The sequence below is a fragment of the Urocitellus parryii genome, chromosome 3 (genome assembly GCF_045843805.1).
Source record: "Urocitellus parryii isolate mUroPar1 chromosome 3, mUroPar1.hap1, whole genome shotgun sequence".
NCBI classification, from domain to species: Eukaryota; Metazoa; Chordata; class Mammalia; order Rodentia; family Sciuridae; genus Urocitellus; species Urocitellus parryii.
In genome coordinates this window covers 177,416,889-177,488,977 of record NC_135533.1, presented here as the reverse complement: position 1 = coordinate 177,488,977, position 72,089 = coordinate 177,416,889, and the positions used below count along the sequence as shown (strand labels likewise).

The 72,089-nt window shown below is 37.8% G+C and overlaps 1 pseudogene; it reads right to left on the bottom strand.

Moving 5' to 3' along the window:
• Nucleotides 1-45,949: 45,949 nt before the first annotated feature.
• On the bottom strand, nt 45,950-46,064 carry LOC113187875 (small nucleolar RNA U13; annotated as a pseudogene).
• Nucleotides 46,065-72,089: the final 26,025 nt, after the last annotated feature.

Here is a 72,089-nt window from a genome sequence, read left to right as displayed (position 1 = left end):
TTTTAGTTTGAAGGAAATAGAACTGGGCTATAGGCAGATGGGAAGTAGTTAAGCCAAGAGAGAGAAGATGCAGGAGAAAGTACCCAGGTTAACAAAGAGCAAAGGAATCAGAACTTTGGAAAAGCAGATAAACATGTCATCTTACAGACAGAAGGGAAGGAAAGGATGAGATTGAAGGAAATAGGTGTCAGCTACTATGAACTATAAGTAGAGAAGCAGCAGAGGAATATATGATCCGTGCAAATCAGAATTGCTAGAAAATTGGAGAAATTGAGAAATGGAAAGAACTTAAGAAATGGAATGGCTTGGGTAGACCGAGAGGTCCTCAACATTAGGAATTATCTATGTACAAGATGCCTAATGGGGTCTACCCCTCTTGGCTTCCAAGACAAGGAAATGCCAGTTTCTTGTTCTTTGTTTATTCTTTCTCCATGATCTGTTTGGCACAGGATCCACCACAGCAGATTGGGTTGCTCCTCGTACGTGAGTTTCTAGGAAGCCACCATTTTGAGATGTCTCCCCCACCTGCTTTCCCTCTGAAATTTGTTTAGGCATGCTAAACTCTTGAGTCACAAACTGTAGATACTCCTACCGTTGGATAATAGCAAGTACTGTGAGTGGAATTTATGCCCTGAATTCTTAATAGAACACCTTAATCTATTGCCTCTAGGAAGATCAGTAACAGGATATAGCTAAAAATCAACCAATTCACAGATTGATGTAACAGGTGCTCATGTTGGAATGACTGCCCATCCAAGTCCTCTTATCAGTCTCTCTCTCGCTCACTTTCTCCCCTGCACCTTGTCTGCACCCACCCCGCAGAAGCCCTGAGCTGTACACTGGAAATGATCATAAGACAAGCTCTCTCCATCATGGCCTCCAAGCCCATAAGCCATTTCATTAATCAGCTGGCATTCCCCAAACCTCCAGGTTGTAAAAGGAGTCTATTTGTGAAATATCTGGCTATAGCGTATAATAAACAATGCCAGAATGAACAAAAAAACAGACTAATTTAATAAGCAATTCCTTTACCCTACACTGTTTAAATTTACATAATCAACTAGCTATAATATTTAACATACTTTTAATGTTTCACATTTGTTTACACTACAGTTCTGTGCTTTAGACTTCTCCATTCACCAAAATATTGATTGGCCTACAAAGGGTACAAAATAGCAAATATTCCACTGGCAATCATTACAGGAAGGCGAAGGCAGTGAGAGGTGGAGCTACTTTATTTTTCCTGTTAATTACAAACCTCATATTCTATTAAAATGTATGAGATGACAAAATCTCAACCAACTCTTTAAAGCTATTCCTAGCAGATAAAGTATTCTACCAAAGTATTAATATTAGCATCATTAAAATAGTTTTATCAAGTGTGCGTTTATCTCCAGATTTAAAACAATAGCAGCCTGAAGAAGAGAAATGCCCCTGAGTATTGTGGTATGAAAGCCAACAGCAGTTTTAGAGCCACATAGAGTCTTCTTGTGGCTTCACAGCTAAAGGAAAAAAAAATCATTGAAGCCACAGTTATAAGATGTAATAGAGTAAATGAGTCTATTTTTCATCACCTTGGGCTCTGAGAAGAAAACATTGCAGAGTTATCTCGATAAGGAAAGAGCTCAGATATCAAAATACATTAACTTTGCTTAATTGATTTAAACAGATCCAGAGCTTTCTAAATGCACATGATGTTATTTCTGCATTAGTGGACGAAATAGATCTGTGTTAGATTGCAAAGCTCCATCTCATATCTCTGTCTGGCATGGAGAGAAAAAACTCTCCATCTCTGTCTCTCTTAAGACACACACATACACACACACACACACACACACAAACACGAACACATACACATTTATTACCTCTACTGAAATATTTTTTTTCTTTATTCTTTCCACAAAATGTCTTTTGGTTACATTAATACATTGTTTTCCTGCTGCTCAGGATGCTATAATCAGGTAAAAATAACAATAGATAGTCACAGTGCAAGTTTCTTCTACACTGTAAAAATGATTTATTTACTCCAACCCCTTCAAATTTCCAACTGAAATGATTCTTTCACCAGTTCTTCCTCTCTGTTATTCTGTTTCTGCAGCATGGTTTTATTTAAAAGTGAGAAAAGAATCACTACTGGGTAGAACTAACCAGAAATGCTCACCAATATCACATCCAATGTACTCACAGATGAGGAAACTTGTAGCTCAAAGAAGGAGAAGTGATTTATAATAGAACTTGTTTATGGCGGAGTCCCCTCAAGACTCTAAATATCCTTTATGATATTTGAAACATTTTTATGGGTCCAAGAGAAAAACAATGAGAAGTGTTAAGTAGTACAGACTTCCATTTCAATCAACTGCTTTTGAATTTAGAGTCTTTCAGTGTGGGGTCAAAAACCCGCAACGATCCTCTGTTCTGATAGGAAAAGAACATGAGAATTTTATAGTTGTTTCTCTGGTAGTTGAATTCAATGACAATGCTTGCTCCATATCTCTTAGTTTGTTCAAAATATTGTTTCTCCTAGAGTCTCTACAGATTAGAGTCCTGCTTCTAATTTTGGGTTCACTAAGCACTAGTCAGAGCCATAAAAATAATGTTAGAAACATACTATGAGTCTCAGGAAGGTAATGTCCAAGGTGATGAAGAATTGTACCACTGCCACCCCTTCTTGGCAATATTCCACTCCACATGCAAGGATCAGCAAGTGAAAGGATTCATGTTAACATGCGGTATGAAGGCCAAAACTGTATTTCTTTAATAATCCTGAAACAAATGCTGTCAAATGAACTGCCTTAAGTGCTTTGTTTATTTTAGGGGAATATTTCCAAAAGAAGCCTTCCTATGTGGGGTATGAAAAGGCTTTTATAAAAGGATATTAATTATATACTGAAAGTTGGAGTACTGCTGAATAAAATACCAATATACTATCTCAGAAATCTACTAATTTAGGCTAGTCCTGATCCTATATTTCCAGCTGAGTACTGGAATTATTTAGCAATTATTTAGCTGAGCATAAATATTTAGAGACAGTTTCTGCTAACAAATCTTGCCTCTAGGAGCCAGGCCCATAACAATATTCTTGGCGCTGGTTTTCCACACATAAATCAAACATCTAACTTCACACCTTCTCTATTTAATTTTTACTGTTTTGTATGGTACCTTTGCTCCTTTTTCCTCCTCGATTCCTTTTGCACTACCCTGTACAACAGGAACCTGGCTGTCCTCCTGGGGCCTGTACTGAGAGGCTGAAAAGATGACCCAGGAGGAACAGTTTCGGGTTCTTTTTGAGTTCCATTTTGCATTTGTAAAATTTATGAGTTTAGGATTTTCCAGGTCTGGGATCTGACTTTTATAAAATGTGCTACCCATTCAAGCATTCTCTCTCTTTTTTTTTTTTCTTGCTTTGTGTGTACACGTGCACAAATACGTGGCCCCCATCTATCATGTGGAAGGCTAGGAAAAGCACCAAGCTGTTTCTCAATTTACAAGAAGATTTCCCTGCTTTGCATAACACCAACCAATTGTGAATATGAAACCAAGTGTTCAAAGCAAGATGTGCCCTTTGGTGGCATTGGGTAGATTTTCCTATATCTTGGGATTTATTTATTTATTTTGAAGAACCATGACTCCTGCGAACTTTTACCCTTTGGCAATGTACTGCTTCTTAGGAAAGGGTTTCCCAGTTTTCCAACTCTCTACTAAAATTTCATTGGGAGCATCATAGAGGCAGCACTCCAGCTGAGTTCTCTATATATGGTAAATAAATCATGTGAACAACAGTCCCCAATTTCACATTAATTGTTTGGAAATCTCCACAACATCAAACATTCTGTTAAAAGTCTAGAAAGAAATAAGTGTAGCTCTTTTGTTGTTGTCGCCGTTGTTTTGCTTCCGAGTGATTTGTTCTAAATACAGCTTAACAGGCAGATGACTGGTTTGTGACTAGAGTATCTTTTCTGAGATGAAAAAGCAATACAAATGCTTTCCCAAAGGATGCCAACCAGGCACAAAGCAACACGGGGACCATGGAATGGGTGCACCTGGGGAAATCCTTATCGCAAATTGGATTGACAGGGAGGACTCGGTGCCTTCCCCAGCACACGTGCCTCTGAAAAGCTGAAAGGGAATCACAATGCTTTAGGAATGAGATCTGGGAATTGCCTAAATATGAGAGTTTCAAATTGCTCAGGCATTAAGAGAATAAGAACATGAAATGCAAATATTGCAGGAATAAAGGGGGAGAAGATATGGCGCAGAACACATATCATTAAGAAATGGAAGCAGAGTCTGGAGCCATACTCGGGGGCTGGATTTAGAGAGATCTTATGCCTCATGGAGGGCAACCCACTTTCGCTCCTTCTTTTCACAGTTGACTCCTGAACAGCACACCTGAACAGAAAGGAAAGACAGGGATTTCTTTCCAATGCAGCGGAGCATGGAAGGTCAACATCTGCTCCCAACATCTTTTTTACTGGTCAAAAAAATGACCAGAGTCACAAGCTACCTATATCTATAAGAGTTCTTGTAAGGGTTAGAAATTAAGATCTTTGATTTGTTTTATGCAATGTCCTCTTGGCTCTCCTAGAAAGTTAAGATGTCAATGCCTCTGCTATCATGAGGGATTAAACAGCATTAAGATTCAGCAATGAACTTCACTCCCCAAAACTCACCCAGAAATGCTTCTCTCCTCTTATCTTTCCACTTCATCTGCCTTATAAGATCATGGCAAGTTATACCCTTGTTTTTATCTTTGTAAGACAGATCCCCAAATTCTTTTTTTTTTTTAAAGAGTTTCCATTCCATCAAAACAACAAAACAATCATTTTACTAGTACTCTGCTGAGCCTATTCATTCAAGCTATGGCTGTGGGCATAAGCATAGGCATTAGGCATTGATTTGTCAAGAAATATGACCTTTAGACATTATCTTACACCATGATTCCTGGAGATAAGAGCACCAAGCCCCACTGAGGTGACAGCACTGACTAAAAAAATCACAAAGACAATTTTATAGCCACAAAGGGTAGAAACAGCAGCTTGGCTTTTTTGGGGGGTGGGTGGGGGGCAACCAGGAATTGAACTCAGGGGCACTCAGCGACTGAACCACATCCCCAGCCTTACTTTGTGTTTTATTTAGAGACAGAGTCTCACCGAGTTGCTTAGCACCTCAGCAAAGTTTTGAACTCGTGATCCTCCTACCTCAGCCCCTCCAGTCACTGGGATTACAGCCATGCGCCATCACGCCCACCTGGCTAGCTTGATTTCATTCAAGGTGACTTTCTTTCCTCTTGAGGACAGAATAGAATGAAATCTGGGAATTGCATAGACAGTGTCAATGCAGGCTTAACCCTTGGGGAATCAGGATCAAATAAATCGATACTATTGATTTTTCTCAACAGAAAACCTGAGGAAGTTGTTGATAACATGGCCAATGGGCGATCACTGGAGTTTCCCTCTGAAGTACTAGCTCCTATTTTTTTTCTCCCTCACTGCTTGATATAGCATAGTAAGTGTTTGTAAGAAGCAGCCAGGGGTTTCTTTCGCAGGCTGCTTAGCACCCAAGAATAGGAGGCAGGAGAACCGAATCAGGAGGCTGAAGCCTGGAACTTTTAGGAAGCATGGGATGCCCCTTTATCAGGACATGGATTGTTGCTTTCTTCAAATGGGAACGACCCTACCTCACTGTCTTGCTGACCTGACTTGCCTTCTTTATATCCCACAGAGCTCTTACCAACGGGCTCCTTCTGCATCATAGTGCACCCAGGACCTCCAGGACTCTGCCACTAGTTTGACCTGAGTGGGTTCAGGAGCAGGTTTCTGAAGCTCGGTAACCATCCGCTGCCTTATCCATAACACAGAGCTGGCACTGTGATCTCCAGGAGTGGTCAGGAATACTGAATGACAAGGATTAATGTAGCATCATCAGAAAAATGCCAGGTTCATCGTAAACCTGCGATAATGCTTGCCATCAGTATCATTGTTCTTCAAAGATGGTCAATAACATTTCACAAATAGTGACATAACCAAATAGGGGATGACTAGGCACAGGCATCTGCCCCGAAGGATAGAGGTGCTTTTTCTTAAAAGGTTAACCTGTGTTTCTGCTGGTGGCTCCATAAACATTTGTATATCTCCTAAAGTTCTAATGTTCTACATGCAGCTGGCCCTTAAGTGAGATGGGCTCCTACCCTGGAATTTTTGTCTTTTTACCGGAAGCTAAAAATGAAAAGGCTCAGATATTCTAGTGATCCTTGGAAGAGCAAAGCAAAAACAGTAATACTAATTAGTAGCTACCAGAGCTGTTCAGCATGGCAATAAGCTGTGAATTTATGGTTTTGTTAAGAGTCAGGATACATTTGAAATCTTTTATATAATATTAGATATGAAAATACACACCATCTGGACCTCTTGCTGGTAGCCTTGAAATGTCTACATCTCACAGGAATCAAACCCATTTTACCTGCTAGGGAATAAAACACCTGTTTCACATATTACTTCACACTGGGTGATGAACATTTCCACCATCTTCAGCCAGAAAGAAAAAAAACAAAAACAAAATTGTGCCTTCATATTGTTAGTAGATTTTAAAAAGCTAGCAGGATCAGGGCTGTTTTACTATCTGGTTGGAAAGAAGGCTCTGCACATTGCCCCTGTAACAACCCTTAATAATTTGGGGGAGTTCTCTGCAGCCCTGCTTAGTATTGATAAAAATGCATCTTCCTCTCATTATAAATCTGCTTATGAAAACACTTAGTGAGAGGAGCTAACTGCATCTTGCCTGGTGGTTGCATCTTGTAATGGATGGTCCCAAAGTGGATGGAAAGCTGTAATTCACCAGACGAACTCACTTGATGACATACCATAGTTGAACAGTTTATGAATAGCCCTAGAATCTTGAGAGAGAATGAGGCTTTGCATTTTTTTCCTAGGACATCTGTTGTTATTCTATAGATATCCTCATGCATTCTTGGGCAGGGGCTAGGGGAGCCTCCTTTTTTTAACTTCCACAAATCCTTTTGTTCTTCAGCTGAAACCAAACTGCCCTGATAGGGAATCATTGTTGCTTTTTCTTTTTTCTTTTTTAAACACAATCACAATGCCATTATCTTCCTTAAAAATATCTTGAAATAGCCAACCAGTTCAAGTTTCCATTGCCCCATGATTTTTTGAAGTTTATTTGTTTGAATCAGGATCCAAGTGAGATCCACACATTTCCTATTTCCTCGCAATACATTCCCTCGCCATTCACTCCTTGTGCCATTATTTTGTTGTAGAGATTGCCACAGTCTGTACTCTGCTGATGGCATTTCTGTGGTGTCATTTAATACGTTCCTACATTCTCTGTAATTTTTTTAATAGTAGAATATGCCATGTACAGTAATACTAAATTGTATATCTGGACATCAAATGCTTGATTGACAGATATCTATGGGAGATCAAAGGCCTGATCTGATTCGGGTTTGATTTCTTGGGCAAGCTCGTCTGGTTGATAATATTTCTTTTTCTACCAGGAGTCATGTTATTATCTGATGGCTTCTGTTTCTGACATGCCATTAACAATTAATATTGAGATTCACAACTTTGTTCCTTGAAAAATATTGCTATTCTGATCCTATCTCCCCTTGTGTATTTGATGTAATTCTATAAAGAGAAAATTTTCCCTGATCAACTTTTGGTTAGTCAACGGAACAATTTATATAGCAAAGGCAGCCTAAATATTTCTTTTTTTTTCCCTTTATATATCAGTTTTCAAAATAATGAGTTGATTTCCTAGCCTTTCTAATAGTTACCTGTTTTTTAAGAATTGTTATGAACTCATGAATTGAAACATACTTGAGTGTTTTAATTAATTAAAATTTTATGCATTTTTAGTGGCTTCTTCTTTCCTAGAGAAGATATTTTGGATATAAGTCTGGTAAACTTTAGTAGCTTTCTTACTATCTGCTGAAAAATGTTTCAGGCTTATTTTATACATATTCTGCCTCGGACCTGGATTTGGCCTTTTCTTGAAGTTGCCCAGGTTTTTCTTAATGAGAAATAGTATTGGGATCCTAAAACCTGGGCACTCATCATTGTTGCTGGGGGTAGTAAATGTTTCTAGACAATTCTTCTCAGTGGACAGACCCAATGCTGTCTATTCCATTAGTTCCTAGTAAGGCTTCCAACTCAAACTCAGAACCATAAAATTTTTACATAAACTGTCATTTTACATAAAATATCTTAAATCTGTATCTCTCCTCTCTCTTGCCAGCAATTCAGTCCTCAACGTTTACAGTTTGCTCATCCCACAGTGTATTCACAACAGGGTCAGAATAGCAACACCTGCTCTACCAATGACACTATGATCACTGAAAATAATTTATGATTTTTACTTCTGTGTTTAATGTAAGGTACATCCCCTTGGAGATGTCAAATTACACTATTTTAGTATCACATGAAATTGTTTCTCTCTTTGTGGTTTTGCCACCAACTCTGTATGTGTTGGCTCTGTTTTCATTTTGCTTCTAAAACTTACTTTTTAAATTTTATTTTTATTTTTAAAGTGTGTAAAACACTTACATGGCACGAAAGTCAAATCAACAAGTAAGACACATTCAAAAAATTCCAGCATCTTTGCCTGTCCTTTCTTGCATCTCTCTTCCCATAAGCCACAGGCATTTTTTTTAAAAAAAAATTTAAAAAATCAAATAAGAGTTTAACTTTTCAGTTGCTTATTTGGTAAATATAAGTTGATATCTATCTATCCATCACTTTAGATAAACAGTAGCTTACTATACATACTTTTATTCACTTTGCTTTTTTGGGGGGCCGGGAGGATACTGGGGAGGATACCAGGGATTGAACTCTGTGGCACTCAACCACTGAGTCACATCCTCAGCCCTATTTTTGGTATTTTATTTAGAGACCGGGTCTCACTGAGTTGCTTAGCACCTCACCATTGCTGAGGCTGGCTTTGATCCTCCTGCCTCAGCCTCACAAGCCACTGGGATTGCAGGCATGTTCCACCACACCCGGCTCCACTTTGCTTTTTTAACTGCAAGTACACCTTGAGTATCTCCTCATAGTAGCATGTGATGATATTTCTCAACCCCTTTAGATGCACGGTACCCATTCCTTTGAATAACCATGGTTTATTCAACAATCTACTTATAGCCATTTGGATGGGTTTTGGACCTTTGTTATTAAAAATAATCCTGGAATGAGTATCCTAGTGCATATACTTTTTCATATTCTTACCACACTAGCTTTGGAATACAGACCTAGAAATGGAATTACTTAGTAAAAAGTAAATGTCTATAGGATTTCATGGAGATGGAAAGAATCACAGGGTAAGAACCTGAGAGTGGCTTCTACAAGCTGAAAACTTTTCCTATTTAACAGTTAGCAAGAACAATGAGGTCTCAGTTTTACAGAAACAAGGACATAAATTCTGCCAACAATCAGAAGATACTTAAAGTAAATTGTTGCTCCATGTGCGGATGCAGCCCACCCTTACCTTGAGATCAGCTTTGTGAGACTCTGAGCACAGAACCCAGGTACACTGTGCCAGGATCCTTTGTGAGCTAATAAATTGCTGTTTCATAGCTTAAGTTTGTGATAGAGTGTTATGCAGAAATAGCCAACTAATAAACCCTTTTTTCCCTTAAGAATGCTTTTTGTCTTGACATTTCATTTGTTATGATTATAGTTACAGAAATTTCTTTTTGTTAGTATTTTGGATGTATGTCTTTTATCCCTTTATTCTCATGATTTCGATGCTACTATAGAACTACTTTGGGTAGTTTAATAAGTAGCATATGCTGAATTTTTAAAATCCAAACTGAAAATCTCTGTGTTTTAAAAATTTTGTCCAAAGCATTTATTGTAATTATTCATGTGCTTAAACTTGGGTCTAATGTGTTTTTTCTGTGCTTTTTTTCTCCTTTCTTGCCTTAAAACATGTTTTTTTAAAACTGAATATTTCCCCTTTTATTGATTTGCAAATTATAAATTGCAATTCCATTCTTTTAGTGGTTACCTTTGATAGTTTACTGGGCATATTTAATAAAAATACGGGACTTTTCATGAATTTGCATACTATTTTTTTACATGGAACTGTGGCAGTTTTCCTATATGGTCTAAATTTATTAAATGTGTGGCCAAAGTGAGAAGTTTCCCAGTTTTATTTATTTATTTGCCTTCTCACTTTACCTTCTCTGAAAAGAGAGAGGAAGGCTGTCTTCTTATTCTCTCCACCTTTGCTCTGTCCATCCACCCTGATGCCGTCAAATGCAATAGTTTTCTGATTCCAGAATTATTGCTTCTTATGAGTCCTAGGGAAAATCCCTACTGTCTTTGAGCTTTACTTAAAGCTTTATCTAACAGCAAAACCTATCTTATTATGATATTTGTGAGAAATAAATAAAATAATATAGATATAGTATTTAGGTAAACACCTAGTACTCAATAAAACTATCATCTTTCATCATTGAGCATTGATTTCATTTTTTGTTTCATGACTTCCTTTGCTTAAATAATTCTCTATTCACCAGGATTTGTCTATCTTTTTAAAATTTTTTTTAAAAATATTTTTTAGGTGGCCACAATATCTTTATTTTTATTTTTTTTATGTGGTGTCGAGAATTGAACCCAGTGCCTCACTCATGCTAGGCGAGCGTGCTACCACTTGAGCCACATCCCCAGCCCAGATTTGTCTCTTTATGCATGTCTGTGTTCACACTGAATCCCACTTTGTGTTGCTGAATTATATTCTTGAATTAGACAAGGAGTATTAACGGTCTTTCTATATAGGGTTTAGAGGTGAAGGTTATCAGGGTCAAGTGAAAGGTGGTCCCTTTCACTATTGAATATAACGTGGCACACAACGAGTGAGTGGCAATAAATGACAACCCTGAGGAAAATATGATTACCGTTAACAGCTGAGAACAGTGCAACTTTAGCAAGCTTATGTAAATTAAATACCATACAATTTTTAACCTATGTATTTGGACTTAAGTAAAAGGCAAATGGAGAGCATTGCTCCAAATAGACTTTCAAAAAGGGTTTATGAGATTTTAGTAGCTTTCTAAATTTGACCATGGATGCTTATACCTTTTAATTTAGTGGATTTGAAATGCTTGGCTTCAAGTAGCATGTTGTAAGAAGGTTATTTCTGGACCTTCTCTGTGTGTAAAGTGTAAAATTAGCATCCTTCTTTGGCAATTGAACTTCTTTATTTCAAAGCTAACCCAACTCATCAGATTGTTATAGATGAAGACTAATTAAATGTTCTTCTGCTTTACTTTTTAAACGCTTTATTGGCACAGATACCTAAAGGTCAAATTGGAGTGGCCTGAGTCAACTAAATGATCTGCAGTATTACAATTATATCAGAGCACATAAAGTTGAAAAAATAGAATTACTGCTTTATGATCACATTAAAGCCACGATGTAATTATAATTGTTGATCCTCAAAGATTCAACCCAAGTGTGAAAATAAAGAAGTCTGCTTAAAGGATGTCTTAGACCTTCACATTTCTTTATTTTCTGAAGTTGAGCAGCTGCAATGGAAGCTGCCAGAAGTCAGCCTTCCACCTGAATCACAAGAAATATCCCTAGCTTTGCCAAGGTAGCTAGAACCCAGACATGGGTGAGGGGCAAAGCTGCTGAAAAGCATGCAAATCACCACCCAACAAAGGCAAAAGAGACAGGTCCAAGGTCACCACTGCCAGGGGCAGGCAGGAGAGTCCTTTGAAGACTGAAAAGCACACAGAACACCATGTTGTTTTCATTTTTCAAGGAACTAGGAATGTTACACGCAGGAAAATGTTCAATGTGGGAACAGACAAGCAATATAACAGGTTTCATTGTATTTCTCGTTTCAAAAAGTTCCACCAAAATGAGAAAATTGAATCATTCTGCAGGAAGGTTTCATGAAAAAGAATCCATGTGGCGCTTGAGGAGCAGAGATAGATGTAGAGGAGGGTGTGTTTGGTTTGTTTGCAGGAATCCAGATAGGGTGGGAGCCTTCTCTTTGAGGCACTCTGCCTTCTAAGTTTTATTTAATTATTCTTCCCAACAGCCATGTGAGGCAAAACCATTTTACAGATAAGGAAATGAAGGTAAAGGAGAGTTAAGAAATAATAGTCGTAATACTTCTATCATTTGTCAGATAACAAAAATCTACGAGACATTGAATTAGTAAACTATAAAATAATATCTCACTAAATGCAAAGAACAATCACAGAGATAGGTCACAGGATCCTAATGTTAGAAGTTTAGGAAACTTAGATATACTTTCTTCCTGTAGGCAAGTTGTAAGGGAATAATAGGAGTTAGAATTTGAGCCCACACTTTTGAATTCCAAAGCCTTATCCTCTTTGTAAAAGTTTTCTAATGAAATGTCCCTCCCCACACACTGTATTCTGAGTCCGGGAAACTCCAAGGCTGACAACATGTGCATGATAATCAACAGCCCTGTTTGCTCCATGTTTCTATTGTAGCTGTCACTCAGATGCACCACTGAGCAAAGAGGGCCACACGGCTACTGGAATCTGGTACCTGTCATGGATTACTATCACTGCTGGTAGTCTGGTGTCAAAACAGACTGGGACAACCCAGTGGCTGCTACAACAGGTGTTAGAGCCCATGGGGTGGCCCATCATGGAGAGCTTTAGCCTCCAGCTTGTTGTTGTCATTGTCAATGGTATAAATTGGTGCCCAGGTCTCTGGATCTCTTTCAAGACTGGAGGGAGGGTAATATCCAGCTTAAAACATTTGCTGGAGACTCTGGTGTTCTTTATATCCCTCATGTTGCTCTTGCCCCAAGGCAAAGCCAATCCTCCAAATGGCTGGCTAAAGAGGACCACTGGCCTTGAATCACTCCACTCAGCCTGGCTCTTCCCCATCCACATGGTGATTTATCTCAAGATCCTCTTGCCTGAGTCTAGGCCTTAGAGACATTTGTTTCTCTAACACAATAATTTTCTGAGAAATGCACCCGAAGTCTGCAGTAGTGGCAAATTTTTCTTCTATAGACTAATCAGAGAATTAACATCTTCCTGCTTTCTCTTGGTTGAAAGACACCAGGACTGTGTTCCTAAAAGATTGACTTCTCCTGGCTGAGATGGACTTAGTGATGGGTAAGTGGATAACAGTGTCAAATATTTCACAGCAAGTAGAGTATTTGAATCCGGGTTCCACTGCTCTTTGATCCTGTGTGAGTTATTGGACCTCTACATGCCTCCATTTTTCCCCTGTCAAATGGAGATAGTAATGGTACTTACATCACAGGAGTATTGGGAGGGTAGAGTTAAAATAAGTAAAGTGCTTACAACTATATAACAAGTGCTATATAGTGCTATTCTGTAGTGTTTGTTCAATGAAATGGAGAGATACTTTCAGCAGGGAGTTTCCACTGTATTGTCATAAATAGAGATGGGAAGTGGCTTTTTGCTCTTCAAGAAATAAGAATATTAGCTAACTTCTGGATGATTCTGGAGGCTAGGAAGAGAAGACAGAAAATCTTGAGCACCAAAGGGAAGAGAAACCAGATAACTGAGTGAATTTCCCCATGAAGATAGTTGCATGGTGACCACGTAGTCTGGGCCTTCAGGCCACTGGCTTAAAGTGCCAGAGACTGAGCTTAATATTGAGGGAGCTGGGATGACAGCAGAGCTGGAATCTTACAAAATCCAGGCAGGCCTGACAGAAAACTGCAAAATAGCCTGAGATCCTAGGTCTTCATTTATTGCTCAGGATGTTCACACCCCTAAGATCTTGTATAAGTGAAGGTAGGAGAAGAAGAACCTTGAAATTGAAAATAGACCAAAGTTAGACTTATCATCAATTTTGTCAAGTGGCTAGATCAAGAATTAATTTGGTGTATTTAAAACAAAGAAGAATAGCAACAAAAGAAATAGATTTCTTTCAAATCTATTAGTCATAATGGTCTTTTCTACTTCTAATCTGGTTGCTTTGTAAATTGTAGAGATAATGCATGTTTGGATGATTTGTCCAATAACCATGGAATTTAATCATGAATTGGGGGAAGCATGAAGCATCTGAGCAGTATAGGAGCATGCCACTGAAAAGAGAGCTGTGATTTCACACCAATGTTTGACTTTCTAGTGACATTAAAAACTAGAGGGATGTCTACTGCCTTGCTAGTCTCATTTTGATAACAGAAGAAAAAAGTCCTCATGAAGACCAAGGACTCTTAGGGAAGGATGTATGCTCCTCGGAGAGGGTGTTTCTGTCCCTTGGAAGCATTGACTTTGGCTTCTGCCACATGGCAGGTGCTAGGTGGCAAGTGCTAGGTGGTCAAGATCAGCACCCTTCCCATATTGTGAGACCCTCATAGACATGCTTAGTTCGGAATGTCCCTGCCATTAGGAGAGTTGGGTAATTTCCAGTTTTAGATTTGTTGGGTTTAACTGCTTCAGTTACCTAAAAATGAAGCTTGATTCTCAGAATAAGATAGTGCTCAGAATATGACAGGCTCTGGTACCGAAGCAACGGGTTCAAATTCTGACTGTGTCACTTATGCCCTTGGGAATTTGAGCAAGTTGTTAAATTTCTCGGTAGCTCAATTTATCATCTCATTAGAATGGGAATGATAATAGCCATTTAATTTCTGTAAGGATTAAATGTATCTCATACATTTGTAATTAATACATACAATGCACTCGTAATCATCCTGGCATGTGATGAGGACTCGAGACAAGTTGGCTGTCATTCTCTTAGTAACACTATCACCTCGCTGTCATGGACAATAATACCTGATGTAGTCATCTGTGGCCATGCAGATGAGCATGCTTGTGGCCAGGCCACTGAATTCTGTAGTCTCTACATGGGATATGCACTAAGGAGCCTCACCTGGAGTACTGCCAGAGATTAAAGGCTAGACATTCTGAGGGGCCTGGAGTGTGGACTTCCAGAAGACAGCAGAGATTCCTGTAGGAGCTGTGAGGAATCACTGGAGACACAAGCTTACTGGGGAAAAGTGACTTCAGATACGAAGTGTGATTGACTAACAGTGGCTAAGCCACTGAAGAGAAGAAGACGACTCCAAATACATTGGGGGCCTAATCTGCCCTCCTCAAATTCCCTTGATAGTGAATGCCTCAGAAATTGGGGACTGTGAGGAAGGCCAGAAGCACTATTTTCGTGGAAACCTTTGCTAGATTATTACAAGGGATCCTCAAGAAAAACCTTCAAGTAATGTTGTCTCTTCCCTCAGGAATGCAGAAAACTAATGGATTTTGACCAAATTTGCTAAGCAAAGGAGGCCTGGGAAATACCAGCAAAATTTCTAACAGAATTCCAGAGGGAATCTGAATGTTTCTACTGTGGCCAGAAAACTTTGATTCCACTCTTTTGGTAAGGAAGAGAGCCTGGGAGCTTGTTGAAAACTGAAGGAAGGGACAGGTGACGATGCTCATCCTGGGTGCTCATAATAAATTGGACAAGTTCTGTCTGCAAAGCTTGCGAGCCTAATGATTTCCCAGAAGGAACAGCCTGGTTGACCTTCATTCATTTTCCAAAATTCTGATCTTTGGTAGAATTTTTTTCCCCATCTTTCCCTTTCCATTTGCTCTTCCTTGCCTGAGTAAAGTGTAAGTCAAGCGTCCTCTGAAGATAACTGTTCATGCTGTTGGCTTTGACCTTATTTCCAAGAGATTTTTTTTTTTTTTTTTTTTTTTTTTTTTTTTACCACCAAGGGTAATAATTTCCTCTCCCTCCTATGGAACATCTACTGTGGTCCACCTCCCCTCTTTGCTTTCCCTTCAAAAGAGGCGAGGTTTTGTTCACAAAGCCTTGTTTTAGGAGAGAGACATTCATCGTAAGGATAATTTACTTCACCCCTCCAGAAAGAAGGAGGCACTGGAACAGTTACCATGAGAAGAAGCATCGGAAGCTGATGGCACTCACCATAACTGCTCCAAGCGTGGAACTTGGCTTCCATCGAACCCTGGCCTACTTCTGCCTTGTGACTGGCCACCAGAACCAGAAACAAAAGGCTGTGGCCTGGTCAGGATGTAGCCATGAATAGAGGGCTGCATGTATCACTTACAGAAGATTAGCTCACAATATCCCTTGAAAAAGGTGACTAATAGGATTGGGGTCAGAAAGCCTTCACCTTGGTCACCCTTTAGGGCTTCAGATTTCATCCCAGGCATTTTCCTTTATTGTTAATTTTCTAAAATCCAGGTGTTTTTTGTTGTTGTTGTTGTTTGTTTGTTTTTTAAAAAAACCTCTTGTTTTAATGACTTACTGGTAATTTCTCTATGGGCCACCTCCCTGGAAGCTACTGAGAACTTCAACCTATCGAAGAGGTTGAATTATACATCCCGTAAATAGAATGCCTCAATACATTGCCGAGTGCCTTCACAGTTGCCCTGTTTTTTAGATCTTGCTAATCTGACTTATTTTAACAACCAAGAAAAATTCATAAAAATCTGCTTGGCGCCACAAGATGTGAAGGAACCCTCTTCCCTTTCGAACTACAAAGCTTGCTGCCTGATTGTACAAACATTTATGGGTTTGGCAAAGGTGAATGGCAATTTGTTATTTTAATAGGAAGCTAGAAAGGTTAGAAGAGCTGCTAGGAAAATAGGACCCGAGTGCACGTGATGTGCTGAATTCTTGGGAGAAGCCAAAGCTCAGCAGAGGACTCTACAGGTAGAAGCTTGCGGAAAATCTGAAAGGAAATATTTTTGGTGATTATCAGGTATGTAGAACAGGCAAGAAGAAAAACATGCAAGAACCTGCCCTGGAGTAAAAAGGAATTTTTTTTTCCCTCTATCTAGATAGGTCTTCATTGAATTGCCTTCTGCATTTGATTTTTACTTTAGAAATTGGTTTAAGGATTATAAGGAAGAGGGATGATTTAAGGAGTCATAATGCTTCAGCCTGGAAATTAGAATACTCGACAATAAGAAGCAATCAAATAATTAAAAATTGCAAATATGCCTTTCCTTCTGTATCTCTAAAATAGGTGTGGTGTCCCGTTAGGAAGATGAATTAGTTAATGACTAGGATTAGCTTAGAGACCCCTCAGGTGAGAGTTTTATTGCTCTACTGGATTTATTTGTCTCAGTTAAATGTTCTGTGCTCTAAGGCAGCGCTTCTCAAACCTTAATGGGCATTTGAATTCCCAGAGGGTTCTTATGAAAATGAGGATTCTGATTCAGCAATTTTGGGGTGTGGCTAAAGAGCAGGCATATGGGAGGAGCTGGCAGTGAGTTCAGTGCTCCTAGAACAACTGAGAACAAGGGCCTGAATACTCCGTTTCTCAAATTTGACTGTACATTGAAATCAAATGGCAAGCTTTTTAAAAACTTCTCAAAGATTTCTGTTTAATTAACCTGTCCTAAGAATTGGGACCTGTCCTGTGAATTGGGACTTGTCCTGAGAACTGGAATTTTGAAGTTCCCTCCCCCGACCTTGGGTCTAATGTGCAGGCAAGTGAGCAAATCACACTGGGCTAAAGGACCAGTATTCAGGCCAATTTCAAAAGTGGTGAGTTGGGGATTAAATGAAGTCATGCTTCAAAGTACACAGCCCAGCCCCTGTCACATAGTTATCCTTCAACACACTCAATTGTTACAGACAAGCTTTGGCTGTGGCAAGAGATGTTACCCAAGTCACAGACAATGCCAACCCACACAATAGTCATCTGTGGCAGATGTCAACTTCAGTGGCAAGGTGGGGGAAACTTTGGCCCTCATTAGCTGCAGAGCAGGCAGTTCCATGTGAGTAGGACCAAGAGAGGAGGAGATGGGACAGCTGTGAAGCCATGTGCCACAGCCTCTGAAGATGGTTGGAACTTGGGAAGGGAATCTTAAAGGGCTGGTTCACACTAAGGGAAATGGTATGGCAGTTCCTTACAAAATTAACAATAGAATGACCATATGATGCAGCAATTTCACTTCTGGTGATATGGTGATATGTTTACTAACCCTATAGTGTTATGCATAGGCTGATGTAGTAGTGAAGAGGATAGTTTTCGTGTTGGTTTGAATCCCAGTTTTTATTCTCTCAGAAAGCGGGGTCTTGAAGAGATAGTTGTACATCCGTGTTCATAGGAACATCATTCATAATAGACCAGAAGAGGAAGCAATGAATGGATGAGCAAAATGTGCTTCTTCATACAATGAATATTATCATAGTTAAAAAGAAGGAAATTCAAACAACATGCATGAGCCTTAAGGACATTATGCTAAGTGAAACAAACCAGCCACAAAAGGAGAAATCTGTATGATATAACTATTTTGGGGTACCCAAATTCATAGAGAAGGTAGAACGTGCTTGCTAGGACCCTTTACGGGTTTCAGTTTTACAAGATTCAGAGAGTTCTGGAGAAGAGTCCAGGTACAACAATGTGACTGTACTTAATAATACCAGACTGTTCGTTCAGAACAACTTAGAGAGTAATTTTTATGCTCTATGTATTTTACAACAATTTGAAAAGAAGTAAGAAAAAAGCAGTAATAAAAAAAAGTCCTATTTGTTCTCAGGACACTTGAGGGGACAAGGAATCAGAGAAATGCTTGCTGTTCTGTTTCCTGCCTGTTCTTTTAGACTTCTGGAATCTGTGAAGTCCCAGGTCCATGAGGGAGATGTATTAGTTTCTAGTAGGATATTTGACTATTGAAATGATCACTTTATCAACAGAATGACAACCTGGTACATACTATGTGCCAAACACCATGCTAATCACTTTAAAACTAATTATTCACTTTTATCCTTATTTAAATCAAATACCATTTCCTTTCCCGATGAGGAAATTGAAGCTGAGAGAGGTGAAAGAATTATGAGAGAATAAAAATTGGTATTCAAACCATGGCTAAAACTATCCTCTTAACTACTACATCAGCCTATGCACAACACTATATAGTTAGTAAACACTTTTAATTTTTCAGGTCAAAAGAGACCTCCTTCAAAAAAGTGTCCTCGAAAAAGACTGGTATCTAAACTAGTCAGGAGTTTGTAAAGATTAAATACTTTGTCACAAAAGAAAGAACAGTTTGGATTACAACAATAATGCATTTAGAAGCACGTCATAAAAGTCTCTATCTTTAAGGATTATATTACTAGAGATCTGTTGGATTAAAAATAAAGAAAGAAAAAGCCAATGGCTTCTTTTGGGTAGACTAAATGACCTCTTGAGCTTTGAATTTGTATATAGATTTATACTACTTAAGGACTAAAGGCAAATTTGAGGTTTATTATTTTTTTAGAATGCTTCATTTAAAGATAAAGGTCATATCAAAAACCTTATGGAATGATGTGAACATAAAAAAACTCACACAAATACATACACAAATAAGGGGATCACACAAATGCACACACAAATAAGGAAATCACTATTATTGGGAAAAATAAGGAAAGATAAGACAAAGTTTGAATCTTTGAAAACTGGTCAAGGAGATGTAGCATACACTAATGGAATTACTCAATAGCGAGAACTCAAAAGGTAATAAGCTATCTCTGAATTCACCTCTTACTATGTAATAGATACTGTTGCAAGGTATTTTGCATGTTTGTTTTTGTTTTTTCTTAGAGTTTATCGATTTTTTATTTTATTATTTTTTTTTCACATCTCTCTTACATGACAACCAGTCTGCAGAATAAGCATCATGCTTCCCAATGTACACACAAGAAAATGGAGACCCAGAGAGTTTGAGTGGCATGCCCAAAGTCATGTAGTTAGTCATCAGCCAAGCCAGAATTTGGATTCAGGTCTTTCTTATTCCTAAACCTTAGTGCCTCCAGGAGTATTGCTCTAGGGAAGAATTGGGACTCCAATTGCAGAGTTCCCAGATGACATTTTAACAGGTATAGCAAGTGGGAACTCATAAAGGGTGAGGTCAAGTGCTTTGGGATGATGTTCTTGTATACCCTTCCTCTACCACATACCCCTTCCTACTTGTGTGACATTATATATTATTAGTCATTGCTGGGCCAAAGCTTTGTTTCACAAGTGATCATTTTTTTTTTTTTTTTAATGAGATGTCTAGTCAAAAGAGGGCTCCAATGTGTGAAGGTGTTTCTTTCATAATGTGAATGACTGTATCAGCTCCTAAAAGCATCTGAGGTCTGAACATCATAGGAAATGGTAGTGTGGATGGGCTGGTAAAAAGAGGGATGAATTTAAGACCTGCTTGGGGGGAGCCCAAGATTGGGTGTTCAGGAAAATGGACAGTCTGAGGAGCACAGGGAATACCAAGGACAACCTTTCTCCTACTTTGCCATTTACAGAGTGAGCCATGAGATGACCATTGAAGGAAGTATTTAGAAGTAAAATAAGGACCTGATGTAAGGCAAGAGGGAGGCAAGGCTGAGTGGACAGTGAAGGGGATGGTCTGACTGGAGATCAGGATCCTCGCTGGGGAACCAGAGATTGGAAACCTGTTGGATAAGACAAGATTTGAGAAAATTTGGGAAAGCAGATAATGAGTTCAATTGGAAATTGGGTACATGTGGATTCCTATTGATAAAAATCTGTGCATACTGATTTTAAAGTAAACCACCTAAAATTGGAAACAAGAGTTATTGAATGACAATAATATCAGCTGCTATGTTTTGAATCTTAAGTGACACCCAAAAGTCCATGTGGTAAAAACTTGGTCTCTAGAATCATACCGTTGGGGGGTGGTAGAGCCTTTAGCAAGTAAGGTAAGGTCTAGAAGGAGGTCTTTAGGTCACTGGGAGCATCCCTGGAAAGGGGAAGTTGGACCCAGTCCCTTTCTCTTTCTCTTTTGCATCATGATCATGAGGTTAGCAGTTTTGATCTGCAGGCACTTCTGCCATGGTGTGCTACCTTGCCACAGATCCAAAGCAATAGGGCCAATGGATTATGAACTGGAACTCCTGAAATGATGAACCAAAATAAACCTTTTTCTCTTTATGAGTTGATTATCTCAGGCATTTATTACAGTAATGAAAAGCTGACTAATACGCCAACCAATGCACCCAGAGTACTTTATAATTTCCCAAGCACCAACATGTATTCATTAAGTGATAGGAGTTGGAATTTGAATCTATGATTTCTGGCTCCATCTAGAGTCCATGTTGACTTCTCCAGTCCGCTTGCTGGGCCACTCTTCTCAATAATGGGAAGCTATAAAATGGTCAAATTAATCTGAAAGAACAGTTTTAGCCATGGATGAAGAAAAGGGAATATTTGTCTACAAAAATGTCAGCAGCACTTATCAGGACCTCCTTAAGTAGCTAATAGGTTTGTAACTACTTTTCCTGCAAGCTAAATTTTCTCGGAATTGTGGCCACTATATGATTGAGTAGCATCTTTGTTATCTATTCTGCCCTTTAGTAGTTTGCTACTCTGTCTTTAAAATGATACAGAACACTGGTCAATCCCTGGAGTGAATAATGAACTTCCCTGAAGACAAAAGGTCTTGGTTAATGTGGTTAGCAAATAACTTAGCTAGTATTGGAGTGATAGATCAAATGACCCCCATGGGTCAAGACACAGGGAAATACTACTAATTTTCTTTTTTTTAAAAAAAAAACCAATTTTATTGAAATATAATTTGCGTACCATAAAATTCACCAGTACACTGGTGAATGCCAGTAAATTTTTAGTAAATATAGTATTGCAACCAATCTCATTTTAGAACATTTCCATGAACCCCCAAATTTCCTCATACCTGTTTCTAATTAATCTTGGCCCCCAGTCCTAGACAATCAGTGATCCGCCTTCTATTGTTATAACTTTGCCTCTCCTACACATCCCAAAGAAATGGAATTATACAATATGTAGTCTTTCACGTGCGAATTTTTAAATTGAGTATATTTCTGAAGCTCATTTATATCATAGGAAGAATTTCCTTTCTTCATTTCCTTTTATTGCTTAATAATACCCTTCTGCACAGGTACACCATATTTTGTTATCCATTGGCCATCTGATAGACTGTTTGGTCTATTTTGGGGTTATGAATAATGTTCTAGGAACATTTGGGTACATGGCTTTATGTGGACATACAGTTTTCTCTTGTCTAGATTTCTAGATGGAAAGTTGCTGGGTAGTATAGAAAGCTTAATTTTTTAGAATTCTACCAAACTGTTTCCAAAATAGCTGTATGATTTTATATTTTCACCAGCAATACAGTTTCTCCACACACATTCTTCCTCTGGAAGATTCCAGTGTCTCCACACACATCCTTCCCTATATTTGCCTCTCTTTTTAAGAAGGGCCATTCTTCTGGGTGTAATGGTATCTCATTGTGATTTAAATTTGCATTTTTCTGATGACTGATGATGTCAAGCATTTTTATATGCTTATTAACCGTTTATATTTCTCTTTTGATGGAATGTCTATCAAATTGTTTTGTTTGCTCATTTTATAATTGAGTTATCTGTCTTCTTATAAGTATAGTATTTCTTTTCATATATTCTCCCTGAAGCCTTTTATTGAATACATGGTTTGCAAATATTTCTGCCAGTGTGTGGCTTTTCATTTCATTATCTTAGTGGTGTCTTTTGATATACAAAACTTTCAAGTTTGATAGAGTACAATTTATCAGTTTTTTTTCTTCCTTTAAGGATTAGTTTTTTTGGTATAGTATATAATAGGTAAGAACTTTTTGTCCAGCCTAAGATCACAAAGACTTTTCCTTTCTTTTCTCCTAGCAGTTTTCTTGTTTCTACCCTTAGCCTTAGGCCTACAATCCCCGCTGATAGCACCTACATAAGGAATACGGAATCAAAGCTATGTCTATTGGGATTACACAGCATCTAATATAATTTTCTTCTTCAATGTATTCTGGAGGTCAAGCAGAAAAGAATCCCTGAAATTTAAGTCCTATAAGGTATGCATGCTTTTGGTAGGGGAGATGATTTTTTTTTTATGTGACTTTGAGTGTGGAGGAGGAGAGGACAGGGCTGGGATCTGCTGTGAGCATGTCCTTTTCCAGGTCAGCCAATCAGAATGTGCTAGATGCAACAGCAAGTAGAACTGGCCATCTGGCTTCAGCCTAAAAATGAAAAATGACTATTTAAATCTGCTGTCTATCTGCTCCAGGCACTACTTAGTACATCTGCATGCTCAATAAATAAAAATCAATTATGAATTCCATTTCTCTACAAGCCTTGTGTTCATTGGGTTAGAGGAATGGTTTGGGCACAGGTAGGGGGAAATGCGAGGACAAGGTAATGGACTGGGATAAACTTGAATTCAGATGTAAAACCATTTGGGGTTGTCAGGGCAATTGAGGATTTTGTGTTAGACCTAGCAGAAGATTTCAAAGAATGTAGTAATTTTCCCAAATCCTCCCTATCCCCTGCCATCCGTCACTTGAAACCATGCTGTGGCTGTTAGACTCCCAGCCTGTCTCAAACCCAAGTTTTCCTTTCCTTCCCAATTATAACAGGAGCCTTCATAAACAACTGCCACAGGGCTAATAAATAACACCTCAACTAAAGATAAACAAATAGTGATGATGATGGGAGCCATAAAGGAAAGGTAATGTGCTTGGAGAACATCTCTGCGCAAATGCCAGATTGAGTGGGATGGGGAAGAATCATTGCCCTGGGAGGCCAGAAGGGAATGTGGTGGATGCTCATTTCTGTACAGAGACAGCAGAGCTTAATCGGGGCAGGACTAAGAACTGACATCATGGAAATTAACTTTAATTTACAAAATAACAAATAAACATATAATTCTTTAAAAAATACTTTCTGCAAATAAGAGCGGGAATGCCCTTTGTATCATCCCTGCAATCCCCAGAGCTACTCCCTTCCCCTTTTTTAAGGCAACCCTGCTTTGGCATCTGTTGTAGCAATTTTCTCTGCACTTACGTGCACATCTCTACAGGTCCCCATAAAATATTGTAAGTGGTTGGGATTTCCTCACACAGACGATATTAGGTCATATGACTATTCTGCAGCTTGCTTTTTCATTCATTAATACATCTGAGGAGATCTTTCCACACCAGGACATAGAGACTGTCCAGATCACACTGGTGGTCTGGATATGGTAATCTTATATGGTTAAGAGCATATGTATCCTGCTGGGTTCCCATCTCATTTCTGTCCAGCCAAATGACCTTAAGAAAGTTACTTAGCATGTTTAAAATAAGGATAAGGATGGTAACTGTGTCGGAGGGTTTTTGTTACATATTAAAGAGTCAATATATGAAAGGCACTTATAACAGGGTCTGTTATATTGTAAGTAGCCAAGAAATGTTTTCTCCTGTTATTCATTTTAATGGCTGTGTGGTGTGTCCACGCTATGGTTTATTTCCCTACTGATACACATTTAGATTGTCAACAATTTTGGCTGGTATTAATAATGGATACTTCAGTTACTGCCCCTAAACATGCTTCTTTATGTGTCCACATCAGAATTTCTGTAGAGCAGATACCACGAAGTGGAATTCCACAGATGCAGGAATTATGCATGTTTGATGTAGCAGCCATGCCAAATTTGCCTCTAATTTATATTTCTGTCCATGAACCAGAATACCCACTTCTCCACACTCCTGCCATCAATTAATGTTTGAAATGTTCATTCCTCTAAAAAAAATGAGAAATGATCTTGCTTTAATGTTTCAATTTGAACTTCTCCCATTACTAATGGGAACAAAACTATTTTCACCTGCTTTTTGGTCACTGAGGTTTCCTCCTAGGTGAATTCCCTCCTCCTAACCTTTGGCCATTTTTTATGTTGAGTAGATTGATTTGTAGTCGTTCTTTATATGTTTGCATGCTAATACTTGGTGTGTAACATAGGCTGCAAATATTTTCCCTTCAGTTGAGGTCTTAATTTATTGAAGTGCTCCAAGGAAAGCTTAGCCCATCCTCAAGTAGTCTGTAATGAGTGGGATCTCAGGAGGATCATACTACACAGAGACCACCATGGCCAAACTGCACTAGTAGCTCTGAGAGGTGGAAAGATGACATGAATGGGCCAAAGCTGTGGAACAATCCAGAAAAGATTTTCTGTATCAGAGACATTTAGCTCCCTCTAGTTCAGACAGGGATGGTTCTAAACAACTCTGAATTTTGTGAATCGGATCATATTTTATGTCCTGAACTTTGGTTACCTCTGAATATGATTACAGTTGAGGAGGGGGTAAACTGCAAGCTCTTAGGAAGAATCACAGTAGATATGAGAAACAGGAAATAAGAATAAACTGTCATGAAATTCCTCCGGGACCTTGCTACTCAGAGTATCAGCAGCAGCATTTCAAGGAGCTGGCTAGAAATACAGAATCTCAGGTCCCACCCCAGAAATACTGAAAGGAAACACAATCTGCATTGTAGCAACATCCCCAGGGGATTTGTGTACACATGGCAGTGTGTGAAGTGCAGCCTGGTGGACTTACGGTTTCATTCACCATCTGTCATAAGTTGAATTTTGTCTTTCCTAAAATTCACATGCCAAAGTCCTAACCCCTATCAGAATGTGACCTTGTTTGGAAACAGGGTTGTTGAGGACGTTATTAGTTAAGATGAGGTCATACTAGAGTGTGATGAGTCCCTAATTCAATCTGAAAGGAATTCTTGTCAAAAGGAGAAATATACACACAGGTACTCATGCCTGAGGATCACCATGTAAAGACAAAAGCAGAATTTAGGCACATGTCTATAATCCCAGCAGCTTGAGAGGCTGAGGCAGGAAGATCACAAGGTCAAAGCCAGACTTGGCATCTTACTGAGACCCTCAGCAACTTAATGAGACCCTGTATCAAAATAAAATACAAAAAGAGCTGGGGATGTGGTTCAGTGGTAAAGCATCTCTGTTGTCAATCCCCAGTACCACCACCACAGCAATAACAAAAAGACAAAGGCAGAGATAGGGGTGACGCAATAGAAGCCAATTCATGCCTAAGATTGCCAGAAAACCACCAGAAGCTAGCAGAAAAGCATGAAACTGATTTTCCTTTACGACCCACAAAAGGAGTCGACCCAGTGGACCCCTTGATCTTGGACTTCAAGCTGCCAGAACTGAGAGAAGAAAATTCTGTTGTTTAAGCCACTTAGTATGTGGTACTTGTTACTGCAGCGCTAGCAAACTAATACATTATCCCTTTGATTTCATGTGAAACCCAAGGCATGAGTTTATCTCATGAATAATAAAGAAAACTTCAGGGGGGATGAACTGGGCACAGGCTGCCACCTCCCTCCCTCTTAGGCAGTTAGGGTGCAACACCTGCTTTACAGTCCTAACTTTTCACAGGGTCAAGAGATGCCTCCCAAGGTTCTGGGCAGTGGCTGACAGCACTTACACTGGAGCCCCTTGAGTGTTCCCTGCCTTTAAATAGAAGTGGGAAGCAGTTTGGTGCAGAGAGAAAGGCTGGCTGAGGCTTTTCTATGCAAGTGTTTTAACTAATGGGCTGCTGAAATGAAAAGAAAAAATGGATTTGAAAGAGTATCTATTTCTTCCTTTATCACTCATTAGTGGCTGAGAGCAGTTAAGTCCGTGCTTCCCAATTTATTCACGACCTGTTTAAGCAGAGCCTGTAGCCTTGATTGAATCAAAGGGTAGATGAATTGCCACCTTCTGTATCGTCGAGGTTAGTTACTTCCTATCAGGCTTTCCTGAAATTGACAATACCTGGGAAACAGGGTATTTTGCTACTGGCTGCCTCTCTCATAGTTTATCTCGGTAGATTAGTTTATAACATTTTCTTCATCCTAAATAGATCTTTTAGAATGAAGCCCAATTCTTTTCAGGAAAAAAAAAATGTTTTTTCAAAATAAGAAGAATGATATTTATTAAGTAGTTAAATGTGTTAAGCACAGGACTCATAGTTTACACATGGATTATCTTAATCTTCATTACATCTTTAAAGGTGAGTGATATAATTATCTCCATTGTAAATTATCTCAAAGCAAATTCAGCCACTAACTCGCACCTCAACTAACAAGTTGTAAGGAGTTATCTTGCTGGTCACCTCCTATGGAAGGCATATGAGAACAGCTCTCTAAAGGACAGAAAAAGAAACACACTTAGATTCTACTCCTGGCAGGTGGGTGTGGTGGTGGAAGCAGGAGGATCCCAAGTCTGAAGCCAGCCTGGGCAACTTATCGAGGCCCTAAGCAACTTAGTGAGACCTTGTCTCAAAATAAAAACAAGAAGGGCTGGGGACATAGCTCAGTGGAAAAGCACCCCTGGGTTCAATCCTTAGCCCCCAGTGCCAAAAAAAAAAAAAAAAAAACCCCAAACTTTCATGACTGATGCCACACAGCGGGGTGGGGAGGCAATAAATAATAGAGGCCAAAAAGAATGAGATGATAGGTTTTGCTCAGGAGGTAACCAAACACCAAGGCTAAATCACACTGAAAAAGTCAAATCAAGTCTATAGAATAGGTTTACCCAGCCTACAAGGGAGCAATAGAGTCTATGCAGGTTATCCAGCTTGAGCAGGCATCAGAATCCCCCGGAGGGTTTGTGGAAGGACAGGTGCTGGCCTCCACCCTCAGAGCACATGATTGAGTAGGTTCTGGGTGGGAACTGAAAATTTGCCTGTCTTTAAATTCTCAGGTGCTGCTGATGAGGCTTCTGGGGCCACACTCTGAGAATCACTGGGCTTGTGGTTAAGATCATAGACTCTGAAGTCAAAGAGAGATGAATTTGTCACAATCTTGCCACGGAACAGCTGTATAACCTTGGGCAAGTTTTTAATATTCCCTGTACTTCTGTTTCCTTCAGTATAAAATGGGGCTAAAGATTGTACCTTATCTCATACATAAATTATAAGAGATGAACAAGATTGTTGTAATGACTATTAAAAAGACTGACACAAGCCCTGGTACTCATTAAGCATTCAACAAATGTTAGAGGTCACCACCACCATCACCATTGCCACACTTTCATTCTTATATGTATCATTTATTCTTCTACCTCTCCCATCACTTCTACCATGCCGGACCTCATTGTGTTTCATGTAAAAAATAAAATCTTCATAGCAGCTCCTACGTTATGGGTTTATTGTGAGGATAAAATGAGTCACTTTGTATAAAGAATTTTGCACCATACTCTATATCTAGTCAGAGATCATTATTATTACTTCTCTTCCTGCTCTCACCTGCACATTGTACTATTTTATATACATTATGTCATTTAACCCTCAGAATAAGCGTACAAAGTAGAAATTGTTATAACCATTTCATTGTTATTATTTTATTTTGGGGTACCAGGGGTTGAACCCTGAGGCACTTAATCACTGAACCACATCCCCAGCCTCTTTCTTTCTTTCTTTCTTTCTTTCTTTCTTTCTTTCTTTCTTTCTTTCTTTCTTTCTTTCTTTCTTTCTTTCTTTCTTTGTTTTTGTTTTGTTTTCTTGAGACACGGTCTCACTAAGTTGCTCAGGGCCTCACTAAGTTGTTGAGGCTGACTTTGAACTTGTGATCCTCCTGCCTCTGGAGCCACTGGGATTACAGGTGTGTGCACTGCCACACCTGGATGTTATAAACATTTTATAAATGACAAAACTAAAACACCAGAAGGTAAGTCACTTGATCAGCTTCACTCAGTGGTTAAAACTTAACTGTAGATTGGTTTGTCTCCACAAATATATGATTCCCCACTCCTGATGAATCCTAGATTGACAGTTCTAAGAGAAAGCAAGTTTTTGCTTTAGAATTATAGGTTGGAAAAAGTTGTTTCACTAATTGGTCCATGAATTGGATAAGGGCTTGTTGGCATCAAACCCCTCTTTGTTTCTTAAATAATCAAGGTGATTTCCAGCCTGTAAAAATTCACTGAGAAAGAAAATAGAACTGCCACAAGCTAGGCTCATACATATTTTCTGAGTCACCAGCTAAACAGCATTTATTTTCCTTCCTAATTCTATACCTCATTCCCTTGCTGGGTCACCGTCTCTCCACACAGTCAGACACAGGGACGTCGAAACCATAGTTATAATAATATGAAACTGGCAAATGTAATGTCACAATGTTAGACTCAGATTTCCCTGAAGGAAGAGGTATTTAAGAATAATCTAGGTACCAGCTTTGAATCCACCTGATTAGCTACAAGATGAAAATGATTTTTCTTTCTGTAACCACCGAGGTGGTCCCAGAAGATAAGTTTAGGATATTAAACTGGCACCAAATGTCAAGGAGTGTTTCTAGGTAGCTTTCAAGGTTACAGAGGAGGGCCAGATATTTACAGAGGCGGGAACCACAGGCTTGACCTAGGAGTCCAATGCATTCCAGCTGATGCATGTGGTTAATGTTTGTAGAAAGGAGAAGCTGCTAGCAGTAGAAGATCATATTTATATTTACCTGGAGGCAAAAAATAACCATAAACAGGTGCTCTTGAATGTTCAACCATGCTGTCTGAGTACTCCACCAAATACCTCCTCCACTACCTCAGGTTTCAGGCAGAAGGCAATTTTAATTCTCTTCCCTTTTATCTCTGGCTCCCTTTAAAAATGTGAAATAAAATCTTTTAGGATAACAGAACATGTGTACAGAATATGGTGGTAGCCAGAAGTTATCCCATAGCTCTGGCCTGTGACCAGTTTGCCTGGGAGGATTTATTTTAAGCTATTCTTATCTGAATTCGTCTGGCTGCGCCAGCATGGGAGCTAATTCTCTGACAATAAGCCTGCTGGGGTGTGTTTGGGTCTCTGTTTGTTTGTTTTGATGTGTACAGAGACTGCAGAATGGATAGCAGCATCACAGCCTCTCTAAATGTGAGGCGCAGGCTGGCACCACGGGGGAGGCTTGACGGCATTTGGGAATCTGGGTAGAGAACAAACAAGCCCTTGAGGGCGAAGGCAGGTAGGCTCATTCTCTCCCCATAGGGAGATCCAGAAGCACTGGGTCTCCTGTGATGAATAGCGCTCCCCGGATTCAGACATACCAGCCTGTCAAGATCATTGCGAGAGGCAATCCCCAAGTCTCTGTTCTGGCTGGGAATTCAGCCGAAATGCTGAGCTGTGGGTGGCAGGTGCTTCAGGGACCCCGGGCTCAGGGTTCTGCACACCCTCCACACCTGCAGCTGAGGGGCGCCCTCACCCACAGTCTTCTGTGTCACCCAGTCTCAATGGGCAACGTTGGTGGCTGTTGAAACCTCCGGCTTCAGTTTGTTAACCTCTTGGGTTCCCAACTCTCCAATTGCTGCTTGGCTTCACCCCAGCCACAGTCTCAGAGGTCATCTCAGGACCAGGCTGCTCACTGACCTCCCCAGCTCCTGCCACTTGATGTCCAGCAAAGAGCGTTGCTTCCTCCCCACTCCATCTCCATGGATCCTGGACAGCCTAGATCATCTTGGTCCCTTGATGTTCCCCAAACCTCTTTCTTGGAAATGCCGTGGTCTGTCAAATCCTAGGGAGTCAAGATTTTGACATGGGGCTGTTTATTTAAGTAATGTTATTTAATTTCTTCCACAACTCTACAAGTAGATATGACTGTTTACTTTTTATAGATAAGCGTATCAAGGGTCAGGGAGGTTAAAAACCTTGCTCCAGATAATCAATGTTATGGTATTGAACCCTGATCCTGGAAAAGGCATTGGTCTAAAGGTTAGAGGATCTGAAGTCAAGTCCTGGCTTGGATACTAACTGGGTCTGTATTTTAAATGCATCATTTAGCTTTATGGTTTTCTTATTTATACGATGAGGGTAAAAAAAAAAAAAATCCCATGAGTGTTACCCAACTCTGAATTCCCATGTTTTTGTAATTCTAAGACAGTGACATATGTTGGTCATCTCAAATCCAGCCAAACTAGAACACTGACTCTGTCACAGGTGCTCCAGCCTATTACCCTCCATTAGGGCTTCTTTGTTTTAGAATCACCAGCCAGTGCCTTTCACAAGGGTTTTTTTTTTCCCTTGGTGGGTGGAGGACATGCTATCCCAAGACCATAACTGAAACCGAGAAAGAGAATCCAGTCATCATTTTGTACTAGATAATCATTTTACAGGCCACCTGCAAATCGTGGGTTGGGAACATATTAAGTGAGATCTTTGAAGGTAGTTCCTTAGGGTATATAAAAAGCTACTTTAAAGATCTGGGGAGTTCCAAAATTTTTTACCTTCAAGCCACTCTGTGAGATGTCCTGGAAGACAAAAGGATCATTAAATATACATAAAATCATGCAGAATAAATCACTTCACAACCAATTAGGACTTACTAAATCAAGTGTCAGTGATAAAAAAGAAAAAAAAACCCTACTTTTTCTCTTTACAAAAGAAATATAAACTTAAACTAAAAAGTATAAAACTACAGATAGAAAAAACCAACATCATTCACAAATCTACTTCCTGGGGACCTCCATTATGAACAGTTTTGCATGTAATTTTTCAGTCCTTTTGTTCTTTCTATTCATGCTTTTTAAAAAGGTGGGATCCTACTCAGAATACTGTTTTAAATTTTAATTTAAACATGTATCTTGAACATCTTCCTATGGTACCATGTAAGTTTTCTTTAACCTCTTTCTAAGTGGATGTCCAATAATCTGGAGTCAGGATGTATCATAGTATATTTAATCAATCTCCTAATATGGGATAGTTAGGTGATTTTCATATTTTTATTCTCCTAAACAAGGTTTATTAAATGGCCATACCACCAGGCCTTTACACAAATCCTTGAATATTTCTAATACATTTCTAAATGGGGAATAGGAAGATCAAAAGGTTTGCAAGTTTCAAAAGTCTTTGATACCATTATTGCCAAATGTGTTGTGCTAATGTATCGTCCGCCCCAGAGCAGGAGCTTCTCTGCCTTCTGTTCTCACCAGTGCTTCATCCTATTAGTTGTAATTTTTGCTAAATTGGGAGTTGTTGTAATTTGTGTCAACTTAAATTCATATCAAATATTCTGCCCTAATTTTTAACACGAGTCTGTCTTTTTTGTTTTGTTTTAGTGTGTTTAATGAAACAAAGAACAATGGAAAAGAGAAACCCCAAAGAGTTGGCAAGACTGATACGAGTATGTATGAGGTAACCTTTATTTCTTGAAGCTGTTGGTGTAAAAATCTATCAGGTAACTTGGTCAGAGCCTCAGTTTCCATTCTGGTGAGCTAGGAATGGTATCATTCTCCTGCTTATCTCAGAATCATCAAATGCTCAAATAGAGTTATCGTGCAAAAGAAAAAGAGAAAGATCATTCACGTCCAGAGACTATAAAGTTAAATATGGTGGTATATGAAACTTCAAAGTTCATCTCACAAGGTCCACCTTAAAGAGTTATCCAATAAGATTTCTCAAGTCCAAAGCATTAGCTGCAATCTTAATTCCCAAACCTGGAAGAGCTGTAGGGTTCATTTGTGCAAAAACCTTTTAATAGCTATTGAAATCAAATAAACTTACATTTTTTTCTGTTGTCTGGGAAGTCTGACTTTCTTAATTTTGCCTTGGCAAACCCATATTACAATTTGAAAAATATGTTGTTTCCAAACCACCTGACTCTATCCCCAGAGTATATTATGTCCTACAATCTGCCAGGTGCTCGGTCTGTAACTCCAGAGTCCCTTGATGTTTGTCACTTCCATCTCCTCCCACTCTGTATCAAATTAGCTAAGGAAAAAAAAATCCTTCCTTGAAGATATATATGAAGTTTTTTAAAACCTCTTAATCAAAACTATAAAATTAGCCCTTAAAACTAAAAGTTAAATAAAGTTTTAACTTAAGCTGGTGAGTAGATATCTTAATGTGCAGTATTTTTATACTGAATGATAATTTGCTATAGGACTTGTTTGCTATTTTGCAAAACATAAAAATAACTTTCAACATGAGTTTTCTTTTTTTCACACGCAAGTTAAGTACTTGCTGTTGGAATGGCATATTGGTTGGTTGAAGTTGTCAGTTTTTCCTGTCCCAAGATTGAGACTCAAATATCAGCTCTTGTTAATCCTGAGAACTTGAACAAGTACATATCAGCACATCAGAGGGCTGTTTTCTAGAATAGCTCAGTAGTTCTCACTAGTTGAACCTCTTTCTTAAACAGCTGCACTCTCCAAATGCTGCCTGTGACTCTGTGGTCTAAGGAGATTGCTTTATATAAGACAAGAAAAGCACCTGACCTACTAATTTAGCCAGTGTTCACGATGTACCAGTCACGGTTATACACAATGTTGGAATCGGTGTTGGATAACACACTGTCCTTGCTCTTGTGGCCCTTACATTCTAGTAAGGGAGACTTATTTCAAACAATTAAATCAATGCCTGTCAAATGCCATAACATATAAGTTCTGCAATGGTTCAATTTTATGTAACAACTTGGTTAGGCAATAGGGCCCCGTGGTTGGTTAAACATTAGTTGACACATTGATATGAGTTATCTTTTACTTATAATGAACATCTCAGGTCAGTTGCAAAGCAACTGACAAAAAAAAAAAAAAGAAAAGAGGCAATATCTGTAAAGCAATAAAAATTGCCCTCAGTAATGTGGGTGGGCCTCATTCAATCAGAGGAAGGCATTGAGAACGTACCCCTGAGATTTCTACAGAGAAAAAGGAATTTTGCTTTAATACTGTGACACAGAAATTCTGCCTGAGTTTTTCCAGACTGCTGGCCTGCCCTACAATTTACAAAGTTGGCAATACCCTCGGTTGCATAAGCCAATTCTTTAAAATAAATCTCTATATTTATATATTGAGATATTCTATTGATTCTATGTCTCTGAAGGACCCTGATTATATAAGTGCTATGAGGGAAGATGAAGCAGGTGAAATGGGGAGATGATGTGTGGATGATCCTGGGGTCCAATTTGGAAAGGCTATCAAGGGAGAGATCCCTGAAGACATGATGTTTCAACAGAACCCTGAATCAGGTGACGGAGTGAGCCAGGCAAAGGAACAGAGAGGGGGGCTTCCACCGGTACTAAACATAGTGGGGAAGCTGGGTGGGGCATGGTTCTAAAGTCATATAGCACAAGAGGGCAACTGTGATCTATTCTATTGACTATACATTTCAAAATATGGTACTCTTTGAGGAGATGGAAGTGCTATTTACTGATTTGATCACATAGTATACAGCAATTGAATTATAAACACCATACCCAATAAATACATAGGATATTATATGTCAATTTAAGATAAAATAAAAAAGAAACCGAAAGGGCAATGGTGCAGCGATGGAACTAAGGTCAGCATGTTTAAAGAGCAGGAAAGCAATAATGGGTGGCCCAGCAAGTAGGGAGAGGAGTGATAGGCAGTGAGTTAAGGGAAATGGGCAGGGGGAATTCTGGAAGGTCCTGTTGCTATAAGTGAGGTATGAAAGCATTGGGGGTTGTTGAGCAGAGAAGCAGTACAGTTGGTATACATGATGAGATACTTGCTACTGCAGCTGCTGTGTGGAGAATAACCCAAAAGTGAGCAATGCTGGAGCAGGGAGACCAGACCTTCCAAGACAGCTGTGAGATGACAGTGACCTGGAATAGGATGGAAAGAATGGAGGGACTGAGAAGTGTGCAGATTTGGGATGTATGTTGGAGGCAGAGCTGACATCACTGTATGCTTCCCCATCTCTTTAATAGGCTATGTGGCAAAAAGAGACTCCAGGATGAGTTCCAAGTTTGTAGCTTGAGCATCTTAGCAAAACTTCTGTCATTAAAAAGATGGGAAGCCTAAGAGTGAATTTTGGAATAATAGAGAAATCAAGAATTCTTTTTTGGATCTGACCCACTTAAAGGATCTATTAGACATCAAAGTGGAGGTGCCATGTAGGCAATTGTCTATCCCAGAGAATTGTCCAACTCAAAATATTTGGGTTTCAGAGATGCAATTTCATTTTGCTTTCTGGATGTTAGTTATACATCACAGATGGGCAAGGGGGTATTGTCTGAAGATTGCTCTCAATAGTCTCAGCTTAATAGCATGTTTATTTAAAGATGGCTGTTCTCCTTGTTAGCTGTTCAAATGCTGAAACGGGTAGTTTTAGAAAAAGTGATAAATTGAATAACTTTTCATAAGGCCTAAGTTTTAGGAGTTTTCATATATGTATATGTTATAAAAGCTTTTGATAAGCACAATAATTAAACAAATGGTTATTAGGTAAAAAGAAAAGAGGCAATACCTATTAACCTGTCAATTGCTGATAAATATAGATTATGTATACAACTACCCCAAAGTGGATAATTCTGAAATCTCCATAAAGAGATATTGGACCTAGACTCCAGAGCAATGCAATCAGACTTGATTCAAAGGAAGATATACTGCTCAAGTGTTTTCAAGTGTGAGTTTCAGCTATAAACTGGATCCAGCTTCACTTGAGCAAAAAAAAAAAAAAAAAAAAAAAAAATTCTTTTACAAGTACTGGTACCAAGAAAATTCCCAGTAAAGCAAGCTGCCTACCTAATTGACAGAACTTTGAGAAAAAGTTGAGCTTGAATCAAAAAAAAAAAAAAAAAAAATTCACTATCAGTTGTTCTCTACATGTGCTTAGGAAACAGGACCTGTATCAAGCCTTTCTGTTTCTTTCATGCCTGCTCTGGACAAAGGACCATCATCTGAGCTTGTCACATGAAACCTGGCCAATTCCATCACACTTTGCAGGAGTCCAGATCTCGCTCACTGTCGGCGCCTTTGGAGTCACAGAATGATAGTCAGCCTGGCTGTTATGGATGCCCAACACATGGCAGACCTGAAAATAAATGTTGTGAAAAAGGCCACAGGGCCATAATAGAGTTGTTATTAGAGCCGAGCTGAGTGCTGCAAAATGACTGAACATCCACTATCCAGAGAGGAACAGAAATTTCCGAGACTGTTTGGGGGTAGATGACTGGCAGAGCCGGCCGGTTCCAATTTCTATATCTGCAACCGACACACAGAAGCTGAAAAGGCAAAATGTACTCAGATGCCTTTTTCTAAAAAATGGAAATTAAACAAGCTACGAGTGGGGCTAGTTTCCAATCAGCACAGGGTGAAAAAGAAATGATATTAATCCTTCTGTATTCTGTCTCTCCGACAAGGAATGAAGAGCTTATTATACCAGAAATCTGAGAGGCAGGTAAGAGAGGTCTAGCCTCAACTACTCTTGCAGAAAGGAAGGAATCACGTGAACCCCAAACTTCAGGGCTCAGATGCTGCAAAACATCATCCCTCTTCCTATATTCAGCTCCCATTCTTTATAAATGTTCATCTTAAAAGGAATGTGTGGGTTGATTTTTTTTCTTTAAAATTGACTCAACTCTTGTCAAATGATATAAAATGTTTTTAGCCCCAAATCCTATTCTCTCCCAAATGGTACTCATCCAAAACACAAGGGGGGGGGGTGGGGAAATACCTCATTGCACTTTGCCCTGAGAGTATAGTTAGATTCTTCTGCTGTGGCTCCTATTGGTAATTCAGCATCCAGTTTTCAAAATAAACTAAAGCCACCTCTTGATAGCCACACATTTTACTGAAGGTCCAAACATGTAAATGACACAAAAGTTTCAGAAAAGTTAATTTTCTGACCATCCCTCCCATGTCATTCTTAATTCTGTCACCTTGACATCGTGTTGACTCTTTCAGGAAGCCGTGTTCAGAAGAGTGAAAACGTGTCAACGGGTGGTGTTGTGGGTGAATGTACTACTCTGAAGGCATTAAACTTTCATGGCTGTGTTTATGTATTATACATGTACAAGTCAGCAAGTCTGTATTAGAAATAATCTGCAGAAGCAATAAATTAATGCTGTATTATTAATATTTGCTTACACGTTCAACCAATGGCTCCATATTTGTGGCCAAAATCCTCCTGCTACTACCAAATACCATTGTGCCCTGGAGTCCAAACCTCCTCAGGATGAAGCCCTGATGTGCCCTTTGCTGCTCTGCAAAAAAATCTCAATTTGCATAAAGATTCTCAGCCTTCAGAATTATCTTTGTTTCTGTGTGGAATTGTAAAGGTTGAGTGGTGAGGGCCTAAGGAATCCTCTTAAATAATTAACTGGAGTAAACAAAGTAACATCTTGAGGAGTGAGGTTCCCCCCACTCCTCTTGGGAGAAAAATAGCAAATTCCTTAAGATAATAAATTAGATAGAAAGGGTAGTGTAGGAATGGGAGGGAGGGGCGAAGAAGTTATACAGGGTTTTGATTAGCTGCTGGTGGTGTCAGAAGTGGTTTCTTTTCTTGGTTTAAGTGTTTATTTTTTTGTCCTACTTTCAAATTTTATTTATTTTTTGAATTGATATGTAAAAGTTATTTGTATTTATGGGGTACCATATGATGTTATAATATATGTATACATGGTATAATGGCATATCAGGGTGAGCATATGTGTGTCCTGGACAGAAATCATTTCTTGTGGTCCTTATCAAGATGGTAACAAGATCTATGAACAGTGAGTACTTAGAAAAATATATTGCTATAAGGGATACTAAAGATACACCATTAATGGCATAAGATGGGTGTGTGTGTGTGTGTGTGTGTGTGTGTGTGTGCGTGTGTGTGTGTATACATAGCAGAAAACATAGTTTCCCTTCTCAAAAGTGTTCAATGAGAGTCTGAAGAGGCTAGCACACAGGGATCTTCTGTCCTGAGCATCAGCTGATGAAGAAACTACACATGATTTTCAGGAAAGATGAAATTTTGAAAAGTAGAAACAGGAACATTTTATGATGCTATCAATAATTTAAAGAAAATGTGAAATACTTATGCAGAGCCAAATTTTGTTTTCCAAGGGATGAAGGGGAAATATGGACTTCAAGAGCAGGTCCATTTCATTAAGTCAGGCAGCTCCCGAAGAAACTCAGAACCAGAGGTTTTCATTGTTCCTTTCTATTGTGGCTACTATGACTCTCTTGCTGGATTTATGAGTGTGCAAGACAACCTATCATAGGTTTATTTGAGCTTCAAGATCTGTGGTGTGTGCAGACTCGTTGTAGCATGTAGGTCCTCAATAGGACTAAATTCCCTTGCATAATGACTTCAAACTATGTACTAGTCGCTCTCTCTGTTACTTGTTCCCTCTCTTTTCCCATTTATCTGAAAATCAGTCCTTGGTTAAACAAAATGAAATGTCATCCTCTATGTGTATCTCATTTAGTTCATTTCTGCATCAAAATAGTTTTCCTTATTGCAAACACTACATGCTTTAAAATTTGTCCTAAAGGTCCTTTCTTCTATGAGCTCTATCTAATATATTCCCATTTATCATAGGATTCATTCAGCATTCATTCACTCTCAAAACTTTTTGGAGCACTTTAACTATATACGTGGCAAAAAAGAGGACCCAGAACCAAGAAATGAATGAGTTGAAGTCTCTAATCTCAAAGAAAGTATAGTCCAATTGGAGCGCAGCGTACTGTACTCACTGTACAACTCACTGGGAGTTGTGAGTTTGTGAGACAGATTCATTGGAGCAGAGGGTGCACCTAAGGTGGTGTCAATGGGGACAGTAGGGAAATTTCCTGAAAGCAAGAGTGTCTGCAGTGAGTCTAAGAAGACAAATAGAAGTTAGCCTGCCTGGGTGCCCAAGGCATGGAGGACAGTGCCAAGCCTCAGAAGGGGATGACAGTAACTTCCCTTAAGTGTAGCTTCACTAGCCTAAGTGTTCATCATAGTCTGTCTTGTCTCCACCTTCAGACCATGGGAAGGAGGAAGGACAAAAATGATAGGAGATGGCATCTAGAATTATTATTATTATTATTATTATTATTATTATTATTATTATAACCGGCTTACTATTTGTCTCATCTTTTCAGTACTGTTAAAGTGCTCTTTAAACAAGTATTCAAGTCTTACTGTTTGCTTGTTTACTTCTCTCTTGTCCCTCTGGTAGCAGGCATGGCAGGCGTTGGTGACTACAACTGGAAAGAAAATGAAGGAGGAAGGAAAGAGTGCCATCCCATTAAGCAGAGTCCCCAGGTTTCCTATTATGGACCCTCTATTAATGTCACTAGGGTGTGGACAGTAACTTTCCTTGTGGGAGGGAAGTGGGCTACAGAAGGATAGAGCAATTGGCCTCAGTTCCCCCCTCCCCAACAAGTCAGACTGAAGGGAAGTGCATGCTGGGCAGGGGTAAGGTGTATGTTGGGCGCAGGTGATGGGTGGGGAGGTGCCATTAGCTCTGGGGAAAAAAAAAAAGGCTCAGTGGTCAAGTGCTTGTCTAGCATGTGCAAGACCCTGGGTTCGATCCTCAGAACCACATGGAAATAATAAAATAAAAGGTATTGTGTCCAACTACAACTAAAAAATAAATATTTTTTTAAAAAACTCTCTACTTTTTTTCTACTGCTAATGAATATAGGATTTTCTTTTTGTTGTTGTTTTTGTTTTCCTTCCTGGTTTAAATGTGAAGCAAAAAGACACATGATATAATATTTAAATATTATCTTCTTTAATCTTTATTTCATTTTAAGCAACTGGAAGATCACCAAAATTGCATCATTAAAATTAGTGGCAAAAAATATGCATATAATTTTTAATATAAATCTGTCTCCATCGGTCTCCACATTGCCTCCCCCCCACACACACACATGTATATCAGATCTCAGAAGCCCACTGAAAATTAGCAAAAGAAGACAATCTTCAAAAAGACAGAAATAGCCTCCAATCCCTGTGGAGTGTCTCATTTCGTAGAATGGGGAAGCAGGGGGTTGGGGGAGAATAATAGTAATATTTCCTCTCTTCTGTAGCCCTATTTGTTTTTTCAGTCTTGTCCCGCTTTTGATTCGTTGTGACCTTGCAGCTGTGTTTGACAGATGGAATCAGAGACAGGTAACAGCCACTCTAGTGACACCCAAGCCACACCTCCCATAGCGGCTGCGTCCCACATGCCATCTTTACTTTCTCCTGCCAAATCCTCCCGCTTTCCTCACAATGAACGCAAGCCTCTGATCGCACCTCAAAATAGCTGGCACGTTCCGTTCCTCACTCGAGCTTTGTGACCAACGTCAGGAGCCCAGAAAAGCTGTAGGCAGAAGTCACGCATTCCAATGCCCACTGGGGCTGGGGAGATGGTTTCAGAGGGGCACAAGGGTAGGGTAAAAGATGCTCTGAAGAGGTGGGGACCCAGGAGAGTGCTGGCTCTGGCTATTGGTGGGGACGTGCAGCAGCCAGCTAGTGGGGGCTCCCCAGGGGGGGGCTGTGCACTTCCCCTCCCAAATGCCTCCACAGGGTCCTCCTCTTGGTAGCTAAAAATGGACCATGTACACCACGGAAATTGGCAAAGATATCAATCAGGGCTTCCACCCCTCCTACACCCCCAGAGGGCTGATTGTTAAACATTTACCTGTATACTGTGCATAAGAAAATTCAATTTTTGTTAATGGCGTGTGAGCTAAATACAACTCATTGGCTTCTGTGCCTTGCCCAGCAGCTCCAAGTTTGAGATCCCTAATCTAGGGATTATGCTGCCAGGGGCACTGTGCCAACTTGAATCCTTGCGTGTTCCCTCTCTTTCTTTTCTCCCCTCCCCCCTCTCTCTCTCTCTCTCTCTGACTTCTGAAAGAAAAGATCTGTAAGGTGACCCTACGAAACTGTTACAGAGGAAACAAGAATACACCTTGCCAACAGGTGTTTCAGTAACTCATCTCAGAGTTACCTTCTCTCGGTTGAAACTCTTCAGCTCACCTCTATTGTTAACACCTGTGAAATTGTTCAATAAAACAATCCCACAAGCCCTGTTCTGCCTCTCGAATGTGTAGTCTGTTACATTTCTTGTCAATGAGGCAGCACATAATTCATTTAGAGGGCCACGTAAAGTGTTCGTGAATAACAAATGAAGATTTAGTTCAAACATTCCTGATGGGTCTTGGTGCGCTTACCAGGTTTATGGATCTGTTTCATGGGAATGCACTTTGCAAAGTTGCATTTGTGAGTTGTTTATTCAGTGAATAAAGGTATCCATTATATTTTTTTTGTCATTGTTGTAGACATGAATAAAGGGGAAGAAAATAATCACAGGAAAAAGCGATTCCAGACTTTTTTCAAGTTGAAGCTCTGTGTTAAAGAATGGAACAATATGCCTACTATCAGATACTTCGTTGGATAAAATAAGTATAAATGCATTTTTCTCTTGTCATGGAACAATTTCCAGATAATATTGAAAAGGCTTGGAAAACAAATTCCACTAACTATCTAAAATCAGATCCTTAAACTGGAGTTCATAGACTCTAGGAGGGTCCTGGGTAGAATTCAGAATGTCTGGGGACTTGAACGGAAAATCAATTACATTATTATCACTCAGCTCCAACTGAAATCTAGTAATCTTTCAATTAAGAATATAGGCAACAACCAGTAGTACCTGCCTCTTTATCCCCAACAAAAATCATATTTCCCTATCAAATTAGAGCTGTTGTAGGTATCTGAAAACATTGTTTATATTCGCTGCTTCTTCAAAATTATAGTAATTATTAGATACACTGCTAAATTTTAGTTTTTAAAAGCACATACATTATACCACACATTTGACTTTTATATATTTTGATAAGTATAGTTCTGTATAATTGGTTTTCTTTGTATTACCTATATATTTTATTTCATAAACTATTATCCTGAAAAGGGGTCCATAGACTCTAACCAGAATGCCAGAGGAAATAGGATCCAAGGCACAAACAAGAAGCTTTTAAGAACACCTCTTCTTAAATTGGCTTTAATTTATTCATTCTTTCAACAATAATCTATAACATTTTAGTAACTTTGACATGTTTTACAGTGTCCTAGAACCTAGGAATATAAAAACAAACAGGAAAAAAATCCCATTATTAAGGAATTCCAGAGAGGAAATGTAACTCACTTTTCCAGATAACATTTAATCTCAAAAGCAAAAGAGAAACCCAAGCAACTTGTGCATCTCCTGGGAACTTGTTAAAAATGTGTCATTTCCAGTCCCAACCCCAAGTCCCCAAATTTATATTTTCATAGAATCCCAGGAAATTATTTATAAAGTTTGAGAAGCACTGACTTAGCTTTTAGTCCTGCTTACTACCAACCTTACTACTTCTTTCTTCCCATTTGACCTGAACAATGATCTAAAGCAATGGGGGGTCACCAACACCCCCTTCCCCCCCCCAAAAAAAAACTAAGAAATCAGGAGACTGCTGATAAAGTCAAGTCTAGACCAAATTGATTAGTACAAGGATCAGGAAAAAAGAGGGTGTCTCTTTTGAGCATTCCATTTCTAGCAGCAGAGAAGGGTAAAAATCCAAGCTGGGGGAAAAAGAGAGAAATGATTGAAAATTTTATTGCATTTTTCTTGAGCTTAATTTGATCATTCCTTTGTACGAAATAAATTCATCTTGCCTAGTGTTACCTCAATGGAGTGAAATTGGCTACACCGTTCTTTCACTCAAAGAGCTATTCATAGATTTCTATTCTCAAGTATGTTATTTATACTCTGCCTAAAAGTAGGTTTCACAGTTATTTAGAATCATGCAACATCAACAGAGTACTTCTTTAATTTTTGATTTAAGAGTGAAACACATTTGAATTTCCTAATATAATATTTGGGGGGAACCCAAAGTGAGAAGCTTGAGAGAATTATGATATATAAGAAAAGATAATAGAACTCAGTGATTATTTAAAAGTTTAAAACTGATCTAGTTCTATGTGTGGTGAACACATCTGAAATTAAATGCAAACTGGGGTAATGTGGTTTGAGAATCTAAATTTTATTAATGGTCCAAGGTCAGTGTTCTCTGCTCACTGCAATATCTGATCCTGTTTTTATTTAAACTCTAATATGCTTCCCATCATAAACTTTTTATGTTAATTTTTGCTTTATAAATATTACATTAAAATGTTCTTTATATTGATTACCAAGCTTTTGGACACCCCTTAAGGTTTGCATTTGAGATCCTAGTCTAGACCCCAATGAACATCTGAGGTTAGGAATAAGAAAATAATTATACTTAGAGTAAATACTAGAAATAAGAAAAGGTATTCAGTTTTTCCAAGCAATTGTCTTACTCCTAAAACACCATCAATAGCATTAGAATAACTTTAAAAAGCCATCATAATGTATCCTATCATATATGTGTATATTTACGCATATAGGTGTACAACTCATAAATATCATTAAGATCTGTTGTTTTCAGCACATTTTACAGTTAAGAAGCTCTTCCATTTAATTAATAGGTAAACTGAGGCTTGGGTCATTAACTTGAAGATTCGTGGTTTCTCCAAACTGCTCCCAGAGTAAAATGTTTACCAAAAGATAACCCCACTGTAATATAAGAAGCAGTTTTATGTTCGTACATTGTGTGAAATGCTATTGTCATCAAAGTTAATCACCAAGAAAGCTAAGGCTAATAAATGGCTTAGATGAATTGGAAAATCTGATCTTTACTTGGATTTAAATTAATGAAATTATACAGTATCAAAGGCAGCACCTCGCTAGGCCAGTTTAATGTTAACAACTTTCATAATAGTCTCCCAGGGCATTGTTAAGGGGAACTCTCTGAATTGCCTGATGAAAAATTGCACTGCACCAGTATTTCTGCAAACAAAGTGTAGCATGAAGTAGAAAGGGGTACATCATAGGAGAAATAAAGTTAAACTCCATTATCCCATAAGGCACAAATAATCCCACACATCCCCTATGGCACATAACTGAATAAAATGGTCTCATGCCATACCAAATAATTCCTCGAAAGACAGGAGATAAGTAAATAAGACTCTGCGATCAAGCCCTCCACTTGCTGTGGAATTCAGTTTTGCTTGGTTCTAAGAAGCAGAACCCAACTTGAGCTGGCTCACATGCAGGGAGTATCTTTTCAGAATGAATAGGAAGCAATGGGATCTCTTGGAAATGTGGCTAGTTCTGAGATGTGCTGTAAGTATAAAATAATTGGATATCAAAAGCTTACTATAAAAATAGAATGCAAGCTGGGCATGGTGGCACAAGCCTGTAATCCCAGTGGCTAGGGAGGATGAGGCAGAAGGATCATGAGTTCAAAGCCAGCCTCAGCAAAATAGAGGTGCTAAGCAACTCAGTGAGATCCTGTCTCTAAATAAAAATACAAAATAGGGCTGGGGATATGGCTCAGTAGTCAAGTGCCCTTGAGTTCAATCCCCAGTACCTCCTCTGTCCCCCCCAAAAATAGAATGCAAAAATATTTATATTGATGCATTGAGAATACTTTGGGTATATTAGGTTAAATACAATATATTGCTAAAATTAATTTCATCTATGCCTTTTTATTTCTTTTAATGTAACTATTAGAAAATATAATGTATGGTTTGCACTTCTGTCTCTGCCTCAAGTTATTTGTTGTTTTGTTTGGGAGATGGGGGATGTTTTGGTTATGTTGTTCAGGATGGCCTTGAACTCTTGAGTTCAAGCCGTTCTCCTGCCTGAGCCTCTCCAGTTGCTGGGACTGCAGGTGCATCAAGCTGCATGTTGTGTTTTTATTGGGCAGCACAGCTGTTGGGATATTGAGGAAGATGTTAGGGGAGAGGATTCTCTTTATACAAAATAGGGAAGGCAGCAAGGGTTCAGAGTGAATCATTTTTCAGTGTGGACCTGACTAGATAGAATTTGCTGCTGACTCAGTAAAGGGTCAGACACCAATAAGTGGACACTCTAACTACCACAGATCTACCCTGGAAATCTACCCTACTTTTTCCCTCTCCCTCTCTCCTCTCCTTTTCTTTCCTTTTCTTCCTCTCCTTCCTTTTCCTTTCTTTTCTTCCTTTTTCTTTCCTCCTTCTTTTCTTTCTTTTTTTTTTTTATAAAGGGAAGTTGTCATTATTCTAGTGGGTCAAACAAGAAAGCAAGTAATGCTGAACCACTTAACTATAATACTCAAAAAAAAAAAAACCAACAACAACAAGTGAAGTAGCACACATTAAAAATTAAACATTTATAAAGCTCAAACCTGAAGGCCAAGTCCTAACTATACCCTGGGAATGGCCATGTCTTCCTTTCCTGTGGAGAATCTGTGGCCCCCACCTTTCCGAATTACTCTTCCTGATCAGCTTCACGGAGTTAGAGGTGATTCTGGAAGGTTTGTGGAGACCATCGTTTATATGTCTGTCAAACAGATTGCATTTGTAACATTTAATGCCCACAATAACAATAATAAAACATGCTGGCGTGCGCTCTGTGTAAACACTTTCTTCTGAAGATAGAGCCAGTGAAATGTTTTAGGAACTTTGACATTTATAGCTGTATTTATAATCTTTTTTGGATCATTTCCTCACAGTCACATGTTTGTATATTTTAAATTCTCTGGAGAAATAAAAATGTTTAAACATAACATAATGATATGATATGCATTTTATGAGCCCTTGCTCACCATCTAAGCATGAGCAAAGAGTGCTGTGTGGTGAATCCTGAGAGGGGTGTCTATGCAAATGTCGAGTTTTCTAGATATATGCCACAGTGCCCACTATGCCATCGACTAGAAAGGGAAAGGGGAGGGAATATTCAACGCACACAGACTTCTTTTTTCTTTATTCTTACAACCAGATCACACTAAGAGAAGAAAAGTAGACATTGCTCATTTGGGAAATGCTCTGTGGAGAGTTTTGGGCAAACACTTGTACTTTTTGTACTCTCTAAGAATTTGAAGGAGATCCAGGAACTTTATTGCCACTCTACACTTGCACATCAGAGGAACTGACTTATTGTTTATTTCTTGAAAATACCTTCTGTAACACAGCAGCCCAGGAAAGGCTAATATCATGATGATTCCTACAAACAAGTAAACAACCCTTTTGCATCTAGTTAGAGACATGAAGTTTAATTTTTACTGAACATTTAATCTGGCATATGCCATGTATCTTACATGTGCTGATTTATTAAATACTCACAAGAAATCTAAATAATAAGTGACCAAAATGGTATTTAAACCAGGGAATTTCTTATACCAAAATCTTTTCCGATATCAACCAGGAGAGAGCATGGTGATTTTAAAACATATCTTCAGATGCTTTGACATTCCTCCTAATGAAAAGTGAAGTCTATATGTATTTCCCTTGATTCTGGACAAATTTTAATGATGGTTTGACCAGTACAGTATGGCAGAAGTGACTGTTGGCTTCTGAGATTAAGGTATAGGGGAAGGTCATTCAGCTTCTACCCTGTTCATTTGGGACACTCACTTTTTGCCACTTAGTTCCGATCAAACAAGTAATGAGTCAATGGCAAAACATGTTTTGAGGAAATCATCTCTTACACAATCATGACATTTATGTGTGAAAACCCAATCATCACACTTATGAACCAACAAAAGAACACTCACTTTGGTATTTCTGAACTGTTGTGGCATAAGTATGAGATCACCATCTTGTGAGGAAGCTCAAAGGGCAATTTTAGAGTTTTTTTCTTACATACAGTTAAGGAAAAAAAAAATATCTATAGTTTAAATTTAAATAGACACTATCTGGATTTTAAGTTCATATTGAATTTTATTTTACTGAATAGGAAAAAAGTAGAATAGTGATCATAAAATCATAAATGGACCAAAAAGAAATCTAGCTAGATTTCATTTTCTTTTTGGTCCATTTATGATTTTTAGTTCTTGACATGTATCATACGTTAGTAGTGACTGTAAATCATAATCTGTTTTCATGTTTGGATGGCAAACATTGTTTTCCATATTCTTATTAAAAAATGTCATGACATTTCTCTTCTCTCCCAAGTTTGAAAGTGGATTGTTGAGTATAGGAATTTCAAGTAAAATTTAAATGAATTTATAAAGAAATTATAAGTCAGTGATAACAATCCAGGAACATGGTATCCTTTTCATTTACTCAGGGCTTCTATAAAGTTTTATGATATTATTTCATCTATGTCTTGCAAATTTATTTTATTCCTGAAATTTTAATTGTTTTGTTAAAATAGTGAATAAATAATTATCAAAGTTTTATTTAGTTATTGCTAGAACATAGAAAAGCTATGGATTTGTGTATGCTGATCTTGGATCCAATCTCTTTATCTGTATTAGTTTGATCAGGTTGCTAAAACAAAATATTGAAGAGTGAGCAACTTAAAACAATAAGCATGTATTTCTCACAATATTGAGTGGAGTCTAAATCAGGAATAAAGTCTAAGACCAGGGTGCCAGGATCCTCTGGCTCTAGTGAGGGCATCATCTGTGAGTAATGACTATTTTGTCTCTTCTCCAATTCACAGTTATTTTTTTAGTTTTTATTTATTGTTTCATTGACTAAAACTTTCAGTAAAGTTTTCACAAGACAAGGGGGTAGAAGGCTCATTTTGCTTGCTCTTATGTTTCATTACTAAGTATAACACTAGCTGTGAATTTGTGATAGAGAACTTTAAGAAGATAAGATTTCATTCTATTTCCAGCTTTCTTGGAATCTGATAAAAAGTTGATGTTGAATTTATCAAATACCTTTTGGCATCATTAAGATGTGATGTGGATTTTATCCGTTAATCAGTTAATGTAGCAAAATAAATTAAATGATTACATTATATTTGTTCACTCAATACATATTTATTGAGCACCTATTACGAACCAGGAACTCTGATAAATGCAGAGAATCAAAATGAGAACAAGACAGACAAGTCTTCTACCCTGAGGTTTTACTAATCTTTGCATTCCTATTTGATTCAGATGTGTTACTCTTTTAATATGCTGCTGAACTTGATTTGATTTTGTTTTGCTTAGGATTTTTGCATCTGTGTTCATTACTGGTACTAGATTACGTTGCTCTGGGCCCCATTCAAAACCGACAGCCTTACAAGTTCTCAGCAAACAAAATGGATCACAGTAGAGTGTTTCTCTCCATTTACTCATGTCTTCTTTGAAATCCATAATAAATTTTTGTAGTTTTCTTCCTGTAGATCTTCAACATTTCCTCTTAAATATATTCCTAGGTAATGTATTTATTTCATTATGAATGGAATGTTTAAATTAAATCTTCGTGTTATTGTTGTTATATATAAAGCTGGTTCAGTTTTGTGTGTTTGCCTTAGAATTTGTCACCTTGTGAAAGCTCTCATTAAGGTTATTAGTTTTTCAATTGCTTTTCTTCTGTTTTTGAGATTTGGGGATAGACAATCATAATATTAAGTAAATGATATTTGTCCTCTCCCTCTTCAATAACTGTTTTTTTTTCCTCTGTGTGATCTTACTTTGTGGATTATAAATTGTTCTAACAATGCTAAATAATCTCATAATATTTGTACTTTAAAAGTGAATGTTCCTAGAATTTTATTGTTGGGTATTTTATATCAAGATAAATATTCTCTATCAACTTGAGAAAGAAGAGTTCATTCCTCTTCTGGTCCTAGTTATTAGGTATGATTACTAGAAATGAACATTACATATTTTTTTTCAAATTAATTTTTGGTATATTTTGGGATCACTATTCTACTTTTTTCCTATGATATACTGATGTGAAAAATATACCATATTAATCATAATATTGAATTATCTTTGCATTCTTGACACAAAGCCTATTAAAGTTTCTTTGTATTATATCATAAATACCTAGATAAATTTAATCGCATTTTAGATTTTAGCTTCTACATTTGTGACTATCTTGTCTTTTTCCTTTTATATAAGGTCTATCCATTTTGTGTGTTAGGGTTTTGTCATTAGTATTTGACTGCAATTTTTTCCTATGTATTTTAATGCCCTGGAAGAGTTAATAGTCAGAAAATTATTTGTTCTTTAAAATTTGATAAAGTTATTTGTTCTTTAAATTTGAAATACTTTTTTCTTTAAATGCTCTAAACAGGCAAGTCTTTAAATTTGTTTTTCAATTTCTTCTTAAGAAAGTTTTCTGTTTCTTTGCCAGTTAATAATGGCATTTTATATGAATGAGAATGATTCATTATATCAAGATTTCCAAATGTATTCATATCTGAGATGTCACTTCCTTTCATATCCCTAATTTATGTCTTTTATTATTTCCTTGATTAGAATAAGTAGAGGTTTCTACATTTTATTCTTTTTGTTCTATTTATTGTTTTTTTCCAAAGAACCACTCTAAAATTTATTTATATTCTATTCCTTTTTGTGTACTAAATTTTAATTTCTGCTTTCATCTGTGATTATTTCTTTTCCTTTTTTAAAAATTAGGCTTGTCTTGTTTCCTACTTAGTTTCTCAAGTTAATGGTTTAATTCACTTGTTTCTTTTATTATTTAAACACAATAAAAGTTTGTTTTGTAAATTTTCCCGATTATAGCTTTGACTCAACAGCCTAGGTTTAAATATGTAGTGCTTTCATTATTGTTATTTGCTAGGTGTTTTTCAATCTCCTATTTGACCCAGAGTCATGTAGAAAAAAAATTTTGTTTTGTTTTGTAACTATCACGAGCACGGAAAAAATAACAAAACAAACAAACAAAAATCTATTGTTGTTCCACTAATAATTTATTGCATTCCTATCAAAAAAAAATTTTTTTTGGATTTCAGTCTATGTAGAACTGCTTTTAAGAAAGTTTTGATGTTTTCTTATGACCTAATGTATATAAAACTTTAAGTGTTCACAAATATTTAAAAAGTGATTCTATCATCTATTTAAGATAACTGAATTGCTACATGTATTTTAAAATCAACTCAATAGATTATATTACCAGATGCTCTAGTTCCTTGTTTATTTCCTAATTTAACTCTCAAGAGCAGAAAAGAACTTTATTTTCTTGTTCTGCATCTATTTTGGTCTATTCCTTTTTCTAGTTCTGGCAGTTTTTTGCTTTATGGTATATTATATACTCTGAAAATTGAACCCTGACACATTTTCATTTGGGATTTTCCTACCAACGATGGAAGAAAAAGATCATCTATGAGACATTTAACTTTTTACCTTGAAAGTATACTTTCTTTTACATGACTGCCTATCATTTCAGGGAGATAGATAGTTCTTACATATTTTAGTGGAATCTGATGCTTCTGATTTTCCTAAGCTGCTATTTCTTAAGTAGACAGCTGTTGTTGTTTGTGGTCTAAGCTTCTCCATTGAATATTATCAAGTCATATTATATTTGATATGATGTTTATGATATTGATATTGATATTTGTCGTGGATTGCGTGTTGTGTTTACTCAGATGGATTCATGTTTCATTGTGTTTCAGTTTCTTTGCTATTTCCTTTGCTATTCATTCCTGATTCTATCATGCATGCTTTCTTTTCCCTTTTTTCTTCCTTTTCTAATGAAAAGCATGCATACAACTTTTAGTTCTGCAAAAAGTTAACTTTCAAAAATCAACACCTCTTTCTCTGTCCATGTCCAGGTGAACCAGTGTCTACCACTTTCCTCCAGGTATGATGAAGGTATTAACACGACATTCTTTTCATTTACATCTCAATGTCTGGGAATTTAGACCCCAATTTTATTTTATTACACATTATCGTTTATGTTCTATGTCTTCTCTTTTTGGAATTATTCATCAGTTTTGCAAACTCTGTTATGGCTACAGTAGATTTACAATTTAGTCTTGAGCTCATATTACAATATTTCTGTGCTTATTGCCAGTCCTCTCATAACACACCTTCTTTCTTGTTCATGAAGATTTGTTTTTGTTTTTACTGGGTTTATTTCATGGTTGTCTGGAAAACTGTTTTTGTTTGTTTTTGATGAAGAGAACCTGATTGATTTACTTTCTGATATTTTTTAGGAGAATGCTTTTATATTGAATTTATGTATATATGTGTATATATATATGTATATATATATATGTATATATTTATATATTCATGTGTGTTTATGTATACATATATTCATATATATATTTGTATATGGACACAGTACCTATATCTTATTTATTTAGTTTTGTGTAGTGCTGAGGATTGAAGCCAGTGCTTCACACATGCTAGACAAGTGTTCTACCACTGAGGTTCTACAACCTCAGCCTCTTGTGTTGTCTTTAAATGTGAATAACAACATGTCTAACCCAGAAGTCTTAATTTCCCCCCAATTTGGGCTGTAGATGATGCTCTGTTAACTTCTGGTTCTGATTTTTCTTTCCTTAATTGCTAACCTGTTTATTATTTTTGTTTGTTTTGTTTCCTCCTATCTTCAAGATTCTTTTTCAATATTAAAATGCAGCACTTCCATAGGAATGGTTCTCTTTCTATATGTATTTGGTCTAATACATATCAAATCCATTTGCTCTGAATATGCACTTTCTTCTTTAATCCAGAAAAGTTATTTTCTATGCACTCAAGGATCATTGCTATTTTTCTATTTGTTCAGGTATCTTCTTTGGAGACACTCATTTTCTTCTTGTTGGATTTCCACTCTTTGCCCTCTAAATCTATCATCTCCTTTCTCATTTTTTTAAATCTCATTTTCACTTTCCTTAATTCTGGAAAAGTGCCTCTGATACATTACTAATTTGATTATAAGCTGTGTCAATGAAGTGCTTTATTGATCCTAATATATTTTCCATTTTGATGTTTTGTATTTAGTTCTATGACATTTTTCCTTTGTTCATCCTCTTCTCCCAGTTTCTTGGCCAGTTTTCTCTCCATCTCAAATGTTTTCTTATCTCATTTTTTATATCTTGCTTCATGGGGTCTTTGAATGTTATTTAGATCACAAAGCATATGCTGTTTGAAATTTATTCCCATTTCCTGTAGTAAATCTTTTTCAAAGTATGCTCTTCCTCTGCCTCTTGAGTGCTATATTTTCATTTCTCAAAGTTACAAAATTTTTCACATGCCTCATAATGAGTTTTATTTTGCCTGTTTATTCATCCTTGAATGATGACTATTTTATCAGGCCTGTTATGTCTTTGCAAAACAGAGTGAATAGGTTTTTCTTGGATCCTATCACAGTTTACATGTTATTTTTTTCTAATCCTTTCTTATATCTTATGCTATGTAGTGTTTGCCCATTCAATGGTAAACACCCTGATGGGAGATTTGCTCTGACTTCAAAAAAAGCCAAGGTCATAGCTTTCTTTGTGTAGGGCAAAGCTATTGTGCTAGGGACCAGAACTGAAATGGAGATCTGAAATGGTCTGGCCTCAGTGTGTGTGTGTGTGTGTGTGTGTGTGTGTGTGTGTGTGTGTGTGTTTTGTGAAACAGGCTGAAAAAGTCTTTCAACTTTAAGCACCCCTAACTCCATTCCCTACTTGGTGATCCCAAGGTCCCAAGTGGCTGACCACAAGTTGTGGCTGCCTTCAGGTTCTGTAGGACCTTCAAGGGGAAGGAATCCTATATTTCAGGGTGCTATTAAAGTGCTTTCAGGATCTCCTTTCCTTTTTTCTCTTTCAAGATCATATCTGTTTCCCAATAGTTAAAACTTGAGTGTCTTTCATCCATAGGGTCCACCCATGAAAAACGAATCTGACATTGCTGCATGTGAAAGGTGTCTGTATTAGGGTTTTCTAGAGGAACAGTATCCATCAGGAGATATGATTATAAAAAAGGGATTTATTAGATTGGCTTACACAACCAGAAGCTGAAATGGCTGTCTGCAGGCTGGAGACCTGAAGGAACCAGTAGTGGTAGTCCAAGATGCTCAAGTCTTGGAACAAGAGGGATCAATGATGCCACCCAAGTCCCAAGACTGAAGGCTTCTGGAGAATCACTGGCAGAGTCCGCTTTGGAAGAGTGAAGGAGCTGGAGTCTGATGTTCCCAGGCAATCGCAGCAGCAATTGAGAACCTGTTCAAGAAGCTTTGAGCTTGCACCTGCTGCTGCTTCCTTGTTCTTCCAATTTTTTATTCCATCCAAGCCACCATCCTATTGCACAGTACAGCCCATGATTAGGGAGGGTCTCCACTTCAGTTGGCTATCCCACATGCCAATCCTTCCTAGATTCACCCTCATTGACACACCTAGAGGCCTCTTCATCTTCTGCATCTCTTAATCCAATCAAGTTGACAATTAACCATTACAGTGTCCTTATCTAGCTTACAACACAGACTTTCAACACAGCGATTTTCCAGTTCTTATATTCCTTTTGACACATTATTGCAATTTGGAAGGTTTTTCTGCTCCAGACACCATTGTTACCTGGAAGTAAGGTGGGACTATTTAAATAAGTAGAAGTGACCTCAGAGGCTGCAGAAATCTCTGTGGTGCAGTGTACAAATGGGTGTCCATGCAGATTCACTGTGCAGAAGGCCAGCCACAGGCCACAGATGCCCTCATGGCTCAGAAAGGTGCTTTCTACCAGTCTCAGCCAATCTCCTGGGGTGTCGATAAGTTCTGATGATTCTTTACTATTTCTAAAGATAGCCATACATATATCTGAATTTCTGCCTTGGTTCTCCCTTTTATTTTTCAATAACACAGTTATTTAGCAGTGTCTGTGAGGTGCCAGGCACTTTTATATGTATTACATTTAGTCATCATATCAGGATGTCACAAAAATATAATTATAGTCCAGAATTTATAAATGAAGGAACTGAAACCAGAAATTTATTTAAATAATTTAAGGTCTTGTGTTCTGGTCTCTGTCAAGAAAGGATACTTTTAACTAACATTTTAAGAGATTCCCTTTGTTACAGGTTTCCCCTGCCTGCCATAGACAGATTTTCCGTCTTACTCTTGAGTGTAAGTGGGCATCTGTAGCTTATGGCTGGCCATTGGGTTTTCCTGCCATTGTGACAATCATTCTTCCTATTAACAGTCTAATTGATGAGATTATATTTATACCAAATTTATTCTTCCAGACTATCTTAAAATAAAAGATAGTTTATTTTCTATTGTTATTTTCTATTATTATTCCCCCACCCCACCTAGAGCAGTCACTCCTTGTGTGCTAAAGATTCCATTATTTTTCTTTTCCTTCTATGCTTTCCTTTCTAAAATCTGTTCTGATCTGGGCACAGTGGTGCTCATCTGTAATCCCAGCGGCTCCAGAGGCTGAGACAGGAGGATCGAAAATTCAAAGACAGCCTTATCAAAAGCAAGGTGCTAAGCAACTCAATGAGATCCTGCCTCTAAATAAAATACAAAATAGGGCTGGGGATGTGGCTCAGTGGTCGAGTGCCCCTGAGTTCAGTCCCCGGCACCAACATATAAACGTGCTCAGGTCTGTCCCCTGGCCTTTCGAGTCACATTGTCTTCTAGTTACTTCTCTTTATTTTGCTCTCTCTCATGGTCAAACTTTCCCTTTCACTGCCTTGGAAAACTGCTTCCTTATTGCTCCTTAATTGGCCTCAGTTAACTATCCAACTAAAACACCCAAGCCAAGATGACATCTGGCCTTCCGATTGTAAGAGAGCATCAAGGTTTTCTGTCCTCCCAGTGTCACTTTCTGCTGCATTAGGCAAATTAACCGCTTCATTCATAAACGTTTCTCCTATCTTGATTTCAATGACTCCATTCTTCTCAATCCTTCTGCCTCCTTGCTCTTTGTTTTTCCAATTATTTTCTATTTTTAGCCTTTTTCTTCTACCCAAGTTTAGGCCAAAGGTCTCAGCATTCCATTTTCAGGCTTCCTTTTATCTTCTTTGAAATTATGAAACAATATGTTATAGTTCAGGCTTCCATTTTCCTTCTCTAGGTTAATTTCATGATTTCCTAGTGTGCTTTTCACCCCATCCATAATTCTAAGAAAATAGTTATGTTTAAGTGTAAATAGGATCATCTCGTCCCATCCTAGGATGCCACTTTCTGCAAGACAAAGTCGCTACTCCTTACGATTCTGGAATTTCCTGAAATGTCCAGCGTGCCTACCCATCTCTCTCACCCTTCCACTGCACATGCCATTCCTTATTCTGGAATTTATTTTCCTTCCATGCCACCCAGGCTTTCTAGGAAATGCCTAGTTATTTCTTAAGATTTAACTCAAATATTATGTCCACTTCAAATTTTGATCTTACTGCCTAGAAATATCTGTCATTGCTCTGTGCTCCCACAGCACCAGATAAACACATCCCTACGCCAGCAGTCAGCATATGTCAGTATAGGATACATAATATGGATTTTCTTAGACTAAGTTAAGATTTCTCAACCTTGGCATTATTAACAGTTGAGGCTAGATAATCCTTTGTGGTAAGGGGTTGTCCTGTGCATTGTAATATGCTCAGCAATATCTCTGGCCTATACCTCGTATATGCCAGAAGCAGCCTACCCCAAGTTGTAACCAAAAAAAAAAAAAAACCTTTCAAACATTTCAAAATGGTCCCTAAACTATCAAACTAACAAAATCACCTATGGCTAAGATCCATTGATCTATTTGGATAAAGCTATAAATCTTAAAAAACCTTTCACTGATTTGCCCTGTGAATATTCCCTAATTCCTAGATATATTTTTCCTCAAAGAGGAATGTTTAATGTTTGCCTATTGCAATTATACCCCTCTTTCTGGAAAACTCTTCATCTTTTCCATCCATCATGGGTTGGTGGTTCCCATCTCTCTCACAAGAAGGAGGCAGGATGGATACTGTCACTCACAATTCATGTTTCCCAAAACCTGAATTATTTGGTCTAAAATAACCTCAAGAAGGGCTTCATGAGCTCATTCCAGGATGCACTGTGGTTCTCAATGCCTGGCCCACTTCAAGGTTGCCACCCCCATTCATGTGGGGTGGCAAGTCTCTTCACCCTCTATCACTCGGGAGGTAAATGCCCTCCTCGTGCACACACCCTGCCCAAGATGAAACTATACTTCTCAAAAACTTTCTCTTGATCCAGCAGAGGCAAGACTTCACTCCGTGGGTGCAATATCATCAGTTTCCCTTCATTGTTTTGTGACTACCAGACCATGTCTGGGGTAAATAAGGTTCTCTTCCAGCAACAAAGCCCCTTAGCCCTCTACAGCGACACACAAGTGCTTTGAAATGACATCTTTCTTTACAATACGTGGAACCATTGCATGGTGTTTTAGTCAGCTTTCTCACTGTTGTGACTAAAGGACCCAACCAGCACAATTGTAGAGGAGGAAGGATTTATTTAAGGGCTCATGGTTTCAAAGGTCTTAGTCCAGAGAAGGCCGGGCTCCATTTCTCAGGACTCCAGATGAGGCTGGACATCATGGCAGAGTGTGGATGGCGGAAAGAAGCAGCTCACTTCATGGTGACTGGGAAACAGAGAAAGACAGTGTACTCTCCAGATACAAATATATACACCAAAGCCACACCCCGATTCCCACCTCCTCCAGCTATACCCTACCATTTTAATTAATCCCAGATGGGATTAACTCACTGATTAGACTAAGGCTATAACCCAATCATTTCTCCTCCAAACCTTCTCGAATTGTCTCACATGTGTGCTTTCAGGGGACACCATCTAAACCATAACACATGGCATTCAATGTAGGGACTCACCACGGCACCCTAAGGGGAAAGTGCTGGGAATAAAAGTCTATTTTCATCTTATACAGAATTGACAACTGAGGTGGAGGGATAGAAAAGTTTTCTTTCAATTACACTCACACTGTAATGAGCTCTCTTCTGCAGAAGTGCCCCAGATGTTTATATGGACATTCCAGAGCATCAGCTTTTGGTGATACTTAGGGATAACTAGCAAGAACGCAGTCTTGTTTATAAATATCATTGACTTGGTTCGTCTTTACTCTAATCTGGATGAGATTACAAATGTAAGGGAAATAACTCTTAGCGAAAAATCAAGTGAAAACTGAGAGTGGATATCCTTTCCCATTTTGGAAATAAAAAGTCCATCTTTTGCATATAATTTGAGTCCTGTATTTCAATCAGCACACCTATCAGTGTTATAAGCCCCCCCCCCTTTATTTTTGCTGTAGAGGTAGAATTAATTGTTACAATCTTTCATCACTTGGTACATTAGAAAAGATACTGAATCTGGGATTACAAAGCATGATTCCTAGACAATTCTTTGCCATTAGTCCACTGTGTCACATTTACTCTTGGTTTTCTCATTCATAATAAGAAGGGAATGGATGAAGTGTACTCTTTAGTTTATTTTCTGGTTCCATGATTCTGTAAACTAAAGATCACCTTCCATAAAACATGGACAAGATAAAAAAAAAATGCTTCCACTAAGACAGGGACAGCATTAGTCACTGTCAACATTCAGAGAAGGCGACTCATTGTGGCAAACCATATAAATCTTTGTCAGTCGCTTTGGTGCAAGAGTTACCCAAATCCACTTTCATTTCAAACAATACATTCTCATGAATAGCGAAATAGTAAACAGAACCTGGACAATTCTCTCTTTTTAGGCTCATTCATTCATGAACAGATTTATACAGCACAATATTTGTCTTCAAATAAGCTGTTTTGTTGTGGTGGTAAAAATAAGAGATGATGAGATGAAGCAGTAATCTAACACTTTAGTGGAATACACTTTTTTTTTTTCCAAATCAGTGAGAAATCTTTATTACAAAGTATTCTCTTTTGGTACGAATAAAAGCTGATCAATATGTAAACATTGAGATTTCTTTCCATAAATTGTGGATTTTGCAGAAATAATTGGTATATGCCTAAGTGCTATTTGTTACTCTAGCTCATAATTACTCTATTTATTTCCCCATTCTCTCTTCATCAGTTTGATCATTTTTTTTCTCTCTTTTGAGGCCCCCAAATACAGAAGAAGTTACAGCAGGCTTGTAAAACAGCTTTACTTGAGGGAATGATTATATTTTCAATCACCAACAAAGACTTGAGCGCTGAAAAAGCCACCACACATCATTAACTCAGTATGTACTTGGCAATCGGTTATTTCCTAACTTTGAGAATGATCTGAAGTTCCATGTTTTATCATCTCTCTGACTCTTGAAGCACTGGGAACTCTCCATCTTATAGTTATTCTAAATAGACCACAACATTAACTACAATCAAACAATTCTAAACCTGGTGACAGATCTTGGGGACTCAGAGTACCATAAAGTTATTGTTTTGTATACATAATAATATTAAATGGGAACTATTCTTAGCCCATGGTCTGAGACAATAGAGGAGGTCATATCTCAAATCAAGGAGTGACATACTTATGCAGGACATGTAAAAGTAATGTTTGACAACTAATCCTGTAGCTCTTAGTAAGGTTGGAGAAGATAAGGGGGGAAAGAGATCAAATAAGAAGAAAATATTTTGGCGAGAGCTGTTGGAGTGCTCTCGCCTTGCTCTCAGAGTAGAGGTCATGAGGGGCAGGGCACAGATTTTAAGGAAACCACCTGGGAAACTTAATGTGAGTCCTTTGAACCTACCTTCACAGTAGTTCTATGTTTTCCTCATTCCAGAAAATTCTAATATATGAAAGACTGGCTGGTGGCACACCAAAGAAAGATGGGTGTGTTAGAATTAATCTGCATCCCCAGAGTTTTTTGCTTGCTTTGTTACTTAGGATTTGTAGGTATTCTATGAACCAGAAATGGGCTCTTTTGCAAAGAAAGAGAGCTAGAAGGGAGGTCTCTTTGGTACTGTCCAAGAAGATTCTGGGGAGCAAAAAGACTTGGGCAGAAAGGAGTTTGAAGTACACGGAGGACTTCCAAGAGACTGAGGAGGTAGTTAGGGATTAGTTGCTGGGATGTATTTGCTCATCTCAAAGGAAATGTAAATGAGTCTTATGTCAAGGGAAAATGATGGTATGTCTTTGTATGAATTATCCCCAGAAAGCAAATTCTGAGACAAGGGTTTGCATACAGGTAGCTTATTTTGGAAAGTTAATGAAAAGAAGAGTAGAGAACAGGAAATAAATAAAAGGAGAGGAGGGAAGCCCACACAAGTGTGGTATTGAACTGGACTATGGCAACTGGGACAGACGTCCACCATGACTTCCTGTGAGCAAGGAAGAACATTTCTCAGAATTGTCCACATGAGAGACAAACAAAAGAGCATTTATCCATGCTGTATCCACCCCTGAACACTTGCTTGTGTTTCAAGTTGGTCCTCAAAGGTGTCATACACAGCAGCACCCAAAAATCCTGAGTGCAGAAAGCAAGAAATGCATTGTGTACCAGAGGTAAGATGCCACCAGGTAAATCCTGAATTTTGTTGTTGCCATGGCAGTGACTGAAGCAAAAGTGAAGCATTTAAGTCAAGAAGGTGTCTCAGGAAAATGAGAAATTATATCCCATCTATGTATGATATATCCAAGTGCATAAATGCATTCTATTGTCATATATAGCTAATTAAAACAAATTAAAAATTTTTAAAAAGAAGATGTGAGGTAAGACAAAAGAAGCATCTGATACACAGGGCATCTCCAATAAATCTAAAAACCATTGTCAAAGAAGGGGTCAGCTTTTAAATTTGACAAATCCAAGCAGTGTAGAAATAAGATTATTATAGTAGTATTTGTCCAGTTAGAAATGTTCTGAGACATCCTTCTTAGCCCTTCCTTCTCCCTCTGACCCTATTTATTATTATTATTATTATTATTATTATTATTATTATTATTACACTAGACTGGAGATGTTTATTACAAACCTGAGTATGTATTTTGTGATTTGGAGGGACAGGTGGATATTTGATTATCTAGGATGACTAAAAAAGTCACTAGACTTGTCCTAGATTTCATTTTAGGGCATAAAAGAGTTGGCCTTATAGATTATATTTAATGGAACAGTAGGTAAAAAATCATGTGGCTTCATGATTACATCCAACGTAACTCGCTTGTTCAATGAACAACTGCCTGTGTGATAACGTTTTGGCTTTGGCCCTACCATCACTTTCCAGTTTATGCCTCTGTGGAGTGTCTGTGTTTCTTGTGGATGGTAAATTTGAAGAGGGGCAAGAATTGCTCTAGTGTTTTCTGCAATCGTTTCAGCATCACAAACACCCAGAAATTTTCAAGAGCATGGTTCCACACTGTTATGGACACAATCATTCCAGGGAATAAGGACTATTCCCATATAGCCTCCTAGAGTTTTAGGAAGCACAAGCCTAGGAGCTGCTATTCAGTAGAGTGCAACATTAGGGATTAATGCTAGAAGCATTTACTACCATTCTCCAGGAATTACCCCATGTATGCCTCATCTCCTTTTTACTGCAGTGACCTCCAGATTCCAAGCCGCTGTGATCACCTGTCGCAGACTCTCCTTCCTGTGTGGCTGCAGGTAAGTCCTCATCTAGACCCACTCCACATGCCTTTCCTCCCTCCGGGTCCCTTCTGCAGGTGCCACCTGAAGATCCAGATAGGGGACCAGCTAATGCCAGACATTCTCTTTTCCTCGCTATTTTTAATTCTCTCTTTCCCTCATCCTTCACATTCAATTCATGAGCAAGTGGTGACAGCTCTGCCTAACATGCATGTGTGTGTGTGGTTCATGTGTGTGTGGTGTGTGTATAACTTATGGGAATACATATCACTCTATTTTCTCCTACAAGTCTCTTCATGTCTACTTTCATCTCCAGCTACCCATCTATCTTTCCATGCTGTGCTCCACTCTCACCATTACTGTTTCCAAATTATTTCTTCCCCTGCTTCCTACCAAATAAAATGTTCCTTTGAGGTTCTTACTATTTGGTGATCCCACTCCCTTCCTCCCTGGGGTCTGTTATTTCTCTGTCGCTCCCCCTAATTCATGGAACACAGATGAGCCCCAAGCTCCTCTGGTGTGTTCCCCAACACACCAACAATGCTTATCATTTTTGGTGACTTCAACATCCAAATAAATAACCCTGATTCTCCCTTCTTCACCCTCCTCATTTTCACTCCTTATCCAGTCCTAGTCAGAAGATTCAAGTCCTATGCCTTCTCATCACTAAAAAATCATCCCATCTCTGATCCTGAAATATTCCACCTTAGACTTGCATCTTTACTACTGATCTACTCTGGTTCCTGATCTCCTGTGATTTTTCAAATACCTTGAGTCCTCTGTGAATCCTGATTGTCCTTCTCTTCTTTCTTATCTTCACTTATCTTTCTCCATAATCCACAATCTAGCCTTAAAATGACTCCTCACAATTATTGCTAAAGAAACCAACCAAACCGACTTCAAAAGCCAAATGAGCATGTACAATATAAGTTTCTATATTAAACTCACTTGGCCATGGTGGTAATTCTGCTGAAACTAGCATAGCTAAGCTGACACAGTGTCTCAGAGTGCCTTTCCTTACAGAGGGTAGCAGTGGCCCACGAGCGATAGATGCAAGATTTGAAAGGCAGAAGCAAAGCAGCAGTCGTTAAGCATAGAGGTCAGTGCAGAGCTACAGGTCACTCAGGATACTTCTGAACCCCTGGCTTTTCTCCTTGGCTCACCTGAACTGCATCTCGTCCGACTCTCATTGAATCTTCTACTCCACTGTCTGTGAGTACTGGCTCAGGTGCTTTTGTTACTCTATGGTGCAGAGAGCACTAGCTCTATTCCAGGGGTACCCTTTCACCACTGAGGCTAGAGATGGTAAGAAAAGGATGGCTTCAGTTCACCCACAGTGGTTGCCATTGGTCCTTGTGGATTCCGGTGTGTTCTCATGCATTCCAATTCGTCCTCACATTCCCTCTAGACCCCCATTTCCCTTATTCTTTCATAGAAAAAACTTCTCAAAAAACTTTATCCATACATTTTCTCTTCTCTTCCTGTTCTTGAAACCCATGAATCCACACTAAACTGGCTTCATTTCCCCTAAGACTCCCCGTGACACTGACCTTGAGAGGTCACCAGCAATTTTCTAGTTTTGCTACTGGAAAGTTAAGCTTTTGTGACATACTTTTCTTGGTTGTTCTTCCACATCAAAGATTGTTTCTTCTCTGTTTCATTGATGGCTTCTCTGCCTGGGTTCCATAATTAAATATTGGAGTTCTGTAGAGTTGTTCTAGATGCTCTTCTCTATTTATACTCCATCCTAAGGTGGTTTCAAACATCCCCATGTCATTAATATGATGTCAATTACCCCAGTTTTGTTTCCTTGCCAAACTTTGTCTATTTACTTAATATTCACATATCCCACCACCTTCTTGACATTTTCCCTTGGATGTTTCATCCCCCAGAAACCAAGTTCTCACAAAATCTTCCCTACGACGGTAATGACATTACCAGCTATCCAATTACTAATGCCAGAAATCTGGAAACCATTATTAAAGTAATATACTACTTTAAAATATAAAGCATTTCATGTTATTTCCTTGCTTAATGTTTGTGCTAGTTAGCTTTTCATCATTGCGACCAAAATCCCTGACAAGAACAACTTAGAAGACGAGAAGTCTATTTTGGCTCAGGGTTTCAGAGCGTTGGGTCCCTGGTCAGCCAGCTCCATTCCTTTGGACCCAAGATGAAGCAGAACATCATGGCATGGTGAAATAAAACTGCTCAGCTCATAGCAGCCAGGAAAAGAGAGAGAGAGAGAGAGAGAGAGAGAGAGAGAGAGAGAGAGAGAGAGAAGGGGCTGGGGAGAAGAAAATCCCTTGCTGAGCGCAATGCTAGTTACCTATTTCTTCCAGCTATTTTCTACCTGCCAGTAGTCAATTCAGTTACCAATGGATTAATCTGTCAAATGGATTAATCCACCAATGAGGTCAGAGTCCTCATAATCCAATCACTATCTAAAAACCTCACCTCTGAACCCTGATGCTCTGGGGAACCACACTTCCAATACATGAGCTTTTGGGGACATTCCAGATCCAAACTATAACAATATTCATCAGTTGCTTCTATTGACCATCGAATAAAATCTAAACTTCTAATTATGGCCAACAAGTCCCCACATGACCTGGTTTCTTCCTCAAACTTCATCTCTTTCTCTTCTTCTCAGAACCATACTTGTATTAGGCCTAAGAATATATTTCCAGCCTAACTGTCATCTGCTCAAAAGGATATCCCTTGTCATTCATTCTATGTAAGCCATGATCGTTCTTTTTTTTTTTTTCATGATTGTTCTTTTTTAACATGGGCCTGATTGTTTCCTTCCTAGACTTATACAAATATGTATTTATGTACTTGTTTTCTGTAAGTTAATTTAAAATGTATTTGTCAGCTCGTTAGTTTTCAGCTTCAACCATTAGATGTAAGCTCCATGAAGACCCTCTATGTATCGCCCTCTGCTGTGTGGACACACCTTGCATGGAAAGGGTCTCTAGTTAACATACAATGAGTCCTGAATTAGAGAAATGATAGTGTATCTTATTTTTTAAAAATCATGGGTTAAACAAACTGTATAGATGGGATATTTTGGAGCCCTTAAAATGCCTTTTGAATTTTCATGCTGGAGTTATAGTAAGAATTATAGCCTAAACCTATAGTCCTTTCTTATGAAAGCATCTCAGAGGACTCATTCTCTGCAAATCACACTTAATGCACTTTTAAAATTATAAATCAGTTTGATCTTTTATCACAAATGACCAACACTTTGTTCACCAAAGAAGTGAGATTCATAAATCCATGTAGTGCTTTCTTCCAGCACATCTGAGATTTTCCCTTAGGAGTGGGAAACCTCCCCAAATATCACCGTCAACTCCTCACCACAGACATGCTGGGGCAGCTGTGGACAGGAAAATTCTGTCTTCTAAAACAGATCATCTTCGTAAATTTGTTTTTTCATTTTTATTAAATTTGATGATTCACTTAATTTCCAATTTATTAAGTAAGGGCAAAAATGCCAAATCATAGCCTATCAGTTTGGGTTCATACAATTATTTATTTTTTCAGTCATTCAATATGGTCGACCATATGTCTCAGCTGGTAAATTTCAACCCCATTTTTCATCTTTAAAAAGTTAAGGAGTAGTTTGTATGACCATAAATAGATACAAAGAATAGTTTGTGTTACATTTTATTTTAGAGTTCAGATATTACTATTATCCATTGGTAGATGTCATCCCATTTCTCCATTTTGAAAATCAACAAATAATTTGTGATACCTTTAACAGAAAAACCTGTCAATTTTTACTTTCATATACTAATAAAATATTGTCACTATTACCTCCTTTCCAGTCCTTTCATATAACTGCAGGAATATAAAATTCAACTTGAATTGCCATATTTTAAAAAATAAATACAGATTACTGATTTTGTAAATTTGGAACCTATTGAAGGCTTGCATCTTCCAGGAAAAGGCTCAGACAATAAATTGTGGTACATTTTGGTCAATTGTAGCTCTTTACAAAGTAGCAGCTGCCCAGATCAATTCACAATAACTAAGCTGTGCAACCAACCTAGGTGCCCTTCAACAGATGAATGGATAAAGAAAATGTGGTACGTATACACGATAGAATATTACTCAGCCATAAAGAAGAATGAAATTATGGCATTTGCTGGTAAATGGATGAAACTAGAGACTATCATGCTAAGTGAAATAAGCCAATCCCAAAAGAACCAAAGGCCAAATGTTCTGTGGATGCTAACTCACAATACGTGGGGGAAGAATAGAAGTTCACTGGATTAGACAAAAGGGAACGAAGGGAAGAGAGGGGAGATGGGAATAGGAAAAACAGTAGAATGAATTGGACATGACTTTTCTATGTTCATATGTGAATACACGACCACTGTCACTCCACATCATGTACAGTCACAAAAATGAAAAGTTATACTCCACGAGTGTGTGATATGCCAAAATTCTACTGTCATGTATAACTAGAAAAGTAGCACCCACCCCTCCACCACTCCTTAGCTTCACAGCAGGCAGCTGTGCATGTGGTTCAGGAGAAGCTTGCACACAGCTTGTGGGAGCCACAGTAGGCAAATGCCCCTGTTCTCCACAGTTTGGGGATCTGTGTTCTCCTTTGACTGCTGTTTCTGATCACCTAGGTCTAGACAGAGAGCGCAGCCACTGGTGTTTCACCTCCCAGTTTTATTGTAAGTCCCTCTCCCTCTGGCTGACATGACCTCCAAAGGGATGGAAAGAGCTGTTTTGTTTTTCTCCTCATCATTTTCCCTCTTCTTTCCCTTTGGGAAGACGACAGTGAAGACAAAGACACTCAAAAGCCACAGGATATATGGAGGAAGTCAGACAGCTACTGCAGATATACAGGGGGCTGCACAGACTCAGACTCTTGAGGACACCTTATGTTGACACCTCAGACAGCCTACAACAGTTGATCAAACACACAAAACCCCCCAAACAGCAAACCCTGAGGAAGGAAGAGGATCTGATTTCCAGAGCCGTGAAAGGAGCAGTGGTTTGGGATGTTATTGGACTTCAGCTGGTAAAAATTCAAATTAGAATGTGACAGCTTTACAGGCTGAATGTAATCACCATGATAACCACACACACGGTTACCCCTTTCCAGCTAAAGGACATCCACAAAAGGAAATGAGAAATAAATTCAAATGAGAAATAAATTTAAACACTGTACTCCAAAAATCAACTAAATACAAAAGCAGACAGTACTTAGGAAGAGAGGAATAAAAAAAAATAGCAAAAAAATTACAGAAGTATCTCTCTTTTTGTCAGTAATTACTTTAAACATAAATGGATTAAACTCTCCAATCAGAAGACAGAAAATGACAGGATAGATTAAAAATAAATATGGTCCAACTGTATGCTGTCTACAAGAGACTCACTTTAGATCCAACGGCGGAAAAAAAAAAAAAAACCTGAAAGTAAAATGATGGAAACAAGATATTCCACACAAATTGTAGGCAAAAAGGTAGCTCTACTAATACATCTGAAGTAAATGAAAACAGGTTAAAGGACACAAAAAAAGACATAATGAATTAATATTGGATAGAAGAACCAGACTAAAATTAGGAAACAGAACTTAAACAACACAATAAACCAACCATATCTAACATACACATACAGAGTGCCCTATCCAAAACAATTAAATACACATTCTTCCCTTTGAATGCACACGGGACATTTTCCATTACAGACAACATTAGGCCATGAATGAAATCCCAATGGCCTTAGAACGATGGATATCATACATAGTATCCTCTCAGACCATGGCAAGATAAAGTTAGAAATCAATAGCAGAAGGAAGACTAACAAATTTGTGGAAATTAAATGCCCTTACTCACAGGATCAAAGAGGAAATAAGAAGGAAAATTGAAGACTACTTAAATGTGAGGGGAAAGGGGAGGGAAACAAGGGAGAGAATTGAACAACAGCAGAGGAGGTAGAGAGGGATGAGGGGAGGGGAGGGGAGGGGGGATAGTAGGGGATAGGAAAGGTAGCAGAATACAACAGTCACTATTAGGGCATTATGTAAAAATGTGAGTGTGGAACCGATGTGATTCTGCAATTTGTATTTGGGGTAAAAATGGGAGTTCATAACCCAATTGAGTCAAATGTATGAAAGATGATATATCATGAGCTTTGTAATGTTTTGAACAACCAATAAAAAAAGAGTTCACAAAAATACAACTTTTAGTTTAATGACAGATTTTATTTGCCTGGATTTTAACACGCATATCTTACATTAATTTTACATAGTTTTGTTTTTCTCTCTCACAGTTTTAATGTAATATAAAGTGACCTATTTACTATGAGTGATAATTTATTTATAGTTATATACAAAAATATAAATAGATATATTTATGGTAGAAATATATCTTTAAAGTTCTATTTCTGGTGGCTAGATAATATTAATTATCTGTTTGATGGAAGTCCCTCAAAAACAATACTGCCTAATGATTTCAAAAAGCAAAAAAAAAAAACCTGGTAGTCTTGCAAATAGGACTGTTTTGTTTTTTAATCAACTATAGGAACACAACTTAGACATTAAAATACACATATTTTAAAATATATATGCATTATGCAAATGTATATATGCATATATGTTATGTCTGAGAAATTTCAACTAATTTTTTTACCACCCAAATTCCATTTTTCATGTCTGCCAATAAGAAAGGTGGGAAAAGCATAGAGAAACTATCTTTACTGGAATGTAAACTGTTAAAGTAACTGATGTAGTATGTGCATAACAGGTCACTGGTTCTCTTTTCTTCAGAATAAACACTACTGTTGGTATGAAAAAAAAAAGACTACTTAAAGATGAAGGGAAATGAAGATGTAACATACCAAAATTTATGGGATACAGTGAAGGCAGAGTTAAAGCCATATGTATTTTCATTGGGAAAAAAAAATCCCAAACTCCTATCAACAACATAACTTTATTACTTAAAAAGCTAGAAAAAGCAGATCAAACTAAACCCAAAGCTATCAGAAGAAAAGAAATAATAGTGATTTGAGCCAAGATAAATAAAATAGAGAAGAGCAAAATAATAGAGAAAATAATAAAAACCACAGTTGGTTTTTTGGAAAGATCAACAAAATTGATAAAACTTTAGTTAGATGGACTAAGAAAATAAGAAGTCTTCTCTCTAGAAGACTTAATTATTTCTTGGGTGGCTGAGGCAGGAGGATTGTGAGTTCAAAGCCAGCCTCAGCAAAAGTGAGGTGCTAGGCAACTCAGTGAGACCCTGTCTCTAAATAAAATACAAAATGGGCTGAGGATGATGTGACTCAGTGGTCAAATGTACCTGAGTTGAAACTTGGGTACATTCCCTCCAAAATCAGAAATGATGGTGCATACAGTGATGCCAATTCTACAGGAATAAAAAGAATTACAAAAAAATACTACGAACAATTGTGTGCCAACATGTTGGATAACTTAGACAAAATGTTAAAATTCCTAGAAACAACAAATTTACCAATACTAGACCATGAACAAATAAAAATCTGAATAAATCCTTATTAAGGATATTGAATCTGTAATTTTAACATCTCAAAAGAAAAATCCTGTACCTGATGTCTTCAGTAAAGAATTCTGTCAAACTTTTTAAAAAGAACTAATACCTTCTCAAACTTTCCCAAAATATTGAAGAGGAGGGAACACTTTTTAACTTGTTCTATAATGCCAGAATTATTGATGCCAAAATAAAAGATAGCACAAAAAAAGAAAAACTATGAACCAACATCCTTTATGAACACTGATGCACAAATTCTCAACAAAATACGAGCAAACTGAGTTCAGCAGCATATTGAAAGGATGATACCACATGACCAAGTGGGGTTTATTCTTGGAACACAAGGAATGATTTCAGATATGTAGATTAATTAATGTAGTATGCCACATTAATAAAATGAAGGGGGGATTTGCATGATCATCTTTATTGATGCATAAAAATCATTTGACCAAATTTAGCACCCTTTCATAATAAAAAAACATTCAATAAAATGGAATAAAAAAACTAACTAAAATAATAAGAAGCCATATATGAAAAATCCACAGTGAATATCAAATTCAATGGTAGAAGATTGAGAGGTATTTCCTCTAAGATCAGGAAGAAGGCAAATATGTTTGTTTTCACAAATTATATTCAACATAGGACTGGAAGTCCCAGCCAGAAGCAAGAAAGAAAATTCATTCAAATTAGAAAGAAAAAAGTGAAATCATCTCTGTTTATAGATGATATGATCTTATGTATAGAAAACCCTAAAAATTCCCTAAAACCCCTGTTAGAACTAATAAATGAATTTAGCAATGTAGCAAATTATGTCAACATGCAAAAATCATTTGCATTTCTATACAACAACAATGAACAGTTAAAAATAAAATTAAGAAAACAATTCTATTTTTAATATCATCAGAAAGAATAAAATACTTAGAAATGAACTGAAAGGTGAAAGACTTGTACAATGAAATCTAAAAATCATTGCTGAAAAAATTTTGAAGACACAAATAAATGGAAACATCCCATGTTCATGGATTGAAAGACTTAATTTGGTTAAGATGTGACTACCACCCAAAGCAATCTACAGATTTAATGTAATTCCTATCAAAATAACAAAATTTTTTTGCAGAAATAAAAGTCCATCCTAGAATTCATGTGAAATCTCATGGGATCCAGAATAGCCCAAACAATCCTGAAAAAGAAGAACTAAGGAGGATTCACATTTTTTAAAATTTCAAATCTTAGTAAAAAGCTATAGTAATTAAGACAATGTGGTAGTGGCATAAGACAGACAGACACATAGATGGAACCAGAGAGTCCAAGGATAAACACTTCCATATGTGGTAAAAAAAATTTCAACAAGGATGCCAAAATCATTCAATACAAAAACCACGGTATTTCCAACAAATGGTGCTCAGACAACTGGTTATTTATATTAAAACAAAGATGTAACCTTACCTAATACTATTTATGAAAATTAACTCAAAATGGGTATATGACCTTAATATTAGACCTAAACCTATAAAACTGTTGGAAGAAAATATATGGCAAAGGCTTTATGACATCATAATTTATAATGACTTCTTAGATATAATACCAAAGGCAAAAACAATTTTTAAAAAATTGATAAAAATTTTAATTTTTTTCAAATATATTTTTTACTTGTAGATTGACACAATACCTTTATTTTATCTATTTTTATGTGGTACTAAGGATCAAACCCAGTGCCTCACACATGCTAGCATGAGCCACAATCCCAGCCCATAATTTAAAATTTTTGGAAGACACTATCAGAATAAAATGGCAACACACAGAATGGAAGAAAATATTTTCAAATCATGTATCTGAAATGGGATTAATATCCAGAATATATAAAGAATTTCTAAATCTCAACAACCACAACAAAAATTTGAAAATAGACAAAATACTCAAATGGACATTTCTCCAAGGAAATTTTAAAAACAATATATCCCTGGTGCTGGAGACAGTGTGGGAGCAGATATAAAATGTTAGAAAAATTTTATCACATGAAATTTGAATAAAATTTCTTTCAAATGTGTATGTTCTACAAGCTAGCAATTCCTTGTCAAATAATTTATCTTAAGAAATGATCTAAACTCTGAGTAGACATGTTTAACCTGATATGCTCCTATTTTAAAATGATTAAAAATAAAGCCTTTTAAAAATATGAATGTTAATAGTAGATGGATTACTTGATTTTTACTTCCACATAGTAGAATACTATATAACCATCTTAAATGATATTGCAGAACTTCATTTACGCACTTAAGAAACCAATCATGCTATAATGTTATGTTTTCAAATATAATAGAATGATACATACCATCTTGATACCCTGTAGCACTTCAGGAGCCATAAACCACTGGGCATATACACTCTGGGAAAACATTTAGTTAGGAAAAGTATCTGATGTGCATAGACAGGGATCATTCCTGGAAAACTAAATTATATCTGATTTTAATTTCCTGGAATACTTAGGAACTTACTGGGGGGAAAATAGATTAATAAAACAACACATTAACAAATATTTAAGCCTGCATATAAATGATGCTGGCACATTGAAAGTGATTTGATTGGATTTAATAAAGAAATGATTTCTTTTTACCTGAAAAGATTAAAAAAAAAAAAAAACTATGACTCCTAAAGTGAAGTTTAACTCAAATTTCCATTTTTTAAACCAGACTAGTATGAATCCTGAAAATGTCATCAATATATCTCTTGGGGGCTGGGGCACTGGGGTTTTAGCTCAGTGGTAGAGCACTTGCCTAGCACATGTGAGGCCCTGGGTTCAAACCTCAGCACCACATAAAAATAAATAAATAAAGCAAAGGTATTGTGTCCATCTACAACTAAAAACACAAGAAAGAAAGAAAGATGAGTAGTATGCCAGAAGTTGGCCAAGGAGTGACCCTGAGATCAGCACATTGTGGAAGGGAAGGAAAGGAAACAAACTAGGCACAGTGGTCTCAGTGAAGTTCTCAGCCAATGCCATGACTGGCTCTGGAATTGGGAAGGCCCCTCCCACTTGTCTGCAGTGGAGTGAAGAGGCTAGAATTTGGCAACTTCATCTGGATCAATCATGGGATAAAAGGCTGCCATCAGGAATATAGCAATACCTGTCCAGGTGGTTCTTTTTAACTTAGGGCAATTTGCAGAGAGGCCCACACACTGAAAGCTAGCAGTGGATTGCACCTGAATACCAAGCAATACTCCTTCAGTACCTGAGGGAAGCCTCTACTGTTTGGTAGCCTCTGCTATGGGCGGGGCCATTTTTTTGGTGGGGGATGCCATCTCATTGAAAAAGTCATTACCTGTGCCTGTTGCTGAAGGGTTGACCCTATGTTTTCTTCTAGGAGTTGCATGGTTTATCATCTGATTCCTAGGTCTTTGATTCATTTTGAGTTGGTTTTTGTGCAGGGTGAGAGACAAGGGTCTAGTCTCATTCTTTTATGTCTGGAGATACGGCAGGGCCTTTTATGGAAAGTGGTTAAGAGTCAGGTAGTTGACTACCACATACACATTCGATGTCAAATCATACATCCTGGTCTTGAAGCTTTTTTCTTTAAAGCCTTAACGAATCCCCCAGGGGGGTGGGGAAAAAGGAAAAGGTGAACTTTGGAACACATCATAGAAAGTGCTATGTCTGCCTCTTTTTAAATCAGCTCATGTACTTGAAGTAAAATTAAAGGGTTAATCCAAACATGGCATGAAATTCAAGTTCATTTTATATTACGTTCTTTGACTAGTCGGTGTTGTGATGATTAAATTAATGAGGATGGCTTTATCTGAAATAATAATGTGAAAAAAAAATCACTCATAACATATTTACCTTGGGGACTTGAAAGTTTAAAAAGTTTTTGTTTTAAAAAAGGAATTGTTTTTAAGTCCTTTGGGTATAGAGCAAGGAATGGGATAGCTGGGTCAAATGGGTGGTTCCATTCTCAGTTTTCCAAGGGTTCTCCATACCGAAATGACTTACAAACAGCATACTACGGGGACATGGCTACATCAATATGTATAGCAGCCCAATTCACAATAGCTAAACGTGGGACCAATCTTAGATGCCCTTCAGCAGATGAATGGATAACGAAAATGTGATATATATATATATATATATATATATATATATATATATATATATATATATCATACATTTCTATACTATATGTGTGTGTATACACATACACACACATACAATGGAATATTATTCAGCATTAAAATAGAATAAAATCATGTCATTTGCAGGTAAATGAATGGAGTTGGAGAAGATAATGCTAAGTGAAGTTAGCCAATCCCCAAAAACCAAATTCGGAATGTTTTCTGATTTAAGGATGCTGATTCTTAATGGGGGTGGGGGAGGCATGGAAGGATTAGATGAACTCTAGATAGGGCAAAGGGGAATGGATGGGGCACAGGGGTAGAAAAAATAATGGAATGAGATGGACATCATTACCCTAAGTACATGTATGAAGACATGAATGATTGTGACTCTACTTTGTGTATAAGCAGAGATATGAAACATTGTGCTCTAGATGTGTAATATGAATTATAATGCTGTCATATATAACAAATTAAAATTTAAAAAAGGAATTGTTTGATAAAGAGGATAAGTTTTCAATTGTTGTTGTGGGGAAGATAAGTGAATAATTATAATTTGCAGTAAGTTTGTATATAATATATCCTAACCACATATCACAAAGTATACCTTCCAATTTTAAGATAATCAAATTTTCTTAATTTTTTTGGCTGTTTATAAATCATCATCTACTTCCATGTGGATAGTATTGAAGCTTCAGTGTAAAGTGCTACCTTGGAAGTAGCCAT